Source organism: Tigriopus californicus, chromosome 9, assembly GCF_007210705.1.
Source record: "Tigriopus californicus strain San Diego chromosome 9, Tcal_SD_v2.1, whole genome shotgun sequence".
NCBI classification, from domain to species: Eukaryota; Metazoa; Arthropoda; class Copepoda; order Harpacticoida; family Harpacticidae; genus Tigriopus; species Tigriopus californicus.
Window position 1 is genome coordinate 6985033 of NC_081448.1, and position 65830 is coordinate 7050862.

The 65830-nt window shown below is 41.2% G+C and overlaps 3 protein-coding genes and 1 long non-coding RNA gene across 9 annotated transcripts in view; 2 read left to right on the forward strand and 2 right to left on the reverse strand.

Annotated features, from left to right (window-relative positions):
• Window positions 1-8996, forward strand: part of LOC131887113 (Krueppel-like factor luna) — a 41864-nt gene extending 32868 nt beyond the window's left edge. The window contains exon 2 of the mRNA XM_059235638.1: window positions 5855-8996. Within this exon, the coding sequence (XP_059091621.1) occupies window positions 5855-8548 (2694 nt within the window). The 3' untranslated portion in view covers window positions 8549-8996. The remainder of the gene's footprint in view (window positions 1-5854) is intronic.
• Window positions 8997-19185: 10189 nt separating this feature from the next.
• Window positions 19186-21716, reverse strand: LOC131886702 (uncharacterized). 2 transcript variants are annotated; one of them, XR_009373943.1, is made up of 4 exons: window positions 20192-21716; window positions 20084-20108; window positions 19596-19979; window positions 19186-19467 (listed from the first exon to the last, which is right to left on the reverse strand). It is a non-coding gene; the product is annotated as an uncharacterized LOC131886702 (long non-coding RNA). The 2 variants fall into 2 exon arrangements; XR_009373942.1 differs by having other exon boundaries at window positions 19596-20108.
• A 14036-nt stretch (window positions 21717-35752) lies between these two features.
• LOC131886453 (uncharacterized) lies at window positions 35753-37187 on the forward strand. Its single transcript, XM_059234801.1, has 2 exons — window positions 35753-36373; window positions 36562-37187. The coding sequence occupies exons 1-2, from the start codon at window positions 36130-36132 to the stop codon at window positions 37014-37016; spliced, it is 699 nt and encodes a 232-aa protein (XP_059090784.1). The 5' UTR covers window positions 35753-36129; the 3' UTR covers window positions 37017-37187.
• LOC131886452 (calcium/calmodulin-dependent protein kinase kinase-like) lies at window positions 37123-59447 on the reverse strand. 5 transcript variants are annotated; one of them, XR_009373920.1, is made up of 10 exons: window positions 58810-59447; window positions 56574-56939; window positions 46242-46341; window positions 41516-41724; window positions 39716-40738; window positions 38987-39306; window positions 38696-38911; window positions 38371-38621; window positions 38069-38271; window positions 37123-37817 (listed from the first exon to the last, which is right to left on the reverse strand). XR_009373920.1 is itself a non-coding variant. In XM_059234796.1 (9 exons), exons 1-9 carry the CDS (start codon window positions 58931-58933, stop codon window positions 37757-37759), a joined length of 2670 nt encoding a protein of 889 aa, XP_059090779.1. In that variant the 5' UTR covers window positions 58934-59229; the 3' UTR covers window positions 37123-37756. The 5 variants fall into 5 exon arrangements, 4 of the variants coding, with proteins under 4 accessions (XP_059090779.1, XP_059090783.1, XP_059090782.1 ...); XM_059234796.1 differs by lacking the exon at window positions 38069-38271 and having other exon boundaries at window positions 58810-59229; XM_059234798.1 differs by lacking the exon at window positions 37123-37817 and having other exon boundaries at window positions 38068-38271.
• Between the last annotated feature and the right edge of the window lie 6383 nt (window positions 59448-65830).

The window sequence follows — 65830 nt, forward strand, 5'->3', positions numbered from 1 at the left end:
ATCAATTTTTATCCCTTGTCGCTCTGTCAACATTTATGGAAAGGCTTTTTTGTGCATTGCACCGGTGCATCATCATATCTTTTGGCCAGGCCATGAAAACACACGTACCTACTGTGCGTATTCGAAAACTCGTCCGGCTTTTCGGATCAAAACGCGAAAGAGTGCAATTCTTGAAAAAGGCTGATGACAGGGAAAATCATTAAAATGAAGGATCGTTTCGAGGCATTCAAATAGTGTATTGGTTTTATATTTGTAAGCTTATGGCTCGCATCCTCCAAATTCATGTTAATACTCGTACCATGAACGAAGGAACGAAGGCCCGTCCACAATGAGAGGTGGCGTACGTGTTCCTCGCATCCAGTATCTGGTCATGAATCATTGCCAATGGTTGGACACGTCCAAACGTATTTTTTTTAGTGCGAACCAATATTTGGAAGATGATGATGATGATGATGATGATGATGATCTGCCATGACGGTTGGCAAGATCTTCGTGGCAACCCAGCAATGGAGTTTCAATCCCACTAGGGATGTGCTGGATAAAAAGGAAAACCGAAAACCGGATGAAGGTTGTTTTACTTCGTATTACAATGATAGAGCGTTTTCCATTTGGGTGTAAACTAACTTCTAATGTATCAATCAAAGTTCCGCTTGATGAGCCAACACGAATGCAGCCCCCATCATTTTTTTGTTATTATGAACATAGAACTAGCTGAGAAGATCGCCTGAGCCGTTCTTCGTTGACCAAATGTGGACCTGAGTTTGCAAAATCGTTGAAGACAATGCCAAGGTTCTAACAAAATGATTGCACGCCATGTCTTCCATTCCAAGTCACAAAGTTGCACACAATGTGAGAGGACAAGAGATGGATTGTCCGCCACGCTCCCAGCTCATTTTGCCGAAAAATAGAAGCTTTCGAGATCCGAACTGGGGATGCTCTGTTTGAGCGAGATGGTCTGAATATCAGACAATGACGGCGGGAAATGCTTCTGATTTACTCCCTCCACAGTATTGCAATTCATTCGGTTCATTGACTCATGCATACATATGTATGCAGAGGACAGAATAGCTTTGATATTTTTGAATCGACTCAAGTCGACGGAGAGGGTCAGAGTTGAGTTTGACGTTCTTCTGAGCACTAGAGCTGGCTTGTACGTAGTATACTATGTACTACCTACCTGACGATCTATCGAACAGATACGTACTTGGCGGATGGACGAGTCGTCCGACGAAGTGAAGGAGTCTCAGGAGTGAACGAGGTGACAAAATTGAATTCGAAGAAGACGTATTTGGAACACGTTTTGGAATTCCTCATATGACAATGACAACTTCAAGGTGCTTGGGGTTCTTTGAAGCGAGTAAGCAAGCGGGTGGTTAAACCAATGATTTTAAACACATGTCAATTTGAATGCATTCTCGATTCACCACATTATGCCACGTTTTCTCGTTGCTGATTTATGATCTGTGAGCAAGCAAGCAAGCAGGCAAGCCTGTTTGAGACCATCCCATCTCCCCAGGATCGAATAGAGCATCATCTTGGTTGGTGGGTTGTTAGGTCGTCTGTCAGTTCGGCCAAGCACTTTTTGCCATTATGATGCATTAGCGCTGTCCAAATTGGGAAAATTAGAACGATCTCAAGACTCATGATCTGGCGAGGAGGTTTGGGTGGTGGTGGTGATGGTGGGAGTCGAAGTTGGAACTCGTAGTAGAGTGGCGATGAAGGAGGAGAGGGAGAGGGAGAGGGAGGAGGAGGAGGAGGAGGAGGATAGCTAAGAAGAAGAACACTAAGAGGAGGAGAAGAAAGAGGAGGGAGAGAGGGAGGCTGCTGAATGTCCAAATGTGGCGATTTCTGCTCTACTTCCTTGCCTCAAAAGGTGAAACGAGTCTTGACCCTGGGAAAATGAAGTGCCCCATAAACTGACTAAAATCACCGTGAAAATCCAAATTGAGCGTCGAGTTCTTTAACACTGAGCTCGAGGCGGGAATCCGGTTCAAGAGGAGAACTTGGTAACAAAATTCAAAATGAATCCCCATTCACTATTTGGAGCCATTCCGAAGAGACGCACTAACGATCTCAAGGGCCCTTTTCCCAAAATCAGGCGCAGTGTTCCGTCAACAATGTAATGTGACAAAGAGTAATACTATTGTCCACTTTTGTTATGCCTCTTTCATCAGCTGTATCATATCAATTCCAAGCTATTTTTTACATTCCTAATGAGACTACTTAGCCTGCTGACCAAATTAGGCTTTGTTCATGCTTGCATTTGAAGTACATTTCATTTTGCTCTAAAGCTATGAGGCTTTGTTTCACTAAGTATATTTCCGAAGTCAAAAGAGCAATGAAGATGATTGAATCTCTCTTATTTTGAAATCAAGCAGCTGATTGATGTTATTTGAAGAATATCGAATTGAAAAGCCCCTCCCTACCGAAAAATATTGACCTCTTTAGTCTAGACTGGTCTCAAACAATCGAAGAAGCCACCGATCGATCGCTAATTTCGTCCCTGGTGACGATTCCGCGCAAGGAGTCCACCTTCCGCGTCACTTGGAATACTCTCACAAATTGTATCCACGTAAGCAGAATCTCCCAAATGTGCCAGACTCGATAGTATATCCACTCAGCCTATAATCTGATTTCGGTGGAACTTTTTGAAAGAACTGGTTCGAGGCTTCATTTAGACTCTAAAATATTATCGTACCCATAGTCCTTGAATCAGTTATCTGTCTGCCCCTCGAGCCATCGACCGATTTTCCGTCGCCCAATCGACAGACAGGCAGACAGACAGACCAACTGACCGACTGACAGGCTGACACACAGACAAAGGTTCGCTCAAACCACCCAATCCCTGACCCAAAATGATGCACTCGTGCATTGATGAGCTGACCCCGTAACTGAAGATGGGCTCCATTGCAAGAAAAAAGATCCCAGAACTGTGCGAGAAGTCAGTGTCTCTACCAGGAAAATAACTCACGTCTTGTGCATTTTTTTCATCTCCTACATAGAATCGCTTCTACGTACATTGAGTATTCTTTGAGTTTCATTTGTGGTGGGTTGCCCTGCGGACAAGGTGAATTGAAAAGACGAAGATGAAGACGATGATGATGTAGTAGAAGAAAACCCATGGCCTCTCTGCCCCTCTTTCTTTCCGATATTTCTCTCTTCATTATTTCTTCCTTCCTTCATTTTTTTCTGACTGACTATTCCATATTTCAAGAGCACAAAGGGCTCAGAGCAAAGTTGCATTCTCGGGCATTTCAACTCAAACTGGATGGAATGAACTCTGCATAACGATTGGTCTACTGAAAGATACATAAGTATTGTAAGAACTTCTTGGTATTGCACATACTCTATAAGTTTACTGTACTGTTAGTGCTGGGTTTCTCTGTCCGACCTTCTTTCTTATTTCAATATCACGGTCGAGAGTTCACGAGTTATAAAATTGGATTCAACCTCTTGGGTTTAATCGCATTAGGGAGGGCTTGTTACCACATGGCGCAATTCTTCCGACTTCTGTTCATGGATTTGCCGATTGGGACCCAGTTTCGAAAGATTTGGGAAAGGTGGGCCAGGACTTGAGCGATTCCCAACGTTGATTGTCGAAAACTCAAACCCAACCAGTTGAAATCTTACTTAAATCAAGGCAATCCAGTCTCAAAATTGAAGAGAATGATTTTGATTCGGCTTTTTCCGCTCTAACTCATCATGCTCAAAGGAAAATCACGTATATTCTATTGATCAATTTCGAAATTGGAGGACAAACGTACGTACGTAAATCGGCAAAGGTTTGCTCAGGCTAGGATTGCTCAATTACTCTACTCCTCGAGCTTCTAGGGACGCAGTTTAACGTACCGTAGTTCTACTATACTGAGGAGTTGCCTTTGAGTGCAAACGGATCCGACGCCGCCCTGAGATTTGTTCACATCATCTTTGCATGATTAATTGTAGCTCCTCAGCACTTGATAATTAAGATCCATTTGGTTACAATTCAGGCTTTCCAATAAGATTGATTGGCAACACGCTTGCGAGAAGCTTTTAATGTGGTGCATTTGTTGACACGCTTGCTTACTTGAAACAAGTTTGAAGTAGCTTCGAATTGAATGGGACGCATACTTGTGAATGAAACAGTCAAAATGACTTATGAGGCGACAAGTGGCATTCTTAAGAGTATCCATTTCAATCGCAAAAAGCAGACAAGTTTGACTAGGTATAGCTATGTCGGCTGATTGAAAGCCAATCAAGAATTGAATTTCCAAAAGGTTTTGTTATTCAATCTAAAGATTTTCAAGACGAACCTGTTCTTTCACAAATATTTCCAAGACTCTCAGTACTATATCAATGTACGAGTTTACATAAATAATTATCTAAATACGAATGTACCTACATTTAAGCTTATGCCAGATATGTGTGTGTTCAAGGGTCTAGTCATTCAAAGAGGAATGTGAACGCACATTGGCAAGCCAACACTTCTCAGAGAGGTCTAGATTTTGGCGATGTCCTTCGTGCTCGTACTGCGTGTTCACTCCGTATTCTACGTAGAGCCACAATTTCGAGGCCATTGTGTAGTAAACCGCAGAAATGAGCCGTACATTTGCAGTCGTTCCAATTCCCAAACAAGGCCGAAAGCCAAGTGCGTTATTTGGCTCGGTCTTCATTATTGGCAGAAAATTGTGCACCTACAACTACGTAGTAGGTAAAATAATGTTCGGGGAATGTGTTACTAATACCACTACGGATGTACTACCTCCAAACTCTTTACAGTGTAGGAACATGCACCCACTTTGTTTACGTGAGAATGGAGGCGAAAAACGAGAGGTGACAACCCAAACATGTATGCGAGTCAATGTTCAAAGGAGCAAAAGAGAGTGCTACTTTGTGATGATGGGACCCAATAGAAGAGCAACAATCACCTCAGCTCTCATTCCTATCTTGAACTCATTGAGACTTTGAACATCCAGCCAACAATTCCAACATCATTTGGGTCTGCTGCTGCTGCTGTTGAGTACAGAAGGGTGTTATGGTACTTTCAGAAGGTTCCGGTTGCAAATGATTGGAGCCACCTTGATCAGACAACTTGCGGGCTTTGGATTGTCAGAATATTCATAGGCTTCTGGCGCAGATTGAACGTGGGGCTCTTCAGAGGCCACTAGGGTTTTTCATATTCAACCAATGGGCTTCATAAATCCCTGCTTTGATCCGTACTTTTGATTCGCAACACTCCGATGCGTTGCTAATCCAAAGAAAAGGTACTCCCCTACAAATGGTTGGTTAGTTGGTTGGGTTTGGCATCTTTGAGTGAAGCTTCTCAAGAGCACTCGGTGCTCAATGATACGAGAGTAAGTCGGAATCTCGAACACTTGGGCTAGATGAGAAGGCAACATTCAGATTAAGATTAGCATGCCTTCGATTTGATCTACGGTCCATTTTTCTGAAGATTGCGATGAGTGTAATTAGACTGGAGAATGGAAACGAGTATCGTCATGTTGCATTAGATTCTTGACGATCGCTTTGATCTACCCATCTATTCATAGCACGGCTGGCTATCTCGAACCAAGTACAAAGTAATCAGCCATCTTCTTCGCTCAGCTTTTTTGTGATATCACCGACTAGTGAAGTAGTCAGTCGTCGAAGAAAAGGACGGATGGACTTGGATGCAGCGAGGCTGAAAAGTGGCTCAAGATTCAACCAACCACGGTCCACGTCCAAATTGCCATTCAAAGGAGTGTTGACAGTACCTATCGTCTGAAGCCTGTTTCAAAAAATTGGCTGCAAATTAGTGTTCTAATATCTCAAATTAATGAACAGATCCTTTTTGCAGTAATTGGCACTCGATCTTAAACGCATCTTTTTCTTTTAGGTATGGCAAGAGTTCGAAAGCTTCCTTTTAAATGACAACGCCCCTAGCAATGGGGTCCAGTTGGACCCATCTTCTGCCGATACCAGCAATGTCATTGCCACTCATTCCAACGGAACCGCCATGGAGCTCTGTTCGAATGCTCTGACGGGTTCAGCATTGGGGGACAACCAAGCAGATGGAAATGGTCCATTGGCTCCCCAAGCGCTCAATGTAAAGGCCATTCATGACACTAATCATGACTTGGACCAACATATGAAAGATATGGTCGACATGAAGGTGGCCGATTGGCGATCGACCTCATCGGATTTAGGTCCAGATTTCGAGGATCGATCTTTTTCAACCGGAGGAAGGGGTTTTGATGGCTCAAACGCTCTGACAAACTTTGGATACTCTAGTCCAGAACCCCGCGAGGATACGCCCCAATCGTCGCCCGCCTTGACATGTACCCATTCTCCCGGGGGCGATTCTGTGGTAGACTCTTTAAATGGGTTTTCGGGGTTGACCATTCCCAAAGTGGAATCTCCCAACGTTCTTTCACCTCAAACTCAGCATTCAACCATGTCACCATCATCTGCGCCCGTTTCCTCGTCCAATTGTCAAGCCACTGCCGAGATGAGCTTCTTACGGCAGGCTTTGATGGCCACAACCAAGTGTTTGACCAAGGTTAGAACCTCCATGGTCACCACAACAATCTCCAATCTTTCAACTAGTCCCTCTTCCCTTAAGAACGATCAATTTGGTCTAGTCAGTCATGACCATCAAACCATGGAAATTATTAAGAAACCCAACTCGCAAAATCCCAACCAACATCTCTTGCATAATATCACGGACGAGCCGTTCGCCAACATAGCTGCCCCTACTGATGATGATTATCTCGATATCGACATGTTGGTGAATAGTGCCGTGGAAAAACATCAAGAAGAGAGTCGCCCTCAGCAGCAGCAGCAGCAGCAGGAGCAGCAGCAACACCATCAACAACAATCACATAGTCATCGTCAGCATGATGATCCCAGTTCCAGCCAGGCAGTACCTCCATTGCAACAACCTCCCTCGTATGAAGACGCCATGGTCCATTCCATTTTGTCTGGATCCAAAGAATCTTTCTCCGAAAAACGAGAAGAGGAACACACGGCTTCGCCATTTGCTCAAAGTTCTTGTCCAGAGGCATTTCCCAGAGGTCTACTGAGTTTCTCCTTGCCCACAGAACCATTAACTCGATCTCAGATTGCCAATGCTAGTGGAAATACAACCATATCGGGTGGTCCCAATTCAGTAGCGATTGTGCCTCAAAGCACGGTGATTCAACTACCATCAAGTAATATTAAAGTGGAAATGGAGGTTCTTGATCATCTATTTCAGAAGGCGACACCAGAGAAGCCACACAAACTTAACAACAACAACAATAACAATGAGAATACTGATGGTAGTAACAATGATAATAGTAATAATAATCACAACAACAACAACAACAACAACAACAGCAATCATGCTAACAAAAATCATATCAACAATAACAATTGTGACTTTTTCACTGGCTCTCTGAAGAGTAAGAAAGTGACCAAGAAGCAACGTCCAACCTTTGAAGCTCCACTCTCTGGTGATTCAAATTTCTCCCCTAGTTCAGGGTCGGTACCCTCACCGTCCACCACTGCCTCCGCCAAGTCACCCCGCAACCGAAATGTCAGTGGCCGAGTCGCCCGAAGTCGCAATCACCGGAACTCCTCGGAGAAACAGGCCTCGACTGTGGCCAAGAAATCGCGGCAGATTCTTCCAAAATCCCCAAATCATACCTTAATCGATGGTTCAACTACAAACAGGCCAGCAGTGGCCACGAACCCTCCAACCCCTCAGTTCACCTTGCAGTCTGTTTCCATGTCCATCAATGGCCAAACCAGTACCATCATGACTTTAGTGCCAAGTACTAGTCAAATTAGTAACCAAATGACTCCACCATCTAGTCCCGAAGAAAAAGAACAAGCTGCCAAGAACAAGGCGGCTGCGGCAGTGGCTTTGGCCGCCGCCGCGGCCACTTCCTCGTCGACAGCGGGGGGATCCACGATGCCACTGCCAACGACCAAGCCACCTGAGTTCCAAGTGCCTTCAGCCGTATTCGCTTCGCTTAGCCCTTTGCCGCAAAACTCAGTCCTGCCCTCCGCCTCCAGCGTACCTGCCATGCCCCCTCTTCAGCTCATGTCGCCACCTTCATCCCCGAACAACAACGCAATCGTCCCCTCGGACCTCCTCTTCAAGACCGTGACCACTCAAGCGGGCTTGTCCCACAACTGCCTCACCACGGCCAGTAGCAACCGCACCATTTTGACCGCTTCCTCGACTCTCGGAGGCCATCCTGCATTAGTGGCCGGCATTCTAGCCGCTGAGCAGGAAGTGCTGGAGCGGAAGGCCAATATGAAACGAAAGATGCCCACCCACACGTGTGACTATCCCGGCTGTGGCAAAAGTTACACGAAATCCAGTCACTTGAAAGCTCACCTACGGACTCACACGGGGGAAAAGCCTTACGTGTGCACGTGGAAGGATTGTGGGTGGAAGTTTGCCCGCTCGGATGAGCTGACCCGACACATGCGCAAGCACACTGGAGACCGACCATTTCAGTGCCGCATGTGCGAACGCGCTTTCTCTCGATCAGATCATTTGGCACTTCATCTAAAGAGGCATGACAATAGCATCTTGTAGCCGTCTTGTGGCCGTCTTGTGGCCGCACTGCTTCTAAAGAAGAGGGCATGGTGTCACATCGATCACATCAATTGAGCACCCAGTCAAGGACACATCTGCTACTATGAGTGAAGTGCTAGACCATGGAGGAATTAGCATCAATCCCAGCAGAGCAGCATAGATGAATTCCACTTTTAACCTTAATGATACTTTTTATACTGCTCATCAATCGATTGGTAAACGTGTAGTCGCCCAATCGGTTGTTTCAATTTCTTATACCTTATACCTGCATCAACGACGAGTGAACAAAAAACGATATTCAGTGATCCAAATTTAATTGAACGACTTCTACTATAGGCTGTGCCAATACCTACTTTATCATGATCAATTTTATCGTCACATCACAGTTTTTATCTTTATTATTATCGTGTTAAACCATGTCACAAAATATATAAGTCATTAAAGCTGAGCTATGCAATCACAAAGAGCCATTTATTATTTGCATCAAGTTTTAGTCGTTTCATTTCCCATCCTGTTTTGGGTTTTGGTTTATTGATAGAATTTCAGGACATCCGAAAAATAATGCTGTCTAATTTCTTGCATTCAATTTTATTGCAAAGGTCTGCTTCGGTCACGACACTAGAATGCACCATTACAACCAGTACGTAGATTACTGCCAAAGCTACCTCATACTAGATCATATGTGTGATGTGTAGATGATTGGGTAACTTTCATTGACGAAGGAAGCTCGCTGTTAACTTTCAAGAAAGACGCTTTGATCGTGCGTGCCCATCCCTGGCACGTACTGAGAATCTGAGCCACCTCAGCCACCAAAGTCCTCCCAGTGCAATGAGCATTGTCTAATGAAACAAAATGTAGGTAGAACCCCCGCCGAGATTAAAAGCAGACCTTCCTCAATAGACATTCAAGGCTGAGGTAGGGGATCGATGAGCGGTGATCCGGTGCCAAAATTATCTACGCTAAGGCCGATCCAACCACCTCTCGTGTACTCGTAAATCGTGTCACCGTGGCCAACATGGGAGCAAGTCCCTACGTACGTATTTGGGTCAAGATTCGAGCAGATTCAAGAATGTACGTACACTCGTCCAGCCATCCACCAAAGCCTCACGATTTCTCGGCTTGGATATAACGATCGAGTGTATCGGTTGCAGATTCATCGCTGTTGAGGCACCTCTCAGAGGGACTCGACTATTCTTTGAATATTTTCGCCGTTCAGAATGTATAGCAGAAGATTATAGAATAATGTATGCAACGATCAAAAAAGCTGGTCCTTTATTTAAGCTCTGGATGACGTTGTGAGCGTACGTAGGGCATTGGAGACAATCAATGAATAGTGATAAATTGCACAACATCAGAATGACCATAGGCTAAAAGAAAATGGATATGCACGGCCTCTAACAATTTTATAGGAATGGGGCGTGACAACACCATATCGGGCTGTGTTCATTGGATAAAGGTAAAATGATGTATGTATTCGCTGTATGAGATACTGGCAACTCGTTTGAGAATGATTGGCTTGTTTCGGAAGTTCATTTTACCGGAACGCGAGATTTACCCCCATCTTGAAATTAGCACGAAGTCAATTGAGATGTTATCAAGGCAGTGCTATCAATAGTGATTTCGACACTTCACTTCCCGAACAAAGCTGTTCTTTTGCTTGATCTGGCCAGAGCTTGAACCAAGCTTTGCGATTACGTCGTCCACAGAGTAGTTGGCAAAAGATTCCAAAATGTCCAGAGAGGGTTTATGGTTTATTCACTACAACGAGTAGTCAAACGTGACAAACTTCAAGATAAATCGTGAACTACATGTAAACTAGCGACAGAGGCAGTGACTCTGTTACACTGTTTTCGCCCCTAATAGAGGCAATTGAAAATGTCACTCACATTTTTTTTAGGCCATCCAGTCGTTGTCAGTAGAGAAATAAAAGAGCCTTTGTCAAACTTGAATATTCCGAGGTTCCCTTTCAATCTCGAACTCTTGGGAAATTTGCCTCTATGATCGCTTGAGAAACATCTCTATCTTGGTTGGTTGGTTCTCTGGATTGGTGGTTCTCAGCTCTTGCTTGATCTCTGGCGATAATTACAAAGCACAAATCTACTTTTGATCACAGGCCGAAATCAAGTTTGATTCCATCCTCAGCAAAATTGCGAACAATCATCCACACCTTCGGGTTGTAAATTCAACCGGGTGGCTCAAGAATGAAGGCAGTCATTACGTAACGCTCATAAGCCCTGAAGAGCAGGATTTAGACCCCTGATTTTCCTACTACACATTAGAACCTCGAAATGTTGAAACCAGAGTCTCAGGATAGTCTTGTCCTCCAACAATGGCAGGCAAATCAGAAGATGAACTAAGCATGACTCATTTTGAGACACCCTCAAGAGGTAAATCTAATCTATTCCAGAAAACAAAGTGAGATTCAGGGTGAGATTGCGCTGAAAGGAGAGCCGATTACTCGGCATCATCATTGTCCAAAAAAACACCAGGCACTTCCGCAAATCCCTTTGGCGCAACCTCTTAAACGTTCAACAACCCCGAGCTCGCTATTCATGTCGATAGATAGTGATAGGCTATGATGGTATGATCGCATGGTGTAATTTACTTCTGACAATAAAGTAGAACAATTGCTTCGTGAATAGCATTGCAATTCCAAGAGATTTAACCATCGAACGGCTTATGACGACAACCCTATGAGGTTAAAATTGGTAGAGTAGGGGGAAATGTATCCGTCTGCTTATGCATTTAATACTAATGCAATTGGGAAGCACTTTGATCTTTGTAATTGGTAGGAAAAAAATCCCGAACGCTTAACTTTTATACGACCGTCCTTTCCTTCAATATAAGTTATGTGAATCATTTGGAATTTCAACGGAAGCCATAACTGAAAGGAATCAACCAGAATCGGACCAAATTGTCCTTTTTGTGTGTTCTTGCTTCATGATACAAAGACTTACCTACTTACTTGTACCAAAGTATTGCATCAAGGTTCATTTTGAAAATGAGAGCGTGCATGAATTGAACTTTTCGATTTTAAGATACTATCTGCGGGCCAAGAGCGAAATCAAAGAAGGATAATATTACGAATTAAAGTTAAGCTCATGTAGGGACTGGTTCTTGCTAATGTTTCTTAGCTTGACACGTGCTTTCCTGATTACAATGTGAGAAGTAGATTGAGTGAAAATAACCCCTGCGAACAAGCACATATTCCATAGCATAAGTATGTTTTCATATGGAAACAGTTCATATCTTCAGCGCCAGGACAAGCCGCTTACTTACAGCTTACTGGTAATCAAGGAGGGACTAGCAAAATAGCTAGGTATGATATCGTTTTTACTTATTTCTTTGTTTGTTTCACGGTAACTAAATTCCACGCAAACCAGGAGAACGGGGACAAAGTTTCCCTTGTTTCTCCCACATTTTATTGCCCCGATATACGTACATAGAATGCGGCCAGGCAAAGCCGAGCCTTAGCAGTCCACCACCATCAGTTCCATCATCACCGCTGCGACTGCGACGACGTTGGTCCTGCATCACGAGATTACACACTTGACCCCCCGGTGGATGAAATCCTCGTTTTCTCCGCCGTTTTTCTACGTTCAAGTGAGAGTGATCGATCGCCAGAAACTATCACCCAACCGTTCAGGTTTGGCAGCAAATGCGATCAGTGCCGCTTCTGTCAAGATTCTATCCTTTTTTGTGGATGGCCTTTGACCCTGAGCTATGGCTAATTAAGGTTGAAGCATAGTTTGCCACGCGAGATATCACGAATAAAAGGACACGCGACTTTGGACAGTCCCTCTCGAATGGATCCTTTACAACAGAAAAGTGTTATGATGGCATTGAGAATCTAGAATCTTGACCTCGACACCCACATGCTACGGCATTCTAGTAGTCTTCCGAGTCTTCAATAATAACCCCAAATACACTAATCTGTTGTTCTTGATGGGTCGAGCTTTCCTAACTCCAAAGACAGCTCTCAAATTTGGGCTTGAATAGTTGGACAATAGTGACATCCATCTGATTGGCGCACGACATGAATCTTCCCAATATCAAATTTGCGCAAAAAAGATCGCGATCTGCTATTCTCGGGAAAGAATTTCCATCTCCGAGCGAAATGGGAATTGGCGCTAGAGCGGGCCTTGATCGGCTGAAGGTAGCTAGGCTACATGGCACTACTGTAAATCCCGTGGATATTCACTCTCATGCTACCTATGGTGCATTTCATAGGACCGAACCAACCGACAATTCTTTTTGCCTCGTTAGAACTGAGCTTGTCATTGAAATATTGTAAGTGCCTCTCGGAATCAAAGCCGCAATGCCATTTGTCCGCCATGGAAATTGATTTCATGGTAGTTTTTCAATTAATAACTTGCAAATTGGCCGGCGAGGATTGCACACGGATGTACTCGATGTACGTACGTAAGTGCGTACGTAGCTCAAAATAGGAATGTACGTACGTACTACGGACGAAGTTGGGCCGCTCGTTTCATTTCATTGATTTTCATTCCAAGCCTTGGGAGAAAATTAATTCGTGGCGGGTAGTCGCTATTTGCTTGGCAAATCTTCATCTGAACCTGTTTAAGAAGTACTTTCTGGAATTGGTCACAAATACTCCCCCCAGCCCATCCAATTATTTGATCTGATTGTGGGGTCTGCCTTTGGTTCGCCTTGAGATCTAGGTAAAGAGGAATTCGGCCAGGCTGGTTGAGTTGATGATTCAATTCTGTCCAAGACGTGTGCTAAATTAGAAGAAGGAACAAAGTTACAATGCCTGCACACTAAACATGCGACCAAAAGACAGGTTATAGTAGAGATGGATTACGTTGTAACTGATTTGCATGTGTTAAAGAGTGCATGCAGCATTAGTCTAAAAACTGAAACCGAACTGGCTCCTTTGGACAGTAGATTGCTCTATTCAAACCGAAGGATTCATTTCCGTTTCTTTCGTGGCAAAGTTCTACGAATAACTTTAGTAGTCTCTTTCAACACCATGATCCAGCTTTTTAGCCCATTTGTCCGTCTATATTGCCTTTTTGTTTGCGGCGAAATCTCATATCCACGTCCACTTGAATTAGGTCTGGAAAGAGATGATACCCGTCTCTTTGTAGTGCCTCCAAGACGATCTTTCTCAAATCCTAGCTTTGACATCAACCATCACCATTCGAAGATCCTTTGGGATGGGCCCTCGTAATGGCTCTCACCAAAATCCTCGACAAAAAGATACGACCTAGCAACACCAGGAAAACGTGTAATAGGGTATCAGACTGGAACCCAAACCGACCCCAAAACCGAGCAGCAAATGAGGGACTACAACTTTTTTTTTACCGAGGATCTGTCTCTGAGTAGAAGGCATGAATGCGCCCTCTAGGCTTAGGTTAAGCATCTGCAGCCACTTGGATTGGCTCAAACTTCTTCTACCTATATGAACGTTTGCGGCTTCGTACTTTAGTGTACATTCTGAACGAGAGGAACAAAATAGACCAAAAATCAACCGAAACGGGTCTTTTTCAGCTAAAACCATAATCAAGACATAAACTACGATTGTTTAACGCTATAATTTTTTCCATTTTCTTCGTATTTGCCTATGCCGAACTTTGTACGCACAAATAACTAAATTATTTCTTAAGGAAATTAATTAGATTAACTTAGATTAGATTATTTGATAAGAAAAAGGGTAATTTTCCAAAAACCCTAAAAGAAAATGTACGCTTTAATGGGTTGTAGGGCAATTTTGAGCTCTTCACGAATGTACCCAACTGGGTATACATGTCATCACAACTCCTCGATGACAAGCTAGCTATTAGCTAGCAACTATTGTATTTGTCGATCTGAGTTGTTTCCGCTCCTGGGTAGAACCTCGCGATACATTGATACATTAATGCATTGAAACCTAGATCCTGGTGGTTCAATTCAGCTACTCCTGGTCGTGTGTTGTCGCTCCCAATGGTATCCAATTATCGATTGTATTTCGGTGTAGCCATTTCGATTGAAACCGATGATTGTTCGTGTCTAAATGGCCAATCAAGAGAGCGGCTCAAAACTTTCAAGTTGAAACAATCCCGGGACTGGGAATTGCTCTGGAGATCATTGATTTCATTCACATTCCTCATGGTGTGTTTTACGATGTCATTTGGCCAATTTCAAGGGACAAGTTCTTATGACTTTAGTGTACGTGCGTGTGTGTGTGTGTGCGTGTGTGCTGGTGTGCTTGTTCGTCAGAATGATACCTTCAATTGATCCAATTCCTTCGGAGGCCAACACTAAGGACAGGCTCCAGTCCAGCTTATCAAAGATGTTGAGAAGATGGTGCGCCATTGAGCATGAATCAATTGTCAGAATGAGTAAACCTGAATGCAAAGCAGGGTATAAACGTGTGCTAATATGCATTCCAACATTGCAATCGAGAATTCAAATCGCGAAGGGCTCGCATTTCGACCCAATCCGTGTTCAAACTGGACCCGAGCTCCTCCTTTGGTAGTTGAACAACAATGAGAGGAGCTCTCCCATCGAAAAAATTGAGGCCTCTCGATTGCAATTTGCCTTCCAAGCACGAGAATGTCCTAACCATTTTCAAGTAATTAGGCATTACATGGAAATGCATAACGTGATCCATGTGGTATTTATTTTCTGTGACATGTGCACAACTAGCATTGGAGCAATCATTTCGAAGCGCAATCAATAAGACACTGGGCACCCGATATTGGTTGTCCGATAACTAAGATGTCGATAATACTCGAAATGTCCGCAATCTCACAAAACAGCAGCTTCATCTCCTCAAAACTTACAACTCCTTGTGAATCCTTGAGGCTAAAGCTAGAAAACTCTGGTAAGAGTCCAAAAGCCACATCGAAAGACAATTTGGCTGTGGACCACAGACACATAGGTAATACCTTTTTAAATGGATTGTGAACAAAGGAAACTTCTGTTAACTCAGATTTATTTCCATTTAGCTAAAATACGGCAGCTAAAGCTAATACTCAACTGTTAAAGGAAGCACATAAGTAGGCACTGTAGTACAAAAGGCCAGGGGTAAAATCAAAAGTACTCAAAGCAGGATTTACCTCAGTCTAATCAACCGAGGTTAGCCTAAAAAATTGAGTGTACAACTTGCATGAAAGCTACCAATTATCGTTCCGTAGACCGACCCATTGTGTAACCCAACTTTACCCTAACTCACACGATCTGATGAATATCGCTCAGGATTATAGCTAACGATTGCCTTCACCGACTTACTTTACATGGAAATCACTTTTCTCTCCAAAGTGATCATTTTTCATACTTTCTTTCTCATGGAAAACTGACTTCATACATCTTCTGGGATATCATCTTGGACTTCTTGTGAATGACTTGCCGATAACTATCAGCCGTGCCTTAACCCAGACCCAATGTCACGTGAAGAGTAGGTTCGAACTAATAGGTGACTCAATTCTGTCAATATCCGATCTTTCATTGGACAGCCCCTCCATCCACGTGAACAGAAGTCCCAATCATTTGACGTGCTTTTTGTGTCGGATATCCGAGGCAGAAGTAAACGAAAACAACCCCCCGTGAGCCTATGATGGATGAGTGGCACAAAGTTAGTCAGAACCTCCAGCTGAGAGGGCTAAATCGCCTTGACGTTCTAGTACGGTATGTATTTGAGGGTCTTTTTTGACTTCAAACCAACCATTCAAACACCAGAACTACGAAACCCTGATGTTCTCACATGATTCCGAGCTTTCCTCGTTCCTTGAATGTATGATAAACTCACGAAGATAGATGATTAGTATATCATTCATATGGTTGAACAATAGAGAGCGAGCAGCAAGTACCGGGGAATCCATATCAATATCTACCGTTGGTGATTTCATTTTGATCCACTCCGGCCAAATTTGAGTGTTTTGGTGGTTAGAAAATGAAATATCCTATGTCATGCGAAACCAAAAGACTAGGTCTCATGTGGTACTTTTTGCTCCTTCGAAACGGTAGATGCATGTGACTGATATTTAAAAAGTGTCGAGTAGATTTAGAACAGTTCATAGCCATTAATGGTGACCATTTGACTATCGACAAGTTATTTCGAGTTGTCGAGACTCGAAAGGTTCTGAAAGCAGCAAAGACAAAAAAGGAGGTGTACGTATACCGGAGACAAATGTGGACTCTATTGGGATTGATTGACAAAGACATTCTATAAAACGGGAGATATTTTTTTCATGAAATAAGAGATAGGAGTCATTCGATTCATGAATTGATGGACCAAATGAGTGAAAGTCCAAATAGGAGGAAACCCTATTAAAATGGTTATTGTGAAAAATACTTCTTCCAGTAGCTTTTTTTTAATCACAAAGATCTAAAAAAAACCGAGCATTTTCTTAATTGAAAGAGCGTCATTCAAAGCTCATTCGAGGAGAAATTTCCATTTCCATCTGTGAATAGCACTTTTACGTTTTGAAATAAGATTCAAGAGCGAGCAAACGCACAGATGAAACAAGCGAATGACCCACTTGGTCCAATTTCCACTTAGACTTTCGCAACTGCGATGGGTGTTTAATAAAACTACAAAATAATAGACATCATCATAACAATAACACTAAAAACGGGCATGGCATCATCTCGTATCATCTCTCAGAGTATTCTAGACCGTATTGGTTAGGGTTTGAGATGGATCTTGGGATGGTGAGACTTGAACTCGTTAAAACCTTGAGCAGATAAGATCAGGGCGCAAGAAATACGACAGCACTTCATGACATCGTTCAAAGTTGTTGGCAAGACGGATGAGATGGCCATTTCGGCTCACAAATATCCCGTCGAACCTTTCCTTCGCCAAAGAATGTCTACAAGAAACTCACAATCCACACGACTTCTCACCTTCATTTGGGCCTAATTGGGATGTGCGGTTTCCCCAATTACAATCCAGTACGGTTGTCTACTCTCCAACAACTACCTAGAGTATGTCGAGGAGCTGGGGAGTGGGGTCTGATTGGGCTGTGGCGACGGGTTTTTGCATGTTTGTAGTATGTACTCGTGCTTGGGCAAGCCCATGCAAATAATTTGGCATTTTCTTTTGTTTGGCCGCCTGGAATTTTTCAAACAGGCTCTGACTTATGAGTTCTGCCAATAGCTAGCGTTTTGTTTATATAAAAAAAGCAACCAAGCAAGTAAATCGGCCATTAAGTGAGCAAACAGTGTGGTGAGTGAGTGCCTGAAAAGATGCTTAAAAACGTTCATTCGATGAAATTGCAACTGGGCTGCTCCTTATCTCTAACCCAACATTTCGAGTGCACTCACTCAATCACTCTTGATATGTCGTTCTTAGAGAGCAAAGTGAGTGTGTTATGTGGAAATTGAATTGTCTCAAGTTATGTATCTTTGTGGTAAACGCCGTTGCTTACGTGATGCATCTCGCCCACCCAGGATAATTAAAGATCAAACTAATCCCTTGGCCCACTATTAATGGGCTACGTACGGCCTTCACTGCAGTCGTTACCCATGCTCGTACGCAGTTGTTCCACCATGTTCATGCACATTGTACGAGTGTACTACGTACGTACATGGTAGAGCAACGGTCTAGTTCCTTGGGAAAAAATGAAATGCAGATTTGAAAAATTGGGATTCCACTTAACTTATGATCCGCCAGCCCAAACTTTGCAATCGTGCATTGCTCGTCCCAGGCGATGATGTTATCTGTCCAACTTGGAATTGAACTGAGATTTCGTCCGAGCCATTAACCGTACATTGTACATAAGGATCGTTCCATACGGTAGATACACGGGCGCAAACCCGCCACCCTTCAAGATAGCGGAGNGGGGGGGGGGGGGAGGGAAGGGAGGGCAATTTTCAGTTGTTTATGTATATTTCATTTTCAGATGCATCAGCATTCAACTGATTCAGTTTGCACCAGTGCCCAATTAAGTGTTTCAGAGCTCCGGATATCGCGCCCAAACAAGTCCATCCTGCGATGGTCTATCTTTCTTCTCACTCGCTCTTTCGCTCGCTCAGGGTCGTCCTCGATGCAGTCTATATATGTATGTACGAGTATACTGTGTGTACGTACTGTACTATCTGGCTGCATTATTCGGATAAGGTGATCTGATAAAAGCGGCATGTTTTTTTTGCACACATTAATGCAACAACACATTCAACATCATAGCACTGAAGCATATGTTGATTCGAGTGCAAGGTAAAAAAGGCATGGTGTACAAAGCATATTTCATGGACCCAAAGTCTAAAATAGTCATGGGTCAAAGCAGCAGTTCAACTTCAGTGCTGTGCTCATTTAATCTAGCAATATGTAGACATCACGACTTGCAGGGATCTCCACATGGATATTTCCAAAGGAGAAAAAAAACCAATACCAAATGTTGTACAAGCATGTGTCAAGATGGATGGAGTTCAAGCCCAAGCCAAAGAAAAGCCCCCGACCAAATTGTCCTCGTCGGTTTCTCACTTTGAAGGAAAAATTGGGTTTCTTCTCTGTTAGCGTAAGATCTTATCAATTCGATATATTTTGAAGCGGTGAGCTTGGATGGTTTTAGGCACTGGAAACTCCCGCTTGAACGCTTTAAACGAGTTCACGGGTATTGGGTGATAGTTTTAGTGGCCACGATGTCTTTTTTCATGGAGAGAAACAAGTGAAAACATGTCAAAAGTTTGATTTTACAGAAACAAAGGTCCTTTATTGCATATCATATGGATCAAATTAAAGTGATCAGCTGGGACAGCTCATTCAATCAATCATCAAAACATGCATTTTACATTATCGTCCACATGAATCGCAATCCACATCGTTAATGATTCAATTACCATAATTCAGTCGCTTACATTCAATTTAGGTGACAATGTGTTATAATGTGGAGGTGTCGAAGAAAGTAGCATAAAAAGGTCGAAAAAAGTTAAAAGATGGCAAGTAGGAGGTCCTTGATGGTGGATCTCATTCTCTGCAAACAATGACCGAAGTACTTCAGTAATGTGAAAATTTAGATTACCAATGTGATAGATCAATCTTGTTTACTCACTCAAACGAAGCGATTCGAATATCTGAAAAATGTCCCCCCCCCTTCCTCACCTTTCCATCCGCCTGACCTATCTCTGGTACCCAGATTGGCGGCATTCAGAAGAAGATATCTGATTTTGGTCATTCTGTCCTCCTCTTATTTTCCTGCTGAAAACAGCTCTCTGCTTTAACCAGAGGAGAGGGATCAAAAAATCATTGAAACGTTCTGGATTGGACATGAGGGATAATTGGTTCGAATTCCTGAGCTTCACATTGGGTTCCCTTGAAACTAGAAAATCTCACATGTTTCTTGAAGCCCTCTTGATCAGATCATCGAACTGGTTTGCCACCTTGCGATTCTTGAGTGCAAGCTCGCTCAGTAAGGATGAACCAAGCTCCTGGTCACAAGCCCTCGTCTAAGTCCACGAATACTGATGCTCCATTCACGTTCTCGATCTCAAGGGGGAAGAGTATCTATCAGTTGTGCATCTTTGTACGTATGTAAATGGATCTATGTACGGACAGGGGGTACCCACCTGTATAGACTCGTATACACTCACCTCATCACGTTAGACTGGTTTTTGTCTTTTGGTGCACAATATTTTGGAGAAGAAAAAAAAAACTGAACACCCTCAATGTCAGCGATGGCTTAAACGAGTTAGTTTTACCTTGAACCAAATCAGACAGAAGTCTGACCCACTTGATAAGTTTAAATTGTTTCCCAAGCAAATGGAAACCCAACTGATAAGCGAGCGACGTTTTTTCTTCCTTCTTCGGTGGTTGCGTCAAAGTCACATTTCTGGTTTGAGTCCAAGACAGGAGCAGACTCATAGTGCACCATGCACCATGCACCATGCACCCAAAGTGCTGTATGCACCAAGTTGATGCGAGCTTAGCAAAAGGTTGAGCCACCTCATAGAAGGAAAAGAAAGAGCAGATCACTCTCCAAGCTTTTGGCTCAACTTGAAGCTCCTATTTAACAATTATAAATACCAGTGGGTTTTATTTGGAAAAAAACATCAAACGCCTACAGATTGATCCAAGATCACACCTAATAATCAAGTTGCTCAATCAGTCTGAACTTTCGAACGCACGTAAATGTAACTCTTTAAAAGCGTTACGGACCATTGATCGAGATTGAATCCCAGGGTCCTGCTAATTTTCAAGATCCTGCCTGTCAGGTGCTTACAGTGCTTAGCATGTACATGTGCACAATGAAAGCGACGAGAGACCCATGCGGCTAAAGATCGGAAAATAATGAGCAATCTCATTCAAGTCAAAGTAGAGCAGCAGTCTAGGACAATGTCGGGGGCATCATAATATGTTCTCTATATCACAGCGGGTTGGCCTTCTTCGTAGCTATAACTAGGTGGGTGATTTCGTCTTTGAATAATACACCACATTAGCCTCATGATATAAATTGATAAATGGTCACTGGGCTGCAGAATTTAAAGCACCGCCCATGAAGACAGAGCGGTTTAGGTTTCATCGAAGGGATGAATAAATATTCATTTATCTGAGCAGAAACAATGGGCCTCTGGATGGGATGGGTGGATTGTTGGCTGCTTGATTAAATTCTGTCAGCTCGGAAGCATTGAAATGGAAAAAATCCATTTCATTGGAGGCATTCTCTCTCGTCCTCTCCCCGCACATTGTGCATGTATACAGTATATCAATAAAGTATAAGGCAACATGTTTCGCTCTCGATCATCGGAGGAAAAACGAGAGCGAGAGACTGGGAACGAAAGGTGCTTCAGAATACATACAGGGACGGCATGCAGGGACGGATCAGAGGATACCTCAGAGGATCCCCTGAATCATAGCAGCCACGACCCGGATGTCAGCAATTTTTGAATTACATTAGTGACTATTCCAAAACCTTGATTTATGCACGTTCGTACTTACTGTACCGCACACTACGGTTATTGGTTGCCCTGTGAGCCAACGGCCATTTTTGATCGAGTTAACGTCATATTCACGGACAAGAATTCAATTCAAAGTGGGAGAGGTTTTTCAGGTCTGAATGGAGCTCGGGAAATAACAGATATGAATAATTAATAAGGAACTGACTGACGTGATCCGAAAGAAATTCCATCCCCATGCTCCGACACAATGATCAGCCTTGATATGAGCTAATGGAGATGTCCAATGCTTTTCATATGGGCCATTAAGGATTTTTCAATTTGCCAACTACAAGAAAAAAAAATCAAACAGAAATTGAAGGTTAAGATTCAATTCATCTATATAGATACTCTTATCAATAAGAGTTGAGTTCCAATGTTGCATACGAGTCCAATAAACCCCTCTTTAGAACCTTGGATTGGAGAATGGTGGAGTGTTTGTAAAATCTTGGTTACATTCAGCCATTTTTTGGTCTCATGATCTATAGACAAATTGGGCAGATTCCAGTCCAAAGTAGGGAGACTTACTGACCATTTAACACTAAACTTGATTTTTGCTTGCTTTTGGCCTAAGAGCCTTTCAATTTCTAAAACATGATTATCGTTGTATTTGGGAGTGCATTTGGCATTGCAAAAGCTTTCAGCGTTTCTTAGTTAACTCTTCAGGTATAGCTTTTCAGAGAGCGGTCAAATTCAAGGTTATAATTTTGTGACATCATCCCATTTGCAAAGACTGGTTACATAAAATAGGTCCTGGAGAAAAGACAGCAATGGCACGGATGGTTCAAGTCAATTTCATTACAATTTAAAACTTTCCCGAATGCAAGAAAAATCAAAAAGAACATAGCTTATCTTACGCTTTAGACTAAAATGATTATTTCACAGACTTACTGACTGACCTTTTTCATTGAGACAAAAAAAGAGAAGACAACCGCACACATACGAGTACTGCATGTACCTTTGAAATGGCATTTACAATTTTTCTTACGTCTTGCAGGAGTCCGACCTGGATTCATCGAGTTCGGAATTTAGACCTCAGGTCCCATGAAGAAATGTTTATTCATCGCACTTTCAGGATAAAACAATGATTTAAAGAGCACGTATGCCCAGAAGCAATTCTGTTTATCATAGTGAACCTATTGTGGGCGATTGATTTCTTTTTGCACTGAAATCTTCGTGTTTCTTTGTTCTAATTTATAATCACCGGCACTTTATTATGAAGATAGGAGGGCTTGTGCAGGTAGTGTATGTGTACAGTCAGAAAGGAGTTCACTTTGTTGAGTGTGCATTGTTTTTTTTTTTCTTCTGCGGTCGTGATGTTAAGCTTTGTCAATGACGAAGGGAAATAAATCTCGACGTTTAAGCATCCCTCCCTCGCCAAAATCTCATTCTGAATCTCGACCACTTGATAATGGACAATGAATAAATTAATATCATGCTTCGGTCGTGATGAAGCCATAATCTCCGACCCCTTTACTTTTCCTCAACATTCGATATGCTACATGCCTTACTACTAGGTCGAGGACGAAGGCCAGCAGTAGTCTACGTACCTGGACGCTCGCTACGGATAAAAATACCCGCATTGGCCACATAATCATATGAATCGTACAACATCTCCGATTCCTCGACCAGATTGCAATTGTCGCCGCATTTTCGTTAGTTTAGAACTTACGTACATATTGTGTGAATCAAAAATGTGTGTACGTACATATGGTAGTTGGCCAGTGCCACGTTCGAGATCAACCCAACTCTTTGATAAGTGCTCAAAATGTTCTAATGGTACAAGCAATGGTTGCTGGGAGCTCGAAGGAGTGATGGATGACATTGAAGCATGCGCCAGTTAAGTGTGCCTTTTGAAGAGCGCTAATGTGCCGAACGGAGGGAGCTTCTCGGTCCGATTGTCAGAGCTACAGAGATACGTACATTTCAGAGCTTTAGCTAAATATTTCCTCGGAACTCATTTTTGACCCTCCTGCTAGATACTCGTTAATAATGGAGCAGCCCAATCAAAGCCAATTTGTTTAACCAAGAACCATGCAAAGTGAGAATGTTTTCAATTGTCGTATTTCATGTCATGCCAAACTACAGAATGCTACCAAAAAAAAAGCATTTCCAGGGCACCATTTTCTGCAAGTTCGGTGCAAAAATTGCAGAGCTACCAATCATTCCTATTCTCGAGATTGGTCGTAATGGCCCCGTCCTCACTAACGGAGGAGGCCGCGCGGTTGCTTGGTTGGTCGCTCGATCCAAATGGGAGAGAGAGAGAGAGAGAGAATGTGAGCGATTGACACAAGCCCGCCACTGTTTCTGGGATGTTACCTCATGTGAATGGCTATCTTAATTATTGAGTACCACCCATGATTTAGCGCCCAAATGGCCTATTTCCGGAAGACAGCTACCTCCCTGAGTTCCAAGAGGGGCCAAGGCTTTTTAACTGCTGAATTCTAAAACCAAACCTACAAACCAATTCAACTTTTCAACTTTTCTGCTTTATTATGATTATATCGAGTGTCAACTAAAACAAGAGAAAGAGAGGCACCTCCATCAATGAATTGTACCTGAATCAATAACAAACAACTTGAGACGCTTGGGATGAATATAGATCTCTTTTGTTATGCAAGATTGCGTTTTTTCATTCTCAGAACAAGAACTTCGATGGCCTTAAGAACACCAATCGCGACCAGCTTGAAGGTTGGGTATGTCGGGCAGATGCGTGTAGATGTGCGTGTATGATCTCGGTTCTACATTCTTGAATGAAATGAATTTCCTATTTTTCAGTTCTTCCCCACTCAAGGAATCTTGGCATAGTTTCGAGCTTTCTTGCTAACAAGCAAATTGAATCCGAGTTGTCAACCAACGTCGTGGAAGTCTACTTACAGTGCATGCACAATTGCGCATCCTGTTTGCTGACATGGCGAAGAATTTGAACCCTGCCTGGGGCTTCCTGATAGTGGACGACCACAATAATGGCAAGTACTAACTATCTACCTCGTATACCGCCCTTTACCGAAGGCATCGGGGCTCTTTCTAGCTGACACTACTCGCGATTGAAATGACATTGCTTTAATATGATTGCCTTGATTCGCAACCTCACTTCGGGATTCTAGACAATTCTTTTGAAGTAGGTACGAGATTGAACGACATAACTCATTGGATGGCCGCAATGGTGAGCGGTGAGAACCCTCACATTCGGGTCTTATTGAAGATCAAAAGAGCCCCGAAGACAGGAAATTGAACACCGAGCTTTGGTGTCAACGGTCTGCCATCAACAGTTAGTTCATTGACACAACTAGATCGCTGAGAATGTTTGGTACTCCATTCATTAACAACATCATAACATGAGTGTTATGTCATATGCTCATGCTCTCCCTTTACTCGTTCTCATACCCACAATTATTCATTCCCACCCATATCAACCTTCTGTGCAAAAAATAGTCATTGGTGCCTTGACAAAGGCTTGGTTGGGCAAGATGTTCAAAACGAAGGCTTTTGTGTTTCTCTTGGCTATCATCTTCCAATTTTAGTGCGACTTAATGATATTGGTAATCTTTACACGTACACCGTCGTTCTGTTATCACATCTCGTTAATTGACTACAGATTACCTATATCGTGAAAGTGAGCAAACGGATGTAAGTTTCTTTTCATCTTGCCCTTTTCGAAATGGGATATTTCAAATGAAAACTCTCGTTCAAAGCCTTGTTAGTAGTAAATCAACGGCATTGTTCAACGGCTGATGGCCAACCGATTCGTACCATTTTCTCTTTCCCCGAAACATTTATAAAGATTTTTCCTGTGGGCAATGAGCAACGATCTCGATGCATATAAAGAAACATACATCAACAAACTCACACAGGCACGCCGTGCAAAATGCACTTCTCCCACTTGTGGCACTACTATTACATATTTAGAAGCTACTTATAAACAACCAAGGGACCTGTGTTTGATAGGCTGCAATTGGCATAGTTTTCCGAACTCGTACATAGAATAAGTAAATACGTTCGAAAGTGCATGGAATTCATCAATAACAAGTTGACATGGGTCCTTTTTTCAGTTACAGCGTCCGAGTGCCTAACCTGGAGAACAGTGTGACTGTGATCTTTGACGTGATTTGCAAGATTATCTCTTTTAGGATGGAAAATGTGAATGGATTTTAATTAAAAGGTGGAGATTTGTTTACGAACGTTGTGTTAGAGTTTTTTTGAAAAGATTAGCAACGAGCAATTCCAGCCTCTCTCGAAAAAACTGACTGACACAGGGCAAAAAAACTTGCACTCATTAGTTTCACGACCAACATAACCATCAGCAACAAACTGGGAATAATATTTCTTAAACGGCGCAAGCAACGCTTATCAGAGCTCAGGTACGAAGGTGAATTTGAATCAATCCTCCAAAAGTCAGATTGAAAATTTACATATTTACAACATATTAAGTCAGGTTTTACAAAGTCATCAGTAAAAAACAAAACCGAAAGGTCTCTGTCACATTTACACCTACTAAGGTTTCATTATTCATAACTTTCAAGGGCTTAATCCCACTAATAGCTTCTCGAAATAAAATTAAGTGTCCAAAAAATGTGAAACGTTCTGCATGAAGCATTAATTTTCGATGATCAACTTGTACTGTCAATTTAGCGTTCAATGTGGGTGATTTGACATTTATTTATCGTGTTATTCTTTGATTTGATTAATCTTCGTCATTATCTAGATAAATTTGAAATAGTACCTTCCCAATCCAAATGGTTTTCTGCTTCTGTAGCGTACGTAGTGTACGTGGTTTGTAGGTCAAAAGGGAGAGGTCGGTTACTGCAATCTCGGTTGTAATCCAAATGGATACTAATAATAACTACAAACGTTCATCAAACTTTTCAGTAGATGGCAAAGCAATGGACTGGTTCCACCCCGTGGGATCTGTTTTAAACAATCAGGATTTTGCAACCGGTCAGTTTTGCATTGAACCCCCTGCCCTGCAATTCGAAGGATCAAAAGCGGATGCCATGTTCAGGATAAGGTGCAAAAAAGCTCTATATGTACAGTCGAAATGAATACCTCGATACATTGTTTAGATTTGGCTTTTGATCACATCATATATATAAAAAAGCCCTAACGAGAAGATTTTTGTCCACCCTAAGTGAAAACTCATGAAAATATTAATTCATATTTTAATGCAACTAACTCGTATTGAAGCGACGATCGCTTTGTTTGAACGGTAATTAACCCTTGAATAAAGTTTTCAAACGTGAACAAACATATGGAGCATCATTTTTGCACTGAACCAGTTCATCATTAAACTGCATGAACCAATTCGTAACGTATTTGGAAAGACCAATAACAAATCCACTAGCTGGGTTTTCAACCTGAAAAAGAACTCTTTGAAGATTTATTCCTATTAGATGCAAAACAAATCCCTAAAACAATGGAAAACGATGCAAAGGGCTATAATTGCCGTTAATTTGATTCAACCTTGCCCATAATTGCGCTGCAAAGAGGGACGTTCCTAATTCGTAATGTATCTGGAACTATCAACGAACAAAGAAACAAACAGCATTTTCGATGTGAAACTTAAGTTTGCATCGTAATTCTGCTCAACGTTTACTTGCCCCAGCTGACCTGGATAAGTTGTGCGATGATACAAAGATAACAAGGAAACGAGGAAACGCATAATTTCCTGCTGGATCCTCACTCGTCCGTTTCGATTGAATCCTCACGCTTGATATTTACGACCTAACAAATTAGCCTTTGGCCGAGAGGACCCATTGCCTGCGTTTCCTCGGAAGCCAGTTCGTACGTAAGTAGCCTCGATCAAACGGTTGTACCTGTACTTGACATGAGATATGAGGTCGCATAAGGTCAGCTCAGACTTTGGTCTACCTATCAGTACGTATTCCACAAACCCCATCCATCTGATATTCATTTCATCCATCCACGATCTTTTGGTACCAACTAGCTGCCAACCTACCTCCAGTGCAGAACGTACAGTATCTTCGAACTCGAAAGTATCTCGCATTTTACACAAAGGATTGTGGGATGTGACATTGATAAGTAGCACTGATGAGATGATGAGAGGCAATATGCCTGATTCATGTCCAAGCCAATTAAATCCGGGCACGGAAAAGCCATCTAGGTGATGGTCCTATCTACAACTACTACAGTAACTACAGTGTGCTCAACCAAAAAGCAAAGAGTCGTTGTTCCGATCCGAGATGAGAGCCACATGAAAGGATGATTGGGAGAAGTGGGCGCATTTAATCAATTGGCAAGTTCTTTCAAAACGTAATCGGAGAATAGATTTAGCTTCTGAAGTCTAGCCAAATTTCCTTGGGCAATCAATGAATTACCTGAGGATGAACCATGGTAAGCCAGTCAAATCGTCAGGCCATCCTCAGTCCACCATCAGTCTTTCGAATTATACGTACGTACGTACGTACGTACCTATAGTGCAACATTTGGTGGATTCTGTCTGAAATGAAACCATGAGTATTTGGGGGATCAAAGTTTAGCGGTTTAGCGTGGTAGTTGAACAACAACGCAGAAAGGTTGGTTGGTTAATAGATTTGGGTAATGAGCCAGGCTTTATTCCATCCAAAATGTTATTTCTTCTCAAGGGTCCAAAGTAAACACACCAAAGTAATGAGAATCACACCACTGTATGGACTTGACCTGGTCTTTCCACCGAACTATCCGAGTCTTTTGCAGTTAACTTGAACGTAATCTTTTTTGACCTCCTTTATCTTGATGGTCACAGAGAAGCTGGGACACTCGCTTCCTCTTCTAACTTCAACCATTTGGTTGGCCGGAGAGGTAGTTGGTGGAAAAGATAATCAAGTTGATGGCTAGAAGACCTGGTCTGAAGTTTGATATAAATTTGAACGTAGCTAGGGATAGGGAGCTAGCCCTTGTTATAATATCATACATTCAAACATTGGGCGCATTGGGCGATGAAATGATCTCATTGACTCCTTTCAGTAATTGTATTAACAATTTCTGAACCCACGTCTGTGCCGGTTTCTGTTTGGGCCAAAGGAAAGTATTTTTCATTAAGACATATTAGTAGAAATATTTCTCAAAACGCGTTTATGTGCACTTTCAGACATTCCTTACCAAAATAGCACGCACACGTTTGCTAGATTTTTTAAACTTTAGACCAACAGTGTGGTCTGTAATATTCCAAGCAAACTGGTTTCAAACGCATGACTACGTTCACGTCATTGCATCACCAAGAAAATTATGGCAATTATTGTTCATAGTACATCTAATACAGCTCTACTTCGTCACCTGGGGAAGCGAAACATTTTTTCATAGCACATTAGTTGATCAACCGTTAATAATGCACAGTGTTTACGCGTAAGTATCAGGTGCCATTATCAAATTTTAGTCGTTCCTCCGTAGCCGAGAAAATCACTACTACATTTCACACTTGAGGGCAAGTAATTGAAAAAAAAACACAGATTTGTTGATGTGTTTTCACGAAGGTAATCGATAGAGAAGGGCTCTTTGAACCCAAATGTGTTTTCTTTTTCAGGGGGGATTCCAATGTTTATGCTTAGTTGAATTCGTTAATTAGGCAAGTAAAATTAACAATTGATTCTTGAACAACATACTTTGTCGTATGCAGAACTGATTATTTAGAACATGCTTTTAAATTGGGTAGAATACATGCTTTCCTGTGCCTCAATGCAAATCACCTCAATAGGTTTAAATACCATGTTCCATTTGTGTGGATGTTAAACCCGTCATCCAAATAAAGCCAAACCATTTTTTACGTGACAAAATTGAACGTTTGCTAGACAAATCACAATGGATTTCATTGAAGTTGTTGAAATAGCTGATGCCTTACCACACAACGTTTGTTTTGTACGCACAAACTTGACATTTACAAAGCCAATCATACTGTAATCGTCCTAATTTTGTTACATTGTAGGTCACATATGATCTTGTCTTGGGTTACGTTTAACTTGAACTTAACTCAATGTTCTCTACCACCTCATTTTTTTGTCTAGTCCATATTCATCACTTTCAATATATTCAAGTCATTTGGATAAGCTTCCATACGAATGCTATTTTTTTTGTCTTGTGGAGGATAAGAGACCGAGCGTCGACATTTCTTTACCGTGACCAAACCTTCCTTTGAGCCCTTAGAAATGAAAATTCTCGAAACTCTAAAAACGGCCAAAACTGAAAAGCACACCGCTCTATGAGCCAAATACTAATTTTAAATATGGCTGAACAGTTGGCTTGAAGAGCGTAAATGTCCCTACTGTGTAGCACTCATCAATTTCAAAACGTTGCAAAGCCAATTATAAATTAGAACATTCAGTCATCGAAAATTCTATTTTAATTGATAATTGGCCATTGGCCCACGATTAAATTCTCACCACAGACTAGAACAAACTACCGATTAGAGGACAAGGGGAAAGAAGCCTGTACTATATAGTGTGGACGATCCTCACAGCTTGGTCAAAATATGTAGAGCCGTCAAGCCAAAGTGTTCATTCGTTGATTCATTTCTGTCAAAATGTTTGGAACGAAAAGGCCATTCTTAAAATTGAAATCCATTCTGTCATTGCCCCTCTTAAATTTGTTTTCAATAGTTCGATAAGAAAATGTTCAAAAGTATGGAAGTCATGCCATAGGTCCAGTCCTCAAAAGCCATTTGTTAGTATTGGCAATGCCGTTTTGCCACTCAATACCTTTTGCGTTTGATTCATTTTTGTTTATTAAATATTAAACTTGATTGTGCTCAAAATCACCAGAGCATTGATGATGCCCGTAATAGGTTCGCCACACTTTCAATGCATCCCGGTTCTGAAATGCAAGTTCTAGATAAGGTGATGTCAAAACAATGCGGATCCTATTGGCATTTCATCAAAGAACGCATTTCATTTCAGTTCATGTAGTTACGAGTGAGCATTTACAATCTTTGCTTTGGGTGAGCATCTTTGCCATCAGTCAACCCCTTTAAGAGTATGGGATCATTCTATCGATCTGTAGACGCAAGGCGACCGAGGAAGTTAAGAAATGGCAAAAAAAGTGAGGCCTTGTTTTGCAACTCTTATGAAACTTACCACGAAGCACAGATAATCTTAAAAGATATATTAGCATTTTTGGAGGCCTTCACCTGCACCAACTGCTCTAGCGGTAGGAACATGCTAAAATAGATAAACCCACCTGAAGCAACATCAATGATTTGGTAACTAGTGTGCTTGGCTGAGGAGCTTGCTTGGATTTACTTAGAGGGCTAAGCCATCTAGATTTATTGAATGCTATCTGTACAAACAGAGGTTACGTGAGTAGAAAATTGTGACTCCGAATTCGGATTAGCCAAGTATGTGTAGATCCTCGGACTTAAAGAGATGTGGACTGCGAACGGAAGCAAAAAAAATCTTATCTCCTAAACTGAGCACTTTATTGCAAATCGGCAGTTCATACGACCACAAGACCTTGTTAAATAGATGAACCTGGCCAAATTTGAGCCCAAAACTATGCTTAGGGAACTCAGGAGATAAATCCAAAGCAATGTAATAAACACCACATACAATGCGAATTTTCGGCCCGCTCCTGGTCAGCTCCATAAGCTTTTGACAACATAACTTTGAATCGAAACGCTTCAAAGGTAAATAATATAAAATTGACTTACCTTGAACTGAAGAGATCTACGTCTTGTATTTTATTACTTTAATTCGAAAAGTAGCTCCGAGTTGCTATGACCAACGGCAGGCCGATTTGGCGGGAAGCTCGTTCTCAGTCCATATATATACTTTTAGAATCTTGTGGTAGAATCCTCTTTCTAGAGGTCCTTTGTTTTGAAAATTTGGCCTAGTTCGCGGTCAAAAGGTGATTGACTCGTTCCTAAAGTTGAGATATCGATTGCTTGCAAACTTATGCAAACTCCAATAATATCAGCTCAAGGATTCATTATGGTGCTTGGAGAGTAATGAAAACGAATATTTCTGAGAAAAAGAATCAGAATTGACAATTTTCAACATAGAAAGGACCATGCAATCATAGATTTAAGGGGCTCACGCTCTCTTGCAAAAATGGGACATCACCATGGATGTGGACATCACAAAGGAAGTGTGGCCACGAGATTACAGATGAGATCACTCTACCTGCGCTCAAACTTTCAAACCATTATTGTCAAGTTCGATTCCTGTTTGATTTTTCAGGTGAAGTGTAGTTGCATTTTTTAACCCACAAAAAGCAAATCCAAGAATTGGCATCGAAAAATGGAACCTGGCCACCCCTTTCCTCACCATGAACTATGAACCAGCAACTTAAAAAAATGAATTTTAGAAGGGAAATATTATAATATATATAATAAGATGTTAAGGCACACTTAATAGCAAGCTAAGTGTTTGAGAACAGCTTAAGAAACTATATTAAATTTGTCAAATGTTTCAAGTTTTGAAACAATCAATGAAAGTACATTTTTTGCAAAAAGATAAAATTTTAGAAGACCATCAACTTCTTAAAACTATTTATTAAAGTGAGCCAAAACAATAATGGACAATAATCTAATTTACGATACCTTAAGGAATCAAACAAGACTATCTTATTTTACTATGAAACATTTTTTTTAGAATGTTTGCTTCAATTTTTGGAATGACTTGTACCAAAACAAAAGCCCAAATGAAAAAGGGACTTCATAAAACAGATCATTTTTTGCATTTTTGTGTCAATACAGAACACAAAATATTGTGTTACTAAATCGAATTGTTTAATGTGAGCCAAATTGAATTCCCAAAAGTCATTTTCTCAACTTTTCGGGGGATGTGATCCTCTACTCAAGTGTCAAAGTTTCAAATTATATTAACCATGCAGACATTCATAATTATTTTGTGAGGACTTACAAACTGATATAAATGATGTTACCCTAGCACTTCATTCAATTTTATCCCTTGGCTTTTGCCTTAATTGATTCGGTTCCAGACATGAAGTATTGCAAACTTTAGAAAGAAAGAGGTTTTCTTACTTTGCATTTCTTTTGTGATTACTAATAATATAATAACTTTGTAGTTCAATTTGCTTTTCATACAACGTATCAAATAATCAAGTGATGAGCCAAACAAAGTAATTGATAGGCCAAATATTTCGAAATAGTGCAAGGAGCCAAAATCAGGATACAAAAATACGGTATTCTAAGCAAGGCTCAATTCCCACGGCCAAAAGACATAAAAACAGGGAACGCAATCTCCAGTACTATTGAAACGAAAGCTTACCTTTCGTCTCTCTCTTCACCTGCCAATCTTTATATGATATTTGTTCTGCCAACAAATTTGAGTTAGGAGCTAGACCTTGAATGTAGGGTTTGATTTGGAAAATTTAAAAATTAGTCCAATTCTGACTTGAAAGATTCCTTACAAATATGAGAGGGAAGCAAGTTAAACAATGAACGAGTCCGAGAAAGAAGAGAAGTGGACTTCATTGTTCGAACTAGCCTGGATTCTCGAAGGCTTGGAAGTGTTCTTAAAACGCACCTTAAGTCTCTACAATCACTAGAATTGACCCTAAAACCTGGGTTGGGACAAAGCTCATGGATTCTTTTGAAAACGTACAGTATCAGATACTTTTTGTACCTTCTCTGAACACTCTGAATACAGTCCCATTTCTTTAGTCTCTCCCAATACGAGAGCTCTCTCAATCCTGTGATGTTCCTAGTGAAAAATCTTTGGACTTGTTCGACCTTTTGCAAACCTGCTGAACTCATTGGAGCCCAAATGGGTGAAGCATATTCAAGTTGTGGTTGCACAAGTCACTTGAAGAGAGTTAGCATAGAGGACTTTTGCAAAAACTAGCCACCAGAATGCGCACTTATAATAAAAATGTTCAATATAACTAATTGCATCTCATCGAGTATGTATAGTAAATAAAAGATAAATTAACGAAATGAATCTAGAAGATTGATCTCGATCAAACAAATCGGAGAGTCTGTTTGTTCTCGTTTCATTTTTTCTTTCAACATGGGGCTAAAATGCTTTTGATGCATTCCGACGTAAATAGATACGAACTGAACAATTCGACAGTATAGGTAGATAAGAGCTAACTTTTGAAGAGTACGAAAACATTTAAGAGATGGGCACACGCTAGAATTATCTATCCGACAAGGAATAAGTACATCTTTCCCCCAAGACTTTTTTAATTAAAACCACCAAAAGGCCACCAAGCCAAATTAAACTTTAATGATTCTTCTCTTCATCGTTTATTGGGGAAACATAGTCATTAAATCATTAAATAACTTAGTGCGAAACAAAAGATAGTCCTCCTGCCTCCCAAATACGTCATTTTTACAAGTCTAAAACAATTGTGAATACGAAAACCTCCAAGGTTTTACCTCAACCGTGTTCAATTAATAATGAAAAAGCGAAACTACTGATTAATTCCATTACAGGATCCTTGAAGATAATCTGTTCCTCAAAAAGATATGATTAGGCAAAAAATGATATTTTGACATTAACATATCCAATTATAAATGTTTGGTTTCAGCAAATTCCTAAAGCCAGCACAGCACGTCTTTGTTTGATGACAGCCTCCACTGGGGGTCTAGTCCAGCAGCTCAATACTTAGAAATCACTAGAAAGATGGACATCGCAGGCACAATCATCTAGTCAATCCAATAAATTTGATCGAATAAAGATCTGGTCCGCATTGCACCTGTCTTTGATGCAATTGGATAATCAGACAGGATAGCTACCACACGTGTCTATGGGACCAAGCCCCGGCCTCTTCCTTCAAGCATACACTCCAACTTTGGGGAAACGCCTCTCTCCTCGTTCCTCCCTCTCTTCCATGGAGCTAGGCCTATTTATAGAGGGCATAAAAGGAATACTTGAAAAGTCACGCAATTGATGCAGATGCTTGGAAGGTAAAGCGTTTGCTTGAGGCAGGAAGATCTTAGCTCGAACAGAACTTTGTCCAAATACCTAAGCCAAAACCTGTCCTTGAAACACAATGCTTTACTTTACATTTGATGACCTCGAGATTGACTCTCCACATCAGATATCAATCTTGGATTGACGACCTCCACCTGTAGGGTAAATAGGAGAGGTTAGCCGCAGAGTCCGCCCACAACAATAATAAGCCCTTGAAAATATCCGTCTTCTGTAAGTTGATTGAGATCCAAACCGCACAGGCCATTTATTCATTTGAGCTTGCATACTTTTTAGGGCAATATTTTGTTTGGTAATTCATTACATATAGACACAAATCATTCCAGATTTTCCTCTGCAACCCTGTAAATGAAGCTTGGAAGACAAAGTTAATCCTACTTGTAATTTCGGATAAAAAGGAATCAAAATCAAGGAAATGTTTCATTTTCCCCAAACATTGTCGATTTTGTCAATTTGGATGAAACTATGCAACAATCAAAAAATGGCACGCTTGAAATCATGTGAGCCCTAAAATTTGGCTGTTTCAGTTGATTGAGGTGACGATGAAGACCAGAGTTCATTTTTTAAAGCCAATGAGTGAATCTTAGATCGATAAAAGATCGTCCTTTAAAACATAAGTTGGATCCTTTTTCGATCTAAGATTCACTCCTTTGCTTTAAAAAAGTGACCTCAGGACCCCGAAAGGAGACAAAAAATTAAAATAATTCATATTTTACGATTATGAGTGTGGTGCTCATGATAGTGATATTTGGGTCTCTAGGGAACAACAATACTTTTAGTCAAAATTACAACCAGTGTTCCAAATATGTTCCAATGATATAGCAAAATGTATTCCTACAATATCATATTTTGGTAGGTATAATATATATATCTAAGAAACGAAAATTAACGGACCTTAGCTTATTTTAAACTTATCTGGTACAGTAAAAATCGGATATAAGAGCAGCTTTGGGGCTGTGAATTTCTGCTCTTATATCCGATGTGCTCTTTCATCTGATGCTCTTATATCCGATTTTAACTGTACTACTGTATAACATGGACGTGCAAAGAAATTAGACTTGTGTGAATAATATCATTGATGAATAAGGCAAAACGGAAAAAAGTTCTAGAATATTTTTAGCATCAATGGTTTCAGGAACATCCAATAAAGCACTCGCTAGAAGTAAACCAAGGCTTTGATATCTCACTGAGAGCTATTGCGACCTGCATTCATTGGCGTTAGAATTAATTTGTTTCATTTGCTCTTTATATGTCAAAAACTGTATCAAAAATGATATCATAAAAGATTTTTCTTATGTACTTCAACTTACAAAGAAGCATGATAAATCTTTGAAGTATCTGACAACTAAACAATAAATGTAATAATTAAAATGCCAAAACAACGCAATTAAAGGAATGGTCGATCGATCGGTGGTCCCAATACTTTATTTTTATATGACTATGTATCATTACGTCTTTTGAAAGTGCAGATATATTTCTTTCTGTGTTTCGTCACTACTGATCTCTACTACTATAATCCCAAAACAGTGACCTAAATTGAATAAGAACTAAGCCTTGAAAGTCTTTTAAGTCTATACGTACGTACATATTAGCAATGTAGGTTTGTTGAATATTTTCTTTTTGCCTCCACTGGCTTGCTTCAAAAAAGAAATAATTTGCCAAGCTAATAATGTCATAGATAAACGAATGCTCGATCGTGTGAACAATCTGTTGTACTCGTCCCTTCAGTATTTGCTCTTGCTTTTGGCTTTTGTAACGAATCCAGCGATTCCGCCGATACATTGACAAATACACATTTCTCATGAATCTGTCAAATAAAGGATGTTTTCTCGACGACTCCTGAATTGCAAATCCTCTGAGGCTCAAGTGACAAGTATTCTGATATTGCTTCTGATTCAATTGAGCCTAGTGGGGCCAACTCTCGGACAAAATTACCATGTGACGTACGACAAAAGTGGGACTGAAATAAACCGTTCACCTTTGGATGTCTATTGCTATCAATTCACTTGGGTAGGACCCATTGAAGAGGATTACAACAAAACCAAGTCTTGCGAACAAGTCGAATGTAAGTGTCAAGGACCATCAAATCTTCGATCCTCTTAGAAATCCCTCATACTATGATCACAGATGTCTTGGCAAAGTGGATCGTGGAGTTTATTTAATTATATTCCACATTTTTCGACTAGTTGAATGCCGTGCCCTTCAAAGTAATGAAGCAGAAATATTTTAACGCTCCTATTTCGTCTATTTTAGTGAATGATGCTATTCCCGGATCTCCTTGCTTCGAGCCCCTAGTTTGGACCATAGGACCCAATCGAATGAATGGCCCCGATTTAGAAGAGCTAGAGCGGTTGTGCCGCGAAGAAGGCAATTCTGATGGCAGACCTTGCTTTCCATTTTGTCGGAAAGATGACGGAGATTCGTGTGTGACAATGACTTACACCCAAAGAGATGTCTACAAAACCATTCGCTATCAAAGCCATTTTTGCGGCAGAGGGGTGGACCCCTCCAATCAGTTCAAAGCCTTGGAAGACAGCTGTCACGTCCAATATTCCAGAGACGATTTCGACGTGAGTGCATGTTTCTGCCAAACCCATAAATGCAATGGAAGTCCTTGGAACGTGTCGCCACTTTCATACAGTTATATGCAAGTGATAGCTGCTTTAGTCCTCTTCCGCCCTTGGGTTCAAGTGGACGGGGTCTTTTGAGTTTCTCTTAACTTTCAAAATCTGTGATTGCCAAAGTCATCAAGTTTGGCTGAATGGAAAAAAACCTATCTATTTATTTCTGAGGAGAATAAATCAACAAAGTCAATTAGATTAAAATATACAGTTTTTAATGAATGAATGGATGAGATGTCTGGAGTTAAATAGAATGTCAAGCGAAATTGGAAATAAATACAAGAATTAGATGAATAAGGTAGAAATGCTAAAATGGGAAATGCCTTGCTTAGCTTGTGTGATAGGGGTCCATAACTTGGAAGTTATTTGGAAATTCAAGCATGACAAAGATATAGTGGGATGTATCTCAGAAAATGGACAACCCTCGTATGTCGGAAAAGCGAAAAACGAGACTAGTTCGTTCATCAGATCTTTTAATGATTTTGCCTAAATTTGGCCATTTGTTCACCAGAGTTGAGCCAATTCGACTTCTTTGAGGTTGTTTCACGTTCAGGTTTCGACAGTTGTGCTAAGATATAATCAATCTTTGAGACTTTGACGGGGAAATTGTGCTTTAGGAATTACCGGCGAAGAATTCAAGCATACTCTATGTATGCCTGTCAGTTAATCTTGTAAGATTGAGAGCGGGGGAAGAGAGGCGGGGCCGCGTGGCTGGGTGGGAGGGGATATAATAAGCATATGGATGGTGCAAGAATGAAGGAGTAGACGATGTAGAGGAAGAAATAGCAAGGTTTAGATCAGGACTGAGTCTACACGAGAACCACGAATTAAGTCTCACTTGGATCGTGTTTTTCTTCCGATACCATTGGCATGGTGACCTCTAGTTTCCTGCAAGGAAAGAGAGCAATAGTCAGTTTAAAGATAGTAAGTAGGCAGATACATCAAGGGATACGTTGGCACGGAAAAGAGAAGTTCTTGTATGAAGTGGCCCAGACATTGGTTTTTGGGACAATAATGACAGCAATCCCTCAAATCGGAACAAGACAGAGTTCTAACAAGCAGGAGGCGAAAGAGCTGCAAAATTGTGATTCATTCGCATCAAATGTTACAAAAGGGGGATAAAGAACTGGGATACATACATACTGAACACTTCCAGGGGGCACTTTTTATGTTCGTTCAGAATACGGCCGATTTTTTTTGTCCTCACGAACCGTTTCCAAATTCATTTTTTAAACAATGATAAAGAAAAATAGATCACGTATGGGGACGGGAATATGCCGGATGAGTGGGCCACGGTTTTTTTGGAGTGCGTTAATCGATTACAAAATCGTTATCACTATCACTGGTAAGGAAAAGGACGAAACAAAACGGTAATAAGTAACGTAAAAGACAACGACACATTTTTTAAAGCGACATTCAATCCCCTTGTTTTGCAGCTCACCTATCGTCGAAGAAAGTGACCTCGGGCGCCGAATTGGATCTTCCATTGACACCCAAGCGAGTTCGCAAATTGTGAAAGGGATTCAAGAATGAATGATTCTTTAGCATGGATTTGACCAAGATCAATGTGTCCAGTTTAGGTACGGTTCGCACTGAATTGTCCACATCCATGTCCGTGATTTCGACCAACTCGCAATTCTCTTCCTCTGTGGGCAAAGGATAGAGCCCAAAGCCAGTGACCCAATCATGGACCTATCGAATGGAAGCCCGTGAGTTCGTGAAAATCGGAATGGCGAAAGTTAACGTTTTTTTGTTTGCTATTTTACCTTTATTTCTTGGAGACTAGCTCTTTCATTGGGATCTTTTTTGAGCATTTTCCCAACTAGGTCCTTCAGTTCTGGCGAAATGTCGCAGTTCTCGGGGAACGAGAGGGGCTGCGTTTTGATTTTGTGATGAACACCAAGAATGTTATTGTCGTGGAATGGGACCTTTCCAATCACCAGACAATACAAAGTCACTCCCAAAGACCAAATATCAGCCCTCTGAAACGAAAAAAAATCTTTATTTCTTCATTTCTGATCCTCCCAACGTTTGCTTGGAGCTTCAGTTTGCCTCACCCTTCCCGAATATGGATCATCTCCGGGCTTATGGGATAAGCTTTCCGGAGGCGTAAAAGCCGGTGTGCCGGCAGAATTCGTCAGGAACGCATCATCTTGTCCATTGAACTCATTGCTAACTCCTAAATCTGCAATTTTGACCACTCCATCTGTGGTTCGCAGCAGATTACTGGGTTTAACATCACGGTGAATAATTTTCTGATAATGAAGATACTCCAGACCAGATATCACATCTCTGAGAGCTAACCAAGCGGCTTTTTCATCCAAGGGTCGATCGGTCGGTATTTCCAGCACTTCACCACCCTTGAGAAACTCAAACACTGGAAAAAAAGAACAACGGAATGAATGGGCAATTTTGTCTTTGGCAGCACATGGACTAAATGGTTCAAAATAATTGATTGGATCTGCCTTGATTTTGCACTGCACTTCCATATTTTTCAAGCCCTTTGTAGTACATTGATTTCGCATCAATACCTAATCCATCAAGCCAATTTCATAACATAAGCGCATTGTAAAGAGCCGATCTGAATCTGAGATAGTTTTTGTTAGGCCTTTTTAAAGTCATGCCATTGGATACAACGGATATTTCATTTGGTTAAAGCGTAAACTCTCAAGCACATTGGTTCCATCACAATATGTTTAGAAGCATCCTCCACATAATCTCAAATATGCTTTTCCTCCATTCGAGCCAGAATTTTCCCATGCAAGATTTACCGTCAGTTCACTCACCCATATATAGATTCTCGTCCTCGGGATCATCCAACACTTCCACCAGTTTGACCACGTTGGGGTGATCCAGCTTCTTCATGATGGCAATCTCCCGATACACTTTCTGCAAGGGGCCCTCAGCCATCTTCCTTGAGCCGCCTCCCGGAGCTTTCCGATTGGGAATGCCACGGGAAAAGAGTCCTCCTTGGCGCTTCAGCTTCTTTTTGGACAGAATCTTCATGGCATAGTGCGAGTTGTCCTCTTTGTTGTAGGCCAACTTGACAATACCGTAAGAACCTTGACCAAGAGACTCGTGAAGTTTGTACTGATTGAGTTGCACAAACTCTCCGGTGGACTCCGTGATGGAATTGACCCGAGTGGTTTCACGAAGGGGTTTACGCTTGACGCGGGGCGAGGAATTCGGACTCGCGTACGGAGAATAAGGCAACTGTGGGAAAATGGGCCGAATCGCGTCGTTCGCTCGCTTCCCAGGTAAACTGGGACTGTGGGGCATGGGAACGAGGGATTGAGCCGGAGGAGGTGGAGCGGGATTGGGAACGGGCGGCTGACATAAGCTGTGTGAGTGAATAAGGCGTCGAAGTTGAGAGGAGCATTTCGCAGGGATTGGCACTTTTCTGGGATTGATCTTGACCATGTCCTCGTCGTCAGGGGAGGGGATGGATGGAGCGTTGGCACCGGGATGGGCCCGATTGCGACCCGGAGTGGGAACGAACCCTAAAGGCTGGGGCGTCTTGGTGGGACTCCGTTGACGCTCATCGTTTATGCTCAAGGTTTTTGTGCTCTCAATGACCGAAGCGAAATTCGAGAGTGTCGAGGTTTTTGAGGTTTGAGCGAAATTGCCAGCGGTCCTCTCGTTCGAGGTTCCTTTCTGGAGTTGCCTGATCGATTCTTGTGACGATGCCATGGTTCCAATTGCTGTGCTCTCGCCACCAATTCCACTAATGGACGACACTGATGAGGTGGATTGTGCTTTTGAAGGACCGGAGAGGGACCCCCGCTCATTATTTGCCAGACGGTCAGGTCCTGAAACAAAAAAGAAGTACAAAGCACACTCAAACGAGTTAGAAAAATTGTGGGGCTTGCTAAAAAGCACACAAAACAAGAGAGATACAAGAAAAGAAGAGTCCAAGATGAATTTCTTGCGTTCTTCTCATTTGACACAAAGACGAAGAGGAGCTCATCTAATTTTCAACTCAAAGTTGTGTTGGCTTTGTTTAGAGAAGCTCGCACTATACTGCACAGCAAACGAAGAAGTTTCAATCGATCTCGATGTGGAAAACACTCCAGATGTGCTGACATTGAGCATTTCTTACAGCTAGAGTGTTCTCGACTAGTTCCGATTATCACCGTGATTTGATAATAGAACACAAAAAAGAACCATTACGAAGTGAGAAAATTACTGCCATACAATGCGATTCGTCGATGAGCCCCGTGTATTTAGTGTGCATTGTACGTCTAAAAAAAAGGCAATGGTATCATCATTGTAAGAGGGACGTTGTTTTTGGTACATGGAAGTTTTTGGCTAGCTGTATCTAGTTAGAAAGTATCTTTTCGTGACAGGTCGTCGCACTAATCTCAACTCAATTAGATCGAAAAACAAGTTTTCGAGGAGCTGTCAAAACCTTGTAATGGATTGACAAGGCTCTCATCCCAAGACTCACAAGATCTTCGGCGGTTAGTTTGCTCGTCATTTTTGTTTGGTCTTTAGTACCTTGGTCGCCACGGACAATCGGTTCTATAATTTGTAGTCTAGCCAATGTGCTGTGAAGCAAGCACTTCGGTTGTTTTTCTCATTCATACCTTTATGTGGCAGAGTTGCTGAAGCTCTACATTGTGGAGCTGGCTTCAGTTGTTGTGGTTGTTGTTGCTCCACATGATTGGGTCTCGAGCGACGATCCGCATCACGGAGCTCGGGAGCTTTATTCCGAAGGTCAATATTTGGCTTGATAGCATCCGACCGACTCTGGATTACATCATGACTATCATCAGCATCATCAAAGGCACTTCGTCTGTAAAAAAATTAAAATCATGAGGAACAATACCACTATTGGTTCGACCAACTCGTACCAATACGAGGATGAGAGTGGAGACAAGCAGATAACTTCTTTACTGCCAAATTATTCATTGTTTACCAATGATAACAACTCTTCATTTTCGTTTTGCCTTTTCAATCATGATTAACATAACATTATGCACTTAATGCATGAAAAAGATGAGTAAAGCGAGAAGGTCTTCCCGTTTTTATCAAAGTAGGTAGGTCTCTCACCGTTCCCAAAAATTGCCATTGGAAGTGACCAGATCCAGATCCTTATCCTCCTCCCCCTCATTTGAATCATAGTCACTCTCCTCGATGTAAAACTTCACTGAGGGCCGCTCAACGTCACACCTTGGGGCTAAATACCGCCCCATGTTGGGTGGCGAGGCAGCCGTCAAAATAATGGTCACTTGACTGGAACTGGTATTTCTCTTCATTGAGCGATGTAAATTTGAAATCCTGCGTACAAACGATACAATCTAAGATTGGAAGGGCCAAATATGTGACCACATTCCCTGAGTTATGAAGAATGAGAATTGCAAGCATTTTTGTCCGCTTTGTTTCTGATAACAACACTCAATAATCTTCACAAATTTTACGACCTTCTAGTCCGCGTGATATTGACCAAAAATACCCAACGAGCTTTTAACTAGTACTAGTGTTACCCTACTCTATTTACGAGTTCTTCTTTTCGTCTGTTTCTGTGCCTCGAGCTCAAAATTCGGCTGAGTGCGAAAAGACGATCTCGATGCTGTCTCTTACCTACCTACCTACGTGAACCTACACATACTCGCAATCTCGTGGACACGGGAGCACCAATCAACCCAATGGACGTGCAGAGAGAATCTTCCATTCTCACTCGATCGTCTTTTGTTTACATCAAGAATCTCTCGGCGTGAACATTTCAAGCACTCGTACATGAAACAGGATCATCTCTCTCTCTCTCTCTCTCTCTCTGCGAGTTACTAAAAGACTCAGTACGAATTTAAAATACATCTTCGAAACTAATCCAACCAACGTACAGGCCATTAAAGACTTGCTATTCCAACAAATGGGATGATCAGCAGTCAAAGAATTGGATGCTTTTACGCTCTGATCCGCTTGCACCTATTTTCTGTCTCGAGCGGATCAAGCATAATTGGTCGCGGAACTCATGGAATCGACATGGAAGACTTCCAGACTTGGGCTTTTGATTTATTGAAGGTCATTCCTTGAGTTAAAATAGGTTAAGAAAGTTGAAGCATATACTTATTCAAACCAAACCATTGGCTAGAATTTCGGAGCAAAGCGCATGAATATTTTTTTCCTTGATAGAGCTCCACTGTCCGGGTGGAAGTACATTTGACCATCCGTGATGAAAGGAAACCCAGGCAATATGTGTAGACACATATTGATTGTCCTCAAGACTGATGAGAGGGCCTCTCCGGTCTCTCACCTGCAGACAGTACACACATACACATTCACTCACTCACTCCTAGGTCCCATTGTGCGTCAAGATATGATGAAAACCATGTCAAAAAGATGTAGGAATGAATGGACAAAAAAATGCATTCATTACTCAAGGTCATTTTGACTACTACTCAAATGATCCTAGATAAAAGTGTCGGCCGGCTCTGGTAATTTAGAGTACATTTATTATTACCAGACAAGCTCAGCGGTTTGTCTGATAAAATATGAAATCGCAAAAATAGGAGCATTGGCCATCTTGTGATTTTCGAGGGTTGTTGGTTTGGACCTCATTAATAGGAAAATGGTCTAGAACGTATTTAAGAAGAACGGATTATAGAACTGATCTTGTAATATTCATATTCTCGATTCTCTATTGACATACCAAATTGATAAGGCAGAAAATTGGGATTTCCCTCGGGAGAAACTGACGTCATGACAATAAGAAGATTGTCGCAGGAAAGCCTGCTTACAACGAGATTGAGTTTATTACACTTTGTCTCATGGATTAGAGCAGAATAAACTGGGGGTGACTAATTCAGCAACCCAACGACTCTCAAGCTTCTAAAGCTCTTTATCAGAAAAGTTTTGTTCCACGAACCATGTTCCACTTGACGACTAATCCAAGACAACTTCAATCGACATGCTCAACGAATGCCCTCAAACTCCCTTAACAATTGTATAGATGAGAATATTTGACTGGATGAAGTGATTGAAAAAAGATATTCAGGTTAACTCTTGTTAATTCTAGATTCACTTGAAACAGGTACTTTCTGTCGTGACCAATGATTTAGAATTGGCCTGAGTTTCGAGGACTAAGATGGGCAAAATATTCGCTGACTTCAGAACTTTGCCCCAATATTGATCAGAACTAAGGGTCAAAAAGACAGTTTGTTTAGGTTGAACTGAGTTTGAACCTATTTGGCCATTTGTGGACAAATTAACGTCTTTTGAATCCAATACGGAAATCTAAGTTTACAGATGTAGAGATATATACTTTTCAAGTCAATGCCAACGTGAACTACATCGAGAAGTTTGGCCAACAGAATGTATATATTTTTTTTTAATTTTAGCATCTTCTTTACATTCAATAACAAGACTAAATCACATATTTTCGAAAATAAGCCTCTAAACAATAGAACTAGCCAGAAGAAAAGCTTTAGCTTATCTTGGATCAGTTCTATAATTTCTCAACGATTCCAGGCTTTCAAGCAAGTATTTTCATGATTTACGAAGGAGATTCAATGTGATTACCATCAAATTAGTGACGAATAACGTTGTCTCAAGGGTTTGGCACGACAAGCACGTTGTTCAAGTTGTGAACATTAATCCCTGATAATTAGCTCGGATCTTCACATACGAATACAACGATTCTTAACAACTCTCTGCGAACATAATCCTACGGACAAATATTGAAAAATAAGTTGCATTCATTTTGTAAATGTGTTTCTAGCTATTCTGGTTAAGCCGAGGCTAATGCATTTTGGTGACGAGCCATGGAAGTCACCAAATCTCGACCTCGTATTATAAGACAATATAATTGCCTTTGAAAATCCAGGATCATAAAACAGTTCTTTTTTTATCTCAAAAAGATAGCACAGTCTTGGCTCACTTTCAACGTCGAGAGCACCGTCGTCTATGGACACGTCAATCGAAAGAAACAATAGATTGTCACATTTTAATGTAAACTTTTTTGAATCTTCTATCAATGTGATCTCTAATATTGAATACTCGAACACCATGTTTCTTAGAAATCTAGTTCTCACTTTGCATAATCAATTACGTAGTCATCCAGGGATAACCCACATCATGATAATTCCTAAATCATCTTTAGATACTTGATATTGTGATGCAATCGCGTTTGAAAGGTTAACCACCATTGGAGCCCTTTGCAGATAGTGGTAAATATCAAACTGTCAATTGTTTGAGGAAGGCTTAGCAATCATTGAAGCGTCACAACATTGGAATGGGAACATAAAACACGTGGAAGAAGAGCGTTGCAAACCAGCTTCCCGAATTGTTGTAAAATATGTTGCTCAACCCGTCCACAGAGGCAACTATCCGGATGGCAAACCAACCACAAAGAGGTGGTCTAACTAAGTATCCTGGGTTCATTCCCATCTTTTTCACAAACAGAATTGGTTTCCCCAAATACAATCAAATTTTGACCTTCTTGTAGTAGGAAAAGCATTCCTGGATCTTTCACATCCAGATGAGGGGCTTTGTTGTTCTGTTTTGAATTGTCATCAATTGGTTTGACAATAGACGCAATACATAGACCCATTCGAAGCTATTGCCCAGCAGCCTTTCCGAGAAATAGAAATGACTAGAAAATAGACCAACCTTACCCACTATACATTTGTACCCATGCACTTATGATGACAAGAAAGAGTCGAACTGAGCTTAATAAACGCTGTTCGTCTCCTTGAGATGAGCATGCCCAGAGGCCACATCTTCAAGGTTGCTTCTGGGAAAACAAAATTAAACTTGGTTGGCAGTTTTGGGAGCAACCCAATATACAGTAAATTCAAATTACGATGCTACTCTTGGCAGCAATGGAGAAGAATGCTGGCTCTCAGATCCTAGATCCTTGGCATGAACAATCCCGCTTGGATTTAAAAATTTTTGGGCATGCCCATCTAATAATGTTTTGCGATTATTGAACGTGGTTGCATTTTGACTCGACATGCTCAACCGTAAAAGAATTGTGTTGCCACTATCTTGGATAGGCGGCCAAAACAAAATTTCACGTGGGCATGGAGCATTTGTACAAGATAGAAGCCTGGCTTGGTTTAAAACGATCTCGTCATGCACATTGTTCTTTCTTCTCTGTGTAAAAAACAAACACATGAGTGTAAACCAAATCCTTTAGATTGGCATTTCGCTGGCGTCGCACGCCAATCAATAACAGCCGTTAGTGTGACAGACATAAAATTCGTCAAAATTCTTCGTTCAAGAACACCATCGAAATGACCCTCTATGAACTCCCGTCCAGTGTACCTCAACAATTCCTACATCGAACATATTTTAGGAATATGAACTGACCTTGGGAGTTGTCCGATGCGAGGAGCCCGTATGGATCGCTTTTGATGAAGATTACACGGAGGGGTCTCGGTGGACGAAGAGTTGGATGAGGGGAACGATCCTGGAAGGTAATGTTAAAGTCGACATGTGCTGCTATTGGGTGTGTTGGTGGTTATTGTCGTCGTCGTCGTCGCCGTCGTTTTCCTCGAAAGGATCAATCCTCGCCCTACCGTATTGTGTCCAGTTGACAATGCGATCAACAACTGGTACGCTTTTCCACTATGCAAAACACATCATCTTCAACATCGCCAGAACTGAGGCTTCTACTGCTACTCCTAGTAATACAGCAAGCGCTAGAGTACCGCCACAGCCACCAAGACCAACGACAAGACCAACCCAGAATGCTCACCGCTCTCGCCCTTGCTCTCTCGCCTCGCTCTCCCCCTCCCTTGAGCGATAGGTCCGGTGGACTCGTCTCACAACATAGCTCTCCCAAGTCTGAACATTAAACAGACAGCCTTTCTATCAAAGTAATTCTAAAGTCCAGAGGCCTTTTACCACTCGCTCACTTTCACCACTGCCCGTTGCCATACCCCTCTACTTCTCCCGTCTGTCTTTCTGTCTTTCTTTCTTTCTTTCGATCTTTCGATCTTTCTCTCTCTGGTTCTCACGGATTGTTGTACGTACTAGTAAAGTAGTAGACGCACTGTATGTAATAGTAATAGCATTTTGTTGCTGCTGCTCTGGCTAGAACTCGACCTGGTGTTGGCACCGGTCGTGGTAATAATACTGCACAACAACTTTCATCTCAAGTTTGGGCTTTAAAGGCTGTCGTGACGGCCGCGGTTACACCACACCAACCTTCTCCAACCAAAAAGGTTGCACGTACCCCAACAGTGCTTGCTTCCACTTACTCCGTACGTCGTGCCACACTCGAGCTCCTTGGACTCGATTCATCTCAGAAAGAAGGCGAGCTAGCTGGCGAGCTACGAATACATGGCTCCTAGTTATACGTAGCATACGTAGCATACGTAGTTTGTTCCAATTGTACCAGAACCACTTGAGCCTTGAGTTTAGGCCGTCTCATGGTAATGGCCGAGAAAGGCCGCGACAACAATCAATGAAGGAACCCTTCGCCCTTTTTGTTTGTATTTTGGGCACATGGTCATGGTTCATTTTGTTAATATGACGACATCAGACATGACTTGGTCTAAAGCTCCCCAAGAGCTCTAACTTGATCCAATGAAGCGAACAATCCCTTAAAGAGTTGTCAGGTTTCGATTGCATGCATTTTTTTCTATCGTTCTCATCTGGATAAATCAATTTTGTCGCATGAAAGCGCTCCAAAACTTGACTGATCAAGAGCCAAGTACTCTATCCAACAATCATTTCGAGTTCCAAGGCTGAATGGCCCATCTAATCGGCCAGCAGAGGCCTCCTAAAGCGGAGAAAGGATCTCTCCAGAACTCCAGATCCTAGATTGCTTGGAACAAAGCGGCCTCTACCGAGGGAAATTTCTGCTAGGAACCCTTACTCTGTGTTGGGCACAATGGTTCATGGTTAATAATCATGGCACATAAGGATCGACCAATTGCCTTGGAGGGTCCGTGTAATAAATTATTCAGCATTACATGCATTTCCTGGGATCCACTTCAGCCATTCTTGATTGTAACTCACCAACATGGGAAGGTTGCTTCCAAGCCTCCTTCTTCTGATTTTCAAGCACATGCATCTTTTCGCTCTTTTCTCACTTTTTCACTCAATCAAACGACTTGCCGAGACACCGTTAGATCGAAACAAAGATCAACAAACTGTCGACATGAACGCCACCTATACAAATGCGTCAGTCAATGCGTACGTAACTTGCGTAACTGCTCAAGCGCAACGCAACGGATGCCGCAACCAACACGATCAGGGGCAGGCCAGAAAGGAGAGTGAGAGGGGCGGCTTCTGGTGTTTCCGGGTGTAATGAAATGATGAATCCAAAGAGGAGACTTTTTCAGCTTCAATAATTCCAGCACCGAATTCTTCCAAGAAGCACTGGGTATTGGCTAGATTTCGTCGTTATCAGAATAAGAAGCACGAGACACATCTCCAATGAAAAATATCGGGCTAAAAGCACTTTAAGTCTGAGCTGAGGCTAACTGAAGTAATATCCTTACAGTACTCCTCGATCGGTAGGACTGACTGACTGACTGAATGAGTAGTTGGCTGACTCTAAACCTCACGTTGTTCTAAAAGCCATGTAAGCAGTACCTACGACGGCACGAGCGAAGGCTCGGGGATCCTCAGTAGGTGGGTTGGTAAGCAACCTACCTACTGGATCTTCAGTATGTGCAGAGTTCGTACATTCAGTGCGTAGCGGGCTTAACACCAGCCACCGTCGACCCCCTCCTCTACCTTCTAGTTCCTCTCGTCCCCTGCTTGCTCCAATATCGTGGTCGAGATTCTCAGAGATTCCCTCTCAATAATACCTTCCCCCCTCAGGTATTTCGGGTGAATTGTTCAGGACGGACCAGAGAGGATGCCGAAGATACCTTGATGAAGGAGAGTAGGGACAGTGCGTCGACAGTCAGCCATCAACCATCTCGTGGTCTCCGTGAACACGAACGCGTCGGGCAAGTTCAATACGCCAGCCACCATCCCGCAACAGCAATGTTGCCTTAACCATGTACGACGTTCAGTTTAGTGTACAACATAAATAAAGGCACATAATGTACATGAAAGAAGACGCTCTTATGCATAGGCCACTGATGCGATACACACTGTGTATGTAGTGGAGTAATCGTGGTTCTCAGAAGCTCTCTGCGCTATCGTCGTGGGCAGACATTGCTTTTTCCAAACACCACACTCTGTTAGTGACTCTCTGGTTCGAGAGGACGCTTAAGAGTGCTAAGCATCCTTGGCTAGGTAGCAGTTAATGGTGTATTATTAATTCAGGTTCAGGTGCAGTGGCGGTAGCGCCAGCAGCATCTTAACACGTCTCTCAAACACTCTTACCCTTGGGTGTTCTAATGATGATATTATAGATAATTCATTATGCTCGATTTGTTACAACAAATGATTTGACTGCTCTAGTACCTCATAGAGTATAGGTGGATTTCAATGCTTCATGTAGGTACAACAAAACATTATTCATCCTTAATCGTCTACAAATGTTTCTAACATTTGCATTTGTCGGGCAAAGTCAGCTTCTGAATCTTGGCCGTTCATCGGTTACAATCTCTTTCATAATTTTAGATGCGTTGGTTAATGTATAGAATAATTTCTCTCAAAATCGCCGTTACATATACTACAAGCAAGAACTAGCCTAGTTTTCACCACTAAACATAGAAATCCCTAGTGATAATATGAATGTTATCGTAATGTAGTAGCGCACTTGTTTCATCAAGATGTTGCCATCAAAGCCGTCAAACTAGATTGGCTAACCCAGTCTTTGTTTCAAATTTCGATGAGAACGAGTCAATCTATGATACATAAAAAGGCGTATGTAGACCTCACTAAAGGTTCGGCAGATAGCTTCCACGTACATTCTGCTTCAACATTGGAATCATAGTACTGATGTACCATTTAGTTTTGAGTATGACTACGTAGCACGGTGCTTTGAATCTTGTTAGGTAATTTTCAAATATGCTCTCAAAACTTTTCAAGATGTTTATTGATATCAATCAAATAAGAAGAACAATTTCTATTTTAGGATAAAAGTCAGTTGCCGATCAAAAATATACATGTATAAAATGTCACTTAAAGCATATTTGACGGCACGTCTGACAAAAAATAAGATTTCAAAATCATCAAATCTGATAGTTGCACTTTCAGTTCGCATTTCCAGAGCATATACCAAGCGGCTCTTTAGCTGGCACAATGTGAATGCCCCAGTTTTTACCAAAATTGACCATCAAATGCACTGACGGCCACTTGGCAATAGCTAATAAACATATTAAAAATATTTTCGATCTCAGACATTTACCAGGTACATGAATTATTTTTGTTATTTTTGGCGTTGCGTTATTTTCCTATTAATCCATAATAACATATAGGTCATTTAAATACATTGAACATATAAAATTTGAAATCATTATTTTATTGATTTGCTCAATCCACCTCGTTGCTTATTTAATAACAATTTCGTGAAAATATATGTCATTTTAAGAAAGCACTTCTGATCAAATTTGCGGAATTTTTCAGCAACGCTCAAATAGGAAAAACTAACGGGTACACAGAAAAAACGGATTTTTTAAACAAACAATAATGCACCGTTTGTAGCAGGTATTTACAATTTTATTTCCAAAACCTTTGGTTCATATGTATTTAAGCGACTCACTATGTATTTCTAGCTAATATGGCATTGCTTAACGGAACAAAAATAATTGATTTGAGTATATGAAGTCGAAATGTACCGGATGCGCCAGAAAGAACAAGATTTTAGGACCAAAAAGTTTAAAAGGGTCATATCGTTGTCCATAATGAACCGATTTAGTCGAAATTTCATTTGCAAGCTCTTGCGAAATATGTCAACTTAAATTCTTAATCAGCCCTGCTCTTGGCGTTCATTTATGTCTTCAGATGATGACGGAACACAGAGCAATTGTTGAGGCAGAATTTTGATTTACAGGCTCTGGATGTAATTCGCGGCAAATTGAGTAACATAACACTACCTGATGAAGAGGAATTTTTGACTTTTGGTTCTTGATCAAAAATGGTTTATGCACGGCCTTTGTTTTATTAGTTGTGAGGACCAGGGTCCCGTTTTATTTGAAAAAACACTCCGCCTTGGTCCTCCCTCACTTCTAGCTTATAATCTGCATTTCTACTTGCCATCATATCCACATAATTGGCCGCAGAGAGATGGAATTCTTTTTCATACCAGACAAGGTTGGACGACTCCTTTGCTGGTTCTAGGATCCCAAATAAAGTCGTCATGGTAGAACGTTTGGATACAATCCTAAAGACCCAGCTTTATTCCCACTCTTTTCTGGGGCCTATATACCGATTTTCTTGAAATTCTAAGGGCTGTAATCTACTTTTCAGCTTGATCAAAGACAAATGTCTTTTGGTCTGAATGAAAGATGATTGTGCCAACCTCCAAGCCTTTAATTGTGAACAGGATAACCTTAGAGCAGATAATATGAGTGCCTCACATTTTTTCATCATTTTTTCATCTTCCTGAAACTTGACCAACTAACGAATTTGATAATTTGTCCAACGGGAAATTTAAGCATTTCGATCTGACCCGCCACCACCCATAAATGTCATCCTGGATTTCCTTCTAGACGTTTTTCATTCCTCGTGCGAATAAAAAAGTCTATAAAAGTCCACAGCAACCCATTATTCAAATCAACAATCATCTTCCATAAGCTTTTTCATGCCAAGAAATGCACTCCAGCTTATCCCAGTGACCTTAAAAACCTCAGACGCAGGTAGGTCCGGTCGAAGGAGGACAGCAAAGGCTTCTTGATTTGGCATTTGCCGTGGTTAGAACCAGGTTTTTAAGTTTTATTTTTTATCATTTACTTTCTGTCTAACCCACATCTGTCCATTTATTTTCTGTTTTGTCTCACTCACTCTTTTATTTCCGGATGTAGAACAAAAAGAGTTACCAGTGTGGTTCTTTCTGTCGCACCGGGCACGTAATATAGTAATGACCTCGACAAAGTACCCTCAGAACATTTGGCGTCTAATTTTGAAAGCTGCTTTATCGATGATCATGAGATTTCTATTGAAAGTGCAACTAACACATTTAGGGATTTTGGAATTCTATGTTTTTGGTCTGATGCGCTTTTAGTTGTGTTATAAGAGACATATCATGTATGTTTGAGCGGCAACCATATTTTTCAATAAAGAAAACAATATTACTCTTGATAGGTTAACATCAAAAAACATCTTTAGAAGAGCATGGCTGAAAGTTACCTCAAAGCATTTTAGTGCCATGGTAGTTTCAGACTGATGTCAGTGGTTACCTTGTCTAAAACTGTTTCAGCATTCGTTTAGATCCTCGTATGTATATAATTCATCCTAACTTGCCTCATTCATGAAGGCAATTCAAAAGGGATGAAGCAGATCAAGTATGCGTTTGCGACATTCTACGTTGCAATAAAAAGTGGATCATACTTTTTAAAAGATGCCATTACGATTTCACTTAAAAATGCAACGTTGACCTTTGTGTGGTTGTGTGACACGTTTTTTACTTGAAACAGTCAAACACCATTTCTGGTTTGTGCCAATATACTTTCTGTTCATGAATGACTTGAAACTTACTTTATAACCGCTTGTGAACAGATAACATGAAATACAGTTTCTGACAAGGCTATTTGGTTTCTTATATACGTAGAGTTATAACTATATGCATAAAAACCAGTTTTCATAAAAGAAATTATCGCTCGCAATAATTGCTTTGTAGAGAAGAAAAGAAAAAAATGCGGCATACTTGATGAATTTGAAGCAGTTGCATAAAACAGACGTTGAATATGTGCCACTGCATGAATGGTTGTTCGTCCTCACAAGGAGAATCTTAACCTCTACTAATTCAGAACTTGTTTAGAATGATACAGCTCCTTCACGTGTTTCAATGCTCAGCCGTGGGGGGTTCAAGATTTAAAACCTTGATGTTTCCTTTCAAAAAACATACAAAAGAGGCTTGTTCTATTCAAAAATGTTGCATAAGAGCTTCAGATGGAAAAGTCTCTTCCGAACTCTTCTTCAAAGCACAATTTTTTCCAATACAGAATTAAGGGCACGTTGCGGTGCTCTCCTAAGAGGTAAGAGGGAACAAACAAATCCTTTAAGTTGGGCGCCTTCGAAGGCATTGGCCGAATCTAATTAGAGTCTTTGCATCGAATAATGGCCTACTTATGGTAGTCCGGGTAACAAAGTCTTGTTAACCTTGAAATTGTATTATTAGATCCACGGCAGACCTGAATGAGCTAAAGTATCCACAAGTGTAAATTTTCGCATACTATCTGATAGTGGTAACCTTGAACTATCTATTAGCCCTTGTATATGGACGTATGTAGGCCCACTTTAGTAGTGTTAACTTTTTCCATTTAAGATTTTGTTTCACTAAATTTCATTTCGTTGGACTTAGCTAGCCCAAGATCAAGGGATGTGGAATGGGAATGCTTACCATGGCATTGTTACTACTTGTTTACATATCCAACCATATTAGGATCCTTCATCACCACAAACATCCTGGTAATTTTTTCCCCACGGGCAAGCTTTTTCAGTGTGCAACAAAAGAATTCAGAGAGCCACGCCAGCCACTCGAGGTGTCAGCTCACATTTTGCCTTGAATATGTAAATCATCTTAGATGTTAGTTGTGTACGCAAAAAAAAAACGCCTGAAGTTTACCATTTGGAAAGGCAATCTCAATAATCAGAGCGGGTAAAATCATTTCAATAAAAATCTATTATAATAAATTAAACATTCTAAAGTTTTCCTCTCTTTTTTCAATATTTCAAGCTATATCATCAGGGCTGTTCAAAAAATGCAATGTGATTGGTAGGAATCCAATTCACAATGCAGAAAAGGTGAATAAAATATATTTATAGCTCTACGTTTTTACTCTTTGAAGCAGAATGATAATCAAAATGAGGAAAAAGAACAAAAATCAAGGCAACAAAATTGCAAAAACATATTTAAAAATGGCTTTAAAAATGTCATCTTATAGAAGTCTACTCTCATGAATGATTATAGCAGGTTATATATTCTAGCTAAAGTGTGCCAGGTAGACAAAGCTAATAAGATTAAAGTGTACTAGGCTACCAGAGAGACCTTAAAGGCGTGCTTAAAACAAAAAATAGTTTGAGTCACTCGTGGTGATATTCTAAAGATTTTGCCACAGAAGATGGCAGCCATGACAAGTTTACAAGTAAGCTGGATTCTTCGATGATCAGCTTACCCCTCTCGTCTCACCACTGAAACGACTGCCACAGTGGTTCAAAAGCCTTTTTGAATTCCAACAGAAATATCCAAACAAATATTGTTAACTATTAGCCATATGAGCACCAAACTTGAGCCAGAAGTCAATAAATCAATCACGTCAAAATTAGTTATTATGGTTTTTCCAAGGAAGAAGACTGTTTAGATGGATATGTGCATTTCTCTCAAAACTTGATAAGGTTTTTTGACCACAGAGGTGAGACGGGTGAAACGAGAGGAGAGGAGACGACCGTATCCAAGAATCCAGCTGTAATTTCCCTCTTACTCAAAACTTCGGCCATGTACAGAAAAAGGCTAAGCATTAAGAGCAATTTGTTACTGAAAGCTAAAGAGACATATTTGAATGATTGAATGAATGAATTGGTAGAAACAAGCAAGGAAATTAAGCCGTTGAGAAAAAATCCTTTAAAATAATAAGCAGCAAATAACAATAAACATGAAGTAGGCGAAAGGGGACAAATAGTGTTCCAACATTTAAACATTTCTATTTTTCAAGGAAAAAGCAAAATTCAATCAAATACTCAGCTTTTGGAGCCAAATGGCGAAAAATGTAAAGTGCAATAAGATCAGAACGGGTGAAAAATGCATTTGCATGTTTTGTACAATCAACCTTGTTCATCATATTTTGTTAGCTCAGAGACGAAATCCCATCTACAGTATTGTCATACGCCTCTTCGGGCGGCCAAAATTTTCAAAAACGACAACTTTTTAAACTGAATAGTCACAAACGAGATTTATGGGCACCAACCACGCCGACCATCAACCTGGCCACTAAGTGGCTACATTTGACATTCGTTGGACATATGAAAAAATGTGGAAATTGCGTTGGACAAGAACCCTACCCTCTAGGCTTTGAAGTGCGTGAAACGTGAAATCCAAGGTCAAGCAGATCATTTCTAGTGGGAGGGACCCTGTCTCCGTTGCAGCTCTCTAAGTGTGCCCCATGGTCTCAGTGAGAGCTCTAAGCGAGAAGCAACACTTAAACCAACCTGCTGAGACTTTGATTCGAAAATATTTTACAAGTCAGCGATAGTGTGTAAGGCCAATCCACTTCTCTTGCATAGCCCTCTTAGGGTGCAAGAAATATGATTTAGATTCTACACTTCAGAGGACGCTTTGTGAGTCAACCTTTACCAAATGAAGGGCCGATTGGGCCGATTCCTCTTTATTGAAATATAATGCGTTTGTGTTGGTTTTGACAAATTATTTCAAAATAATAAAAACCCTAAAATATTTTTAGTGTCTTGGGTCACATATGTCTGGAAAAGAATTCGCTTTCTTGGCACGTCACGAGTAGTTTATTTAGCAATCTACCGCGCGTCTTCCCGTTTTGTTTGGGCTGTCTGATGTTGCAAATAAGGGACCTTATTGTTTGGTTTCAACCAAAATCCATCTCCATTGCAAACAGGTCGAGTTGATATTCAGCGGTTGTTTATCTAATTAAGCCCACAGATCATATTTTTTGTTCAAACACGTTTCTGGAAATATCTCAGAAGATGGTTTGTGTTTGCCATATAAGGTGCACCTCATGCTATATACTGCTAACATGGTTTGCCATCCACATAACAATATCAGAAAACAGGCTACTTTTGCTCCTAAGGATTAGATATTTCTTAAATATTTGAGGCTTTATCGTTCAAACCAAGTACCTTGGTCAAACGTAATCACTGCACCTTTCAACAAGTTGAGGCAAATGAAAGCTGGAGGCGGTCTACAGCATTATTTTCGCAACACCCTCTTTATATTTGCATCCATTGGAGCACAATACTGTAAGTATATCATTGGAGTCAAATATCATTATGCACAACAAAAGACAGATTAAGGTAAAACGTTAAATCTTCAAGGTGAAATATCAAATGTTGATTAGAGCGTTAAGATATGAATACTTAAACAATGTCAAATTTCCATCCTGGCCTCGATTCTAGCACGAGGACTAGAATTTGGAAATACATTTCCCAGAACTGTACTATGAAAGTCCTTCAAGCAAAAAACAGCAACAACACTTGACTTTTAATTTGGCCATTGACAGAATGATAAGGTTTGACAATTATCGGCTACAGAAACAGAGATGAATTGTTCGATGGTAGGCATGTCACAAACACGCGATTAAATCCCTAGTAACGATTGAATGCACCGAACAACTTGACGGGGACCCGGACAGGGTATTCGCTGAGCCAAAGAAAACTCTTATCTGGACATTCTAAAACAAGTACTCAACTGGTTATTCAATATACTTCGTAGACCTCAAGAGCACAATTTGCATCTAAAAATCTGAGGGGATTGAACAATGCTCCAGAGTTCAGGATTGACGAAAACATTTCCGATAATAATCACAACCTCCATACTGTTGTACGTACGTACATAGGGTATACTCTTTTAATATCAAAGGTGTTCTCGGGGGTCCTTAAAATTACCTGGTTCTTCGTAGGAAGATGAGGACCAAGATGAGGAGGACGAAGTGGAGGAGGAAAACGAGGTTTGAGAAAAAGACAGCGAGGACTTTTCATCTTCGTACGAGGAAGAATTGAGAGTGAACAAGCACGTTGGGTAAGGGGAGGGCTGGGGATTGCGGCCCAATTCGTCTTGTCCCTTTTGTTTCCACTTGGGCTTCCAAGGTTTGTGGATGGAGGGGTTGGAGGAAGTGACCATTGCATGGGCCCGCCCTGGCAGTCTCTCTTCCATCTCACCGTCATCATCTTGGGAATCGAATTTCAAGATTTGCTTGAACCTATTGGCTAAGCGAGTTAGCGTCGTCTCCACATTCCCAAAGGAGCTTGTGGCTGAAATCAGAGAAACTAAAGCTCTTAGGGGAGTAGAGCACACGCTTTACAATCGCACTCGTTCCTATCCTTCAACAGAGCCAAGGACAAAATAGACAACGATGGCTTGTAAAGTTTTTCTTTTCAGTCTAAAATTTGCTTGGGACTGTCAAATTTGTCGATAATAACACTATCATTACAAAAAATGTTCGATAACATTGGCCCATAAGTATGATTTATTTTATCTTTATTGAAGAAATTTGCTAAAAATCCACTCATCTAAATTTTGATGCCGGAAAATATTTTTCGTAAATAATTCTCTATAGGAGGAAAGACATGTTGTTGATTTATTATCTGTTGATGGAATATTTCAAACATTGGTGATTTCCCTCTCTTTAGCACTCGCGCTTTGTCAAGTTGCCCCATCTTGTTAGAAATTACCAAATATATTATTTGCATTTGATGAATTTAAACCAAACCTGAATTTCATTCAAGATAAATATTTCGATACCTTCCTGATTTGGTGTTTTGAGATCCCTTGCCTCAAAGCATTTGAAAACGTTTCAAGGTTTTTGAATGAGCTGCAGGACTCTACTGTAACTCAGGAATCAGCCAATAAACTAATCAAGCTCCTACTCGAACGAGAGCAATGACTCTCTTAGGTAATTTTGAGGGCCTTGTCGAGTGTTTTTGTTATGACGGATTTGGAAATGTTTTCGAACGTTTCATTCCGTCATCAATTATTTCTTATTTCCGTGGGACATGGAATTCGGAATTCGATAATTGGAATTGAAAATTTTGGTTTGTTTTGAGACGAGTTCAGTAAAAATCTCAAACTAATGTCCATTTTATTTGCAAACCTATACTTTGCCCATCAAGCATCGGAGTTACCACCCTACGCTAGATATTGAACATAATTTTTGAACCGAGGTTGGTGACCCCATGAACCACTTGAATATGGAAAGGGATGCTTGGGTCAAGAATTGGCATTTCGACAGCAAATCAACGCATTGAGTTCATCTTCATACATATGAGGCTGGCCCCATGTCGCTACAACTACATACCAGTTTAATTTTCACTCTAATCACACAACCGGATCACAATTTATGCGCTCTCAAATCTCATTATGTAACTCTTCCCAGAATGAATGGGCTAGCCCTCTTGGGGCAATTTATTACCAGAAGATGGCTAACACATTCATTCTGCACCCTTTTATGTACTGGTGGTGTTTTGAGAGGACATTTTTTTACCTAGATATTCGATTGAGCAGAAATTTGAAATAAGTCATTGCAAACACCTTGGGTCAATCTCACTTGAAGGTAAACGCAATGCGTATTCACTCGCTTTCAAATTGTAAATTCAAACCCCTAACATCCCCGTCCATATTCCAGTAGTAGTTCATGGTGAGACATATTCAGTTGAACTGCGTTTCAATAGTTTTCACAAATCGCCGCCGCAAGTAGTGATGAATCCCGAAAGGTGTTGGAGAAACTGATCGCTCGTAGCAGGACCGCATCATCTCCTTTGGAATACTGACCCATATGTACATTTAAAAAAGCTATCTTCAATTCCAGGATCCATTAGTGAAGCTCCTACCTCAAAGAAAAAAAAACGAGAATAGACTATCCTTGAGATCCAGACTTGACAGACTCATTTTCTTAATCGACCAATATTTCAAAGGAGATGGAGCAGGCCTGAGACCATTTTTCTTGTTGCAGTAGTTACCAAATTAATAGATATAGAATCGGAAGCTTCCTAGAGAGATAGCTCGCCGCGACGTATTCAATTTGTAAAAAACATAGTTTTCACAATGGTTGCTCCTTAATAGTTTAATATGAGCCATTGCAACAGAGTAGAAGGCATAATATTTCGTCAGTTCCCATCCACTCACCCTTTTCACGCCATTCCCCGGAATGGAAATGAATGTTGAAAGTTGACGGGATATTGGGCTGCATTCCAAATTCAAAGGCAAAGGAGTCACAATCTTTTTCAGGTACACAACACACCTTTGTCATCTCGCAGCCTGAGGTTAAAACTGACCCTATCTTGAGGTGAGAGGTTTTTACACCTAGTATTCAGATGGAGTTGTTCTTCGATTCCAACCCGAAGAACCAGAGAACGAGTCTGTCCACCATGTGTGTCCAGAAATTGGTGCCCAAGGGAAGTCCTTGAAGTGTCGAACATGTCTGAAGCAATACTTCAAGTTTGGATGAAAATCAATATCCAATAGCTTGTTTACGATAGTTGTGAACGGAGTGATTTGATCATCAACTCATCAACTCGTCGTCGTCGTCATCAACATCATTAACCACCCAATCACGGAAAAAGAAACATCTGACAAGCCTTCTCGATGAGGCAACCCAATTGAAGAGAGAGGTGTCAAGAAAGTTTTGAAGAAGCGGAAGGCGGTTGCCTCACTGTCTCGCGTTCCAATCGGCCTTCCCTCGCACAAGATGAGCCTCGCAAGTTGCGAGTTTAAATCCATGTGGATCGCTCGTGCCATAAACTTTTGAATTGCGTGGGAAAGCGCACAACAAAAACTGGGGTTTCAAAGTATTTCCAACACTAACAGCCATTCGCATGAAGGTAGGTAGGTAAGTAGTTATTTCTTGGATCGTTTCACGTTTCCACCACGACGTCGGTCCCGGCACTGTCTCTCATATTGGTTCTCTCCCACCAGCCTTTCCAAGCTACTGGAGAAGTGTCGAGTAATGCTCCCTCTCTCTCTCTCTTTCTCTGGTCTCCAGTTGAGAGCGAGTAGCGGGTCCCACAGTCCCTCAGTTTCTACCCTGTGTAACGTCCTTTATAGGATGTTCACTGGGTGCAGTCGATGGCCTTCCATGGCGGTGTGCTTCAACCAATGCGCCCCATAAGAAATCCAAGGGACTTTGACGTTTTCTTGGCCTTCTTCTCTTCGACGGTCGGGTCTTCGGGTACATAAGGTTCCTTGTTCCACGTATGAACGTTCGCGTGCGTAGGGGATAATATATGGTGCAGGAATCATCACGGCAGGCTTAAAAGAGACCTCGAACGAGGGAACCATATTCCACATAGAATACCCCGTCCTCACACGAGATGTCGATGATTTGGATTGGTCCCTAAACGCCAACCAAAACGATTTCATCGAGAAGAGGTTAACGAGTAACGATTGCAATTTCGAGAAGTTCAATGAGGGATGAATACTGGTTCTTGGCGGAACAAATCCACAACTTATTGCGCCTTAATTATCGTGGCAAGCAAAGTATGTGCTTCTTACTGTCTCAAGACATATTAATTTGTCTTCGACTTGTCTCTACTATGTATTCGGCTCAAAATCTTTGGTCCACCATTTTTGTCAGAAGGGCATCGTAGCTTTTAACTGATGAGCCTGATGAGCTCTTGAAGTTATCGCGAAATAGTAAAAAATAAGTCAACAATTCATTTGGATAAACCATCTTTGAAAGCTTGGGCAATTAAATCAATTACTTCCTTGTCGGCTAGTGAAGCAAATCATATCAAAGCATTGCCATTTCAAAAGTGGTTCTTTTGTGCAATGCATGCACACCTATCCTTTAGCTGTATCATTCAAGCAACAGAGTGTGTATCCCTCACCTAATGCGCAGAAGCATTATTTACTTAAGACTGAGCCTTGCCACGCTTCCCACCAACCAGTTTCCTTTTCCAATTGTAACAAGTGCTTAGATTGGTGGTTGAAAGAACCTCTCAGAGCGAAAACAATAGCCTTTTGGTTTGATGCCAGACAAACAACGCAGCCTCGTGATGAGGATGATGACGAGTGCTGCATCATCAGCAGGGAGATCGGTACGCGCACAGTGAGAACCGCCATCAATTGGGGCTGATCTCCTAAACTATCCACCAGTTTCCATTGAAAGATAAAACCTTTGACAAGTTTTGAAAGAGCAATGGTGGCTTGTTGAAATTTCACAACTTGTAGCATTGTGGATAAGCTGTGGTTATTCACCTAGAGATTGTTGGTATTGGTCGAACTTAAGACATATGTAAGAAACCAAAAACGCTTGAATACACGCAAGTGGACGAACATGCTTTGAATAAAAATGGACATGTCTGATTCGCTTCACTCCATGGCGGACTTGAATCTTGAGTCAAGTCGAGTCCATGCTGAAAACTCAAGTTCTTTCGTGCTGTACTGGATGTCAAGATATCAACATCGTTTTTGAGCTCTCAAAGTCAGGAGTGAAGACTGATCCAATGGAGTTAGAAATTAAGCCCGGTGACGAGTTGTTCCTTCTATGAGTGAGTACATTCTGTGCTCCCGAGCTTAAAGAGCGGGTAGCTTTTGACACCCACATCGGATATAACTGATAATTGGTACACTTATTCTTTGCCCAAAAGAACCAAATTCCTGGGACGAAAACCCCATTTCGTTGATCCGGATCGGATGTCCCAAATCCAAACCTACTGCTGTCCGTCCATTGGGTCCAGTGGTACAGGCGTCCTTGTTTAAGCTCAAGTATGTGACATCTGCCCTATGCCCTGCCCAAGCTCTCATTTGCAGTGGAGACCTTTTGGTAACGGCCACTATGGTACGAAGATATAGAAGGTCAAAGTTCAATGGGGAAGAAATGACTCAATTTGGGGAAACGAGACCGACCAAAGGCGTGGTGCAGCTTTTTACCATCATTCCGACTAGTCGGTCTCTACAACATGGCTTTACCCACGGACAACTAGATTTTATCTGTACTTCGGACACGTTTCTCATCAAAATGGGTCTAAATTTTGGTCGGTCCATTTTTGAGTGCCTTTTCATATTATATGGAAAAGGTAAAAAAAAAAAATAGACGCTTGCAATAAAACACAAGTCAATTTCATTAGACTCAATTGTAAGGAACTAAATAGTAAAACCAATCAAATGATCGAATAGGCGTCGTGATACAGGCCAGAAGATTCTTCCTAAGTGTCCAGGGTTCAATTCCCGGCACTAACGTGGTGTAGTGGTTAACTTTAGCGCAATTCCCTGGCAAAAGAGAGGACCCCGGTTTGGATCCCCTCCCCGACTTTTCTCAAGGCGACTTTTAGACGCAAACCATACTTAAGGACGGAGAACCATCCGGAAACCGGACATGACACTGCTTATGGGAATTTACTAATGGATCATGTGATGGCTCGCTTTAATAACCGGATGAGGCTCACCCCTGCAACCTTAGCATCCCAAGCAAGAAAATGATTAGTTGGAAAGTTACTATATTGTCAAAAGCTGTTGTTGTCAACCAAGAAGTAAGCCAACGATTCAAATTATTACCAATCTTAAAACCTTAAATTACTGAGCTCCCTATCAAGACTATGGCCCCATTTTTGTCAAAGTGATTGGTTTGGTCAGATGTTTTTTATCAAATTAACTCTTGATTTTAGATAGAGTGAGCGGTTAAGGAGATACAAAATTTCCTCTTCTACAGTGAGTCTATATCTCCAGTTCACCATGCTCTTCCATGCTTGTTATCTGGGGGTTGCAGACGAATTAATGGAACTGTAATTTTAGCTGAGGTCATCAATTGCTTATATACAACTTGGTGGTGGTGGTGGTCAAAACTTTATAAAGAGGATACTTAGAAATGTGATTCTACTGAGGCAATAAATTGATCGGACGCGAAGGAACCATCTTGTTTGTCGAGTTACTTCGTGGTGGGCACGACCTACCATGCAAAGTGAAGCTTTAAAACAATGCAGTGTCACCTTTGCTATAAGAGTATTCACGAATGCAGGGCACTTTCACAGAAGCCTGACAGCCATTCTCTCGCTTACTTTGAATTGAGGCATGGGATTGAGCCACCCTTGTCGCAATCACAACTCAGTTGTTCTGCGTTTTCAAGAAATGTTCTCAAGGGTCGTAGAGCTGTTGTCTTCTTGTAATAGATTGACATCAATTAAAACTGCAATCAGCTGGTCTACAGAGCCATGATTGAGCACTCATGTCAATTCCAATAATATAATCGATCTTCAATCTTTGAAAATAAATAACTTTTTTCGGCAACAGTGCATGGAGAGTGTTGTCAAATCACATTTCAAAAGTTCATGCGACATTTTTTTTGTATTTGGGTGCTTGGGTCGGAGGGAAATTTGGTTCTCCGTCTGTAGGTAGGGTTAGCGTCTAAAAGTTTCCTTGAGAAAGGTTGGGGAGGAGATTCGAACCGGGGACCTCTCCCGTAATAGGGAACTGCGCTAACCATTACACCACATTTCCTCCCTATTTATTTACGCATTTGACACAGTCTTTCGACTAACAAGTCTTTATTGATCAAACCCAACGCCTTGGCTTATGAATACCGTAATCAGCTCCTCTTAGTAGTAGTGCATTAGATAATTTCGTTATCGCATCGAGGTCCAAAGACAAAATCTTACGAAAACCGAGGGACATGGCGTAGTTTTCCTTATAAGGATTCAGAAAAATCATGCAGGGTTGCGAGGAAGCCAGCTTTAACGAATCGACACTCTTAGACTTAAACCAATTCCTTCAACAATCACAGTCAAGTTCCAGCCAATGTTTGGTGGACAATTTAGGAGAGAAAGACCCTGAAGTGAACCAAGTTAAAAAAAAAGACCAAACCAACTCCTGCTCGACAAGAAAAGGGTCCCGGCTTCCCACACGAAGGGACTTATCATCGGTCAAAAATAAGGTTGTAAACATAATGAGATCGTCATTATTAAAAGGCTGTTTGACCCTCAGTCCATTTTCGTCAATAACATATCAAGAACATAGAACAAGATCCTACTGTCTGGCCTTTTGAGTTTTAGGTCTTGAGTAACGAGAATTGCATGCGGAATCGGACGGGTTTGATTCTTATTATGTTCGAGTCCTTGATATATCTTGTGGTATTACGTTTTCTGCAGCCTTTTAGAATTTTCATTAACATGGAGAACTCGCAACATGTTTTGTCCAACAAAGCATGTCTAGCACCCCTGAAACACTGGCGTTAGCATGGACTGATAGATTGACATTTTTGTTCACAAGACCTTGGGGTCTGGATGAAGCCATAAAGCTGGCACTGTATGTTAAATGCTGGGTGCGTTGTATAGATCTTGATACTCCAGCCACAGAGCAAAATTTGTCAACACATTGCTTGTCCCAGCAATACATGTGGCCTTTGACGGTATTCAAGAGGTCATTTTCCCCCAATGACCATCTTGAGCATTTCCATTTTCCGACGGCTTATTAAGCGACTCACACCTCTTCTCCAAATTGGGTCCAAGCATTTCAAAACGTCCTGTCCCCGGGACTTTGGTTTCATTCCAAGGGGGGGTCAAAAGTTCTTCAAAAAGGCTCAAACTAGAACGTACACACGAGGGAGCATCGATCTAAAAATCATCGGCATGCAGTCATCCGCCATGTGTTTGCCATAGTAGAAGGGAATAATAGGAAAAAACGATAATGTGCTTCAAATTCACTTTGCACGACGGTTTGATCACGTGGGCTAACCCAAAGATACCTTTAAACAGTGTAACCGTAACCTACTAAAAGGTTTCTTTGCCTAGCCTCAAATTGGACAAATTGGGGGGTTTCGAAAAATGGTGTTAGCTATTCTGTTATTTCTGTGGGGCAATCAGCACACAAATCAACAAGACCTTTTGACCATATGAGTTCTACAACCGTAAGCGTAGTTTGATTTTTTGTCACCAACATTTTGAAATAGCTACATCATTGATGGGACCTTGAAATCAACAGATGTTGGTTGGGAGTTCTCTGCTCCATCGATATATGTGAATTGGTTGTTGTGTTCTCAAGTTACACGTATTTCAGAAATCAACCTGGCTTTGGTTAAACAGATTGTGAGGTGGCGACGAATTGATCTTTCTTGAATCCACTCTTTCCTGCTTCCACAATGCTAGCAAGATGTACCCGCAACAACTGAAAAGCGAAAAGGTTTTTCAGCCTAGATATTTTTAGAACGCCCTCCATCAAGAAGGTTGGCGAAGCCGTCAGCATGAGCTCGTTAAATGTGCGCTTGTCCTTCCCAAACTGATTGAACACAATGAAGGACAATAAGACTTTGAGAGATTCTGATTTGTTGACGGATATGTGCTTCTGAGTCAGTTTCACACGTCCAAAAACTTCCAAGGATCTTTAAGGTGCTTGCATGCAGTAAGCCGTCACTTCATTCGATGTCCAATCCGTTTTTTATTCCTCAACTCCTCGCCACGAAGATAGAAAGGATTGTTCAGATTGTAAGAGAGCCGTAATTGTTTGGATTCAAGTTTGGCGAATTCTTTTTTCCAATTTGGTTCTTTAGACTTGAGAGGACTTGAAAGTAAAGATAGTCCCATAATGGAACGAACAAATATCTCTTCAATGTTGGGTAAATCCGTCAAGCTTGACGCTTTCAAGACGGGAAAGGAATTTCGATTAAACAAATGAGACAGAGTGCTCGTTGGCTTGTTCGTCCTGAGGTCTGTTTTTTTAAAGCTCTTACATCGGAGTTAAGAGCTTGGACCTTAACTGGTGTGAAAATACACTCGATAGATTAGTGAGCGGATGCTCATTTTGGGTTTCTAACTTGGTAACGTACGAGGGTTTAAAAAAAACTTGCTTCTGGTTCGGACTTTCCAAAGGAGAATAGGGGATCTGGACGTCTATTAACTTTCTAAAAAAATGTATATTTCAGGTCGGTTTTTGGGTTCGTTTCCTAAATCTAATTCTTCTGTGAGGAAATTTGCTCTTGGAAGAGATCTTTCCCATTATGAGGCCATATTCTTCAGAATGGGCCTCTCTTCCAACCATTTCACGCCAGCTACAAAATATTCAAATTTCCCTTTTGGGTTATCCGGTAAAAGGATTCCAGCTAGTACGATAAGGGAGGAATATATTCAGATCTCCACTTCAACCACCATTTCAACTTTTTATTCTTAGAAAGATAAGTTCATAAATCATAGTTCTCGAATTTATTGCAAAGATCAAAAAC

Excerpts from the sequence above, each read along its gene's own strand:
- LOC131886453 (XM_059234801.1), top strand. The coding sequence starts at position 36,130 with ATGTTTTCTCGACGACTCCTGAATTGCAAATCCTCTGAGGCTCAAGTG. Across the intron at positions 36,374-36,561 it reads GTCTTGCGAACAAGTCGAAT|TGAATGATGCTATTCCCGGA; the intron begins GTAAGTGTCAAG and ends CGTCTATTTTAG.
- LOC131886452 (XM_059234796.1), bottom strand. The coding sequence starts at position 58,933 with ATGACAAAGGTGTGTTGTGTACCTGAAAAAGATTGTGACTCCTTTGCC. Across the intron at positions 46,342-56,573 it reads ATCTTCCTACGAAGAACCAG|GATCGTTCCCCTCATCCAAC; the intron begins GTAATTTTAAGG and ends ATTACCTTCCAG. Across the intron at positions 38,622-38,695 it reads CTAGTCTCCAAGAAATAAAG|GTCCATGATTGGGTCACTGG; the intron begins GTAAAATAGCAA and ends TCCATTCGATAG.